This window comes from Ascaphus truei, chromosome 7, assembly GCF_040206685.1.
Source record: "Ascaphus truei isolate aAscTru1 chromosome 7, aAscTru1.hap1, whole genome shotgun sequence".
NCBI lineage: Eukaryota > Metazoa > Chordata > Amphibia > Anura > Ascaphidae > Ascaphus > Ascaphus truei.
In genome coordinates this window covers 3145807-3217895 of record NC_134489.1, presented here as the reverse complement: position 1 = coordinate 3217895, position 72089 = coordinate 3145807, and the positions used below count along the sequence as shown (strand labels likewise).

Here is a 72089-nt window from a genome sequence, read left to right as displayed (position 1 = left end):
CTTTATTTTGTACACCAACCTCTTGTGTGAAACCGTATCAAAAGCCTTTGCAAAATCTAAGTAGACCACATCAACTGCATTACCCTGGTCTAAATTCCTACTTACCTCCTCAAAGAAACAAATAAGGTTAGTTTGGCAAGATCTATCCTTCATAAATCCATGCTGACTATTACTAATAATTTTGTTTTCCATTAGGTATTCCTGAATATTATCCCGTATTAAACCTTCAAGTAGTTTCCCTACTATTGAAGTCAGGCTTACAGGTCTGTCATTCCCCGGGTGTGATCTAGCTCCCTTTTTAAATATAGGCACCACATCTGCTTTACGCCAATCTTGTGGTACTGAGCCTGTGGAAATGGAGTCCTTGAATATTAAATATAATGGTTTTGCTATTACTGAGCTTAACTCCTTGAGAACTCTTGGATAAATTCCATCAGGGCCAGGTGCCTTATTTACTTTAATTTTTTCACGCTGCTTATGAACTTCTTCCTCAGTTAACCAATTGGTCATTAATATGGAGGTTGTGGCTTCCTCCTGTGGCGCTAATATTGAACTTGATTCTTCCCTGGTAAACACAGAGGCAAAGAATTTGTTTAATACCTCTGCTTTTTCCTTATCTCCAATAATAATAATCTGCCTACCCATCTCACACTGAAAGGGTCCTATATTTTCTTTTCTCATTTTTTTGTTATTAAGGTACTTAAAGAACTTTTTAGGGTTGACCTTACTTTCTATTGCAATCCTTTTTTCATTATCCATTTTTGCTAATTTGATTGCCCTTTTGCAATTTTTGTTACATTCCTTATAATTCTGATACGATGTCTCCGTCCCTTCTGACTTAAAGAATCTAAACGCCTTCCTCTTCTTGTCCATTTCCTCCCCTACCTGTTTATTTAGCCACATTGGTTTTGACTTAATTCTTTTATACTTATTACCCAAGGGTATACACTGATAAGTGTGCTTTACTAACAATGTTTTAAAGACCGCCCATTTATCTTCTACATTTTTCCCTGAAAAAACATCATCCCATTGTATTACTACTAGATTAGACCTCAGTTTATTAAAATCTGCCTTTCTAAAGTTTAAAGTCTTTGTTGAACCCAAGTAATCTGTTTTTTGATAATTTATTTCAAATGAGACCATGTTATGATCACTGTTACCCAAATGTTCCAGGACTTGAATATTTGTTATTACTTCTACATTGTTTGTAGAACTGCCCCTCTCCTGGTTGGTTCCTCAATAATTTGGGTCATATAATTATCATATAATTATCTTTAAGCACCCCCAAAAACCTGTTTCCTTTTGTTGTAACGCTAATCTCATTGCCCCAGTCTATGTCTGGATAATTAAAATCCCCCATTATGCAAACATGACCCAGTTTTGATGCCTTCTCCATTTGCAAATGTATTTTAGCTTCCTCAATCTCACAGATATTTGGTGGTTAATAGCATATTCCCACAAACATTTTCTTTATATTTTTACCTCCACTGCTAATTTCTATCCACAAGGTCTCTACATTTTCATCATTCCCTTCATAGACATCATCCCTTATAATAGGTTTTAGATCTGGTTTAACATATAGACATACTCCACCTCCCCTTCTATTTGTTCGATCCTTCCGAAAAAGAGAATACCCCTTTAAATTAACTGTCCAGTCATGAGTTTCATCCCACCATGTTTCAGTAAAGCCTCAATATCATACTGCTCCCTTGTAGCTATTAATTCAAGCTCCCCCATTTTATCTGTCAGGCTTCTTGCATTAGCAAGCATGTATTTAAGTTTTTTTTCAGCCTGTACTATTATCTTATCAGCTCCTTCCTTTCTGCACCCACTTGTTTTAGTCTTTAGAGGTTTTCTAGTATTATCTGTATTTACTATGGGTATCTCACTGCTTGTCAAACTTGCACTTGCCCCCATTCTACCTCCATACCACCTTGTATCCTCATCTATTCCATTTAGTTCATTATCTGTTTCATTCCCCTCCCCCCTCCATTCTAGTTTAAAATCTCCTCCAACCTTTTTAGCATTCTCCCCCCTAGAACAGAAGATCCCTCTTCATTGAGGTGCAATCCGTCCCTAGAATATAGATGGCACCTCTCAGAAAAGGAGTCCCAGTGCTCTAAAAACCCAAACCCCTCCTTCCTACACCACTTTCTTAGCCATGCATTAACCTCCCTGATCTCTGACTGTCTCCCTGCGGTAGCGCATGGCACTGGTAGTATTTCAGAAAATACTACCTTGGAGGTCCTTGCCTTAAGCTTTTGGCCTAGATCCCTGTAATCATTTTTTAGGACCCTCCATCTTTCTCTAACTTTGTCATTGGTGCCAACATGTACCAAGACCGCCGGGTCAATCCCAGCCCCCCCCAACAATCTGTCTACCCAATCCGCAATGTGCCGAACCCGAGCACCCGGGAGACAACAAACTGTTCGGTTCACGCGGACCCGGCAACAGATTGCCCTATCTACCTTCCTAATAATGGAGTCCCCTACCACCACAATCTTTCTTTGCATCTGAGCATCCTGAGTCCCCACTGTGCTGGAGGAACTATTCCCCTGGCTGCTAGAGGAATTAGTCTTCCCCAGTCTTGCCATTTCTGCCCCAACATTCCCAATATCTTCACTCAACATGGCAAATCTATTGGGATGTGTCAGCTCAGAAACGACCTGCCTCTCCCTATTGCCCCTGCTTCCCCTTCTAACTGTCACCCAGCTACCTACCTGCTCCTCACTAACAGCAACTAAGCTACCTACAGTACCTGCTCCACACTAAAAGCGCCACCATCTGCACCACTAGTCGAAGCAAGGGCCTGCTCAGTGAGCTCTAATTCCCTATCAAGATTGCCAATGTCCCTCAATATTGCAAGTTGCCTCTTCAGATCAGCAATCTCTGATTCTAGCTTGTGTGGAAGACTTATCCGTAATGCCCTTTTGCTTTTGGGCTCTTGCAAGTAGGGTTTCAATTATTACCCCTCCTGGAGCTAAGCACCAAAGTCACCTATCCAGTTTATTTTTCACAAAGTGTATTTTATTAAATCAGGTTGTTTTTTTTTTTATTCAACATTAGGTGTTGTGTTGTTTTGAGTCAGTTTAAGTATTTTGTTTTGTGTGTTTGGTTTGTCTGTTATTGTTTGTCCCATCAGCAGTGAATTATTTTATAATACTATTATTTATATTCATTTTTAATATTCTAGTGTCTACAGTTATACACTATGATTGGTCTTTAACTTTTTGTTTCCCACATGTATGAGACAACAATCAAGATTATGTAAAGGACCTCTGTTCTCAACAGGACTGGACTTTTCCACTTTGGTCAGGTCTCTTTTTTATAGGATTTTTTTTGTAAGGCGCCGTTTTTTTCTCTGTTAACTGTGTATGTGTTTTGTATCAAATCACTGAGTCCAGGCAGCCTTTCCTATATTTTAGGCACTGTTTTATTATTAATGCAATAGTACACTATTCATTTTTTAGCATTAGCTCTGTAGCACGTAACCTTTTTTTGCACTATTCTTAGACATCTGACAACATCCAATGAATGTAGAAGTTGTTCTTTAGCATTCACTGGGTTCAGGCAAAATGAAAGAAGAATTATTTCCTGGTTCAAGTAGAAAAACAGTACGCATTTGGTAAGAATTTGAGTACTGGTCTAAGAACTACTTTGTCTTGATGAAATACCAGGCATGGTTCCTTTATTGATAGAGCTTGCAGTTCACTGATTCTGCGAGCTGACACAACTGCCACCAATAGAGTCATCTGCAAAGTTAGGTTCGTAAGAGAAGCTTGTTGGAGTGGTTCAAATGTGTCAGGAATCGGCGTTCTCCACGCTCCCCACACAAAACACCCCCTTCCCGCAGGGAGTCCCTGGACACACAAAACAAACCTGCCTTACCGGCCTCCTTGGCTCCTCGCTCCTGCCGCCGTCGCGGGATCACTCCCCTCGGCGATTCCTCTGCTCAGCGCCGGGCGCGCCCACGCCCTCCTGCACGCACACCTGCACACACACCTGCACCATCCACTGGCTCGGTTCACGCGCGTACACGAGTTACGGAGCACGCTCAGTCTGCACACTCTTATTCCCGTCCCCCGGACCTCAGACTCCGCCCCCGCACACTGCACGGGCATACTCAGGTTACCAACAAGACTCACCTGGCCTGTTATGCCTGCACCAATCTGCAGTGTCTCCCTGTAGCTCTTCCTGTCTCGCCTCCGTTCCTAATTGGACCTTCCTGCTTTATCTAGCTCCTCTCTGCTCTCAGTCTTTGCTCGACATAGTCTCTGTATGGAAGTACTTCTGGATTCTTTCAGTGTTTTCACAGGTTCTGACGCGGCTTGTACGACTACCCCCTCTGGCTCTCGATCTCGGCACTCCTTGGACAACGCTCACTCTGGTAACCCCTTGAACACGGCTTGGACAACGTCCTATCTCCACTCTCCACTCCCTGACTTCGGCGAGGCATCCTTCACTCTATCTCTACAAGTATTGTCTACCTTACTACACCTGGCCTGGCAACGCTTCATACCACACTCCGGACACGCTCCCTTTGCTGTGGGTGCGTGTATTACCACTTACCTCTTCAGCTCAGGGGACGGGTCTGGTCTGCGGGCAGCACCGGCATAACAAAATGGACCCTTAGTGAGAGCTTGCAAAACCAGAGGCAAATCCCATGCGAATAACCTGGGGCGGGAAGTGTTATTAAATCACACGTGGCCAACTGTATGCCCAGTAATGCCAATAATGCAGAAACGTGAACTTTCAAAGAACTGGTGCTGAGATCTAAGTATTGACCTATCTGTAAGAACTTCAAAATTTATGGAATGGATGGAAGTAATTAATGTATTCGATATTGCACCCATGTATATTATAAAAAATAAATTGATAAAACTTTGCCATATTCTATGGTAGACCTACAAGGCCTTTTTTGCCCGTATTGACGTGTTCACAACTCTTTTAGATAGACCCCTCCTGTGTATCAAACTCTGCTCAAATTCCAGGCCATTAAAGCCACACTCTGTGGTTTGGAATGATAAATCAGGTGTAGTGATGGGAGGTGAATTGATATAATAATTCCCACGGTTGGTCCCTTAACATATCGACAAGCAGGGAAAACCATGCCCTGTGAGGCAAAAACAAAAATCATAGCCACAATCTCTGCTTTGTCCTACTTTATCTTCCTGAGTATTCTAGGTATTAAAAGTTACTGGAGGGAAGATGTATGCTAGATGGAATTTCCATCTGAATGAAAGGGTGGCTGTATAGGAAGGGCCCGGATGAAACCCCTTGAACAGAAAGTTATCATTTTTGTATTGCCAACTGAAGCCATCAGATTGAGCTGTGGTACTCCCCATCTTTGAACAATCTGGTAAAAAGATGTTGTCTGATAGGGACCATTCTCCTGGCAAGACTGTTCGTCGACTTAGAAAGTCTGTTTGTGCATTTAAGTTTCCTGGAATGCACTCCGCTCTCAGGGTCCATTTCTTCTAATGCCAAGAGACTCCTTGTTCCCCCTCGTTTCTTTAGGTAAGTCACCATCGTGAGATTGTCCGACCTGATTTTTAGGCCCACTCCTATTTCCAGCAAGAAAAATGTAATTGCTTGCATCACCGCTCTCATCTCCAAGATGTTTGTGGGGTTTCACGAATTATGACTACACATTTCCCTGTGCTGAGAGCGGACCAAGTTGGGCACCCCAGCAAGATTACTTATCTGTAGTTATCGTGATTCATTCTGGATCTCAGGGTACCGCTGCGTTTAAAAAATGTTTCCTGCTGCCACCATGTCAAAGATTGTTTTACTCAAGCTGGCAGTCAAATTCTCTGCCACAGCACTTTTCTTTTTCTCAAATGAAATTTTATTGGAATACTCACATGTGCATTCTTGCCCTACTGTATGGTGGAAGATAGAATGCCGATAAGCTTCATACAATGCAGAGCCGGTATGTGGTCGCCGTTTGATAGCTTTGACCTAGTTTACTAGGCTTTGCCTTCCGTTTGAAAAAAAAATAAAAAAATCTACACACTGACAAGTAATTAGCTAAGTTGCCGATTGATCGGTGAAGATTCGGCTCGGGGGTTCACTAAATGGCTGTCAGTGCAGCATAAGACAACCCAAGATGCAAAGTTCTGTGGGGAAGATCATGTGACCAGGCAGTCATTAGATACAATTTGTGCACTGCTAGAGAGAGGACAGGGTTCAAAAAGGGGTGTGCCAGAGCCTGTTTCAGAAGAGGAAGGGGATGTGACTTTGTAAATGGTTCCTATAGGAACAAAAAAAATGCTTGTGACATTATAACACATTAAAAATGTCTTCCAAAATTGTTTTTTTTTGTAAAACATGCTACAAGTATTTTCTCATAGCATAAAACTAATTTATTTAAAAAAAAAAAAAACCATGTATGATATTGCTTGAACTGCAGCTTTAATGTGCATAATTGAACGCCTAGCCACCTTAGATTGAGAAGAAACAAGGTGATTTTTGTCCATGTTTACTACCCATCCGCGTAGCTCTAGAAACTGCAATACAAGGTGCCGCAGTAAAGGATGTCTTGGACTTTTATAAAAATGTAATCAAAATAATGACAATTTTGAATGACCTTAGCTCTGCAAGTAGTTACTAAAACCTTTGTGAAGGTTCTTGGAGAGGTTGCAAGACATAAGCGAACTACTGAGAACAGATAAAGGAATTGACCAAATGCCTTCCTTTGATGAAAGGGGGCTATGGGAATGTGAGAATAGGCGTCCTTGAGGTCTACCGAGACCATCCAATCTCCGGCCGCGATGATAAAGCTTAACGACTCAATTCTGAACTTTTTTTACCTCCAAGAATTTGTTGATTCTCTGTACCAGGAGCAAAATGGAATTGACCCCCTGAAACCTTTGTGATAGAGGCCCTGGCTTTATTGTTCTGTTCTTTAGCAGACTGTCTAGGCTTTAACTTAAAGCCACATAGGCCTCCCTGTCCCTTGAGATTCTCAACGTCACAAAGTTGCTTCTGTCTGGAACTGTGTGGAATTTGAAGAAATAACCCTGTGGACAATGCGGAGTACCCAAGAATCTGTAATTGAGCGAGTCCATGCATCTCGGAAGTAGTGGATCCTAGCACTGACCCAAGACTATTGGACTCTCCTTGTCTCATGCAAATCTGCTTGAACTTCTAAAAAAGAGGGACCTCTTCCTCTTGTGGCATGAAATAGGTTTCTCTGGCTTTCTTTCCAAGGTGTGGATCTCACAAATCCACTGCCAGGCTTATAAACGCTCTTAGCTTTAGCATTTAATCTACCATTGTGAAATGTAGGGCCAGAGAACCTTTTCGGTCTTCTTTCCTGGGGTAAGAATATACTGGTTCGAACTTTCAGTATGGCGCCAGAGGGTGAAGTGACATCCCCCTTAGCTCCTGCAGCCCCACTGCTCCTACACAGATCAGCAGTTTAAACAACCGGAACAAATTATTTGTCAGTAGATAAAAACTCACTGAATGATCCTGTGAACAGCAAAACGCAGACAGAGTTTGCATGCTCCTGTGAAGGGGAGACACATGGGCAGGCAGTCTCTGCAGAGAATATAACCCCTCATAGTTTCAAATCCAGCTGAACAAAGGGGAAAAGCAGCAAATGCTCCACAGAAAGACAGCAACTTGAAAAGTAAGGAGAAGCATTCATATGGATAGATTTCTCTCCAGGCAGACACAGATGTCCCCCAAATATCAGCATAAGCAGGTGAGAGCTGGGAGAAAGTCAGAGAACACCGAAATGGCTTCCAAGCACATGGAGGAGCTGCATGCAGACTCAGAGGAATCAGAGGTGTCTCAGGAGGCAGAGACTCCCAGGGATTATGGCGAGTTAGCCAGGGCTATAGCAAAAGTATTGATGCCTTCTTTAAATGAACATTAGGAAAAAATGCAAAAATCCCTTGATGATCTTAAAGGGGAACTAACCCTGCAAAACACCAGGATGGGGGAAGTTGAATCTACAGTGGGGGTCCTAAAGGATGCATCCTCAGAAATGCAGCAGGACATTCAAACTCTTAAAAAAAGAAATAAAACTTTAGAAGACATTGTGGAGTTCCTGGAAAACAGGTCACGCAGAAATAATATAAGACTAATAGGAGTCCCTGAAGAGGTGAAACCCTCTCAATTGCAGGATTTCTGCACAAAATGGCTGCTTGAATCTCTGGGACTACCACATGATGACACCAACATCAAAGTGGAAAGGGCTCATAGACTTGGTCCGGTTAGGCAGAACCAGGAAGGTAGGCCACAAGCAGTAATCGCAAAGTTTCTGGACTTTAATGAAAAAAAATCAACAATATTAAGAGGCTATAAGAATTTGGGTGGACTTAATTGTGAGGGAAAGAAGAACCTAATCTTTCAGGCCTATTCTGCTGCAGTATCAAATAAAAGACGGGAGTTCAGTAAAGTTTGCCGTATGCTATATAAGCAAAATAAAACATTTTCCCTGGGATATCCTGCCACCTTAAGAGTCTTCATAAATGGCCAAAATATTTTCAGAAGCAGCAGAGCGCTTTATCCATCAGCATGCTGCAGAACTGGAGGACAAAACCTCAGAAAGGAGACGGAGATACAGCATGGAGGAAAATAGCGCAGCCAAGAAAAAAAGGTTCCCCTGCAAGATCCCTGCACCTCTGAGATAGGCCAGGCTGCAATGAAATAAGTATTGCACTCATAAAGGGACAAATTTACAAGTAAAGAGCGACCAAAGCCCCAAGCATGTCCAACAGGACAATCAAACCCGCTGATCAGGCGGTTACAAAGTACTTTTCACACTCCCAGCATGGGTCGGGCATGACCTCGGCGGATCAAAATGGTGCCGGAGCACGCGGCCCCGCGGCAACGAGCAGCCGTCAAGAGCAACCATTTTGATCGCAAAATGCTCAGAGATGGAAGGAATAACTCGCACATACCTGGAAGACCTTCTAGCCAGCATGCATGAAAAACTGCACCATTCACTGCAGAAGGATCTAAAAGCTGCCGTTGTTGACAAAGGAGGAGATGGCTGGCCTATCCCAGAGAACTCAGGAGCTGGAAACTAAACTGGAGGAGGCCCTACAGCAACGAACTGCTGCAGATGAGGAAATCTCAAGACTTGGAGACGAGATTAACTGGCTCAAGGATGGCCTTGAAGATCAGGACAACAGGGACAGGAGACAACATTTGAGAATACGGAATGTCCCAGAAGCAGTTCTACCTGATCTTCTCCGATCCTACTTATTGCAATTCTTCCACTATATATGTGCAGATATGGAGGATAAAGACCTAGAAATTGACAGAGCCCACCGGGCCCCAGGTCGGACGACCCCAAACGCAGAAGGGACGTGATCGCCCGGCTGAATAGCTATTCAGCCAAATAAAAGCTAATTGGGGCCTGCAGGAACAAAATAATTCATACGGTTCCAGGACGAAGCTAACCAGGTGTTCAGCGACCTGTCTAAAGTGACAATTGGGTGCCGCTGAGAGTTGAGACTGTCACGGGGGGGGGGGGTGGTTAGCCAGGTAATAAAGGGTTTACCCCCCAGCTGGCCACCCCTACCATCGTGTGGGAGGCAAGGGGTTAACTATAATAATGGTTAAATGTATCTATATTCCCCTGCCTCAGTACAATGTGTATTCCCCTTTGGTTGTAATGTATTTTCCTAGTTACATGTGTTTTTACTTCTACCATGGTTACACCAAGCACATACACTGGGATCAGGTCGGGAGGGAAAGGGTTAACTGTGTTTGAATGTTTATAGCCCTTTGTTCCTCTTCCCGCCTTTTCACCCACCATTTGCCGGCAGTGTCCCATAGGTCGCCATTGGAGCTCCATAGAAGTCAATGGAGATTGCAAGGTTTTTGACCCTATACCTAGGAAGACCAGCAGATGGCGCCCGAGAGGATGAGCGGAGCTTCTACATTGAAATGACTGGCGTAATGCATTTCAATGGGAAATACCTCGAGTCTGCTTTCCAAGAACGAGGTGATACATTATAACCGTGTTGGCCGACTGCCAAACCGCAGTATCCGAGTACCGCTACTGTTTCAATGAAAAGAGCCTTGATCGCTAAATTGCCGTGGGAACTCGGTCGCGGTCAAGTTCAAAACCTATTAAAATATGTAACTCTGGTTCTAGGGCAGCTAGCAATGAAATTCTTTCTGCCACTAGCTCGTGGTAACCCCCTCACTCGACCCCAACCGGGTCCGATGGGCAATGGCCATGAGAAAGGGTCGCGCCCGCCACGAGGGTCGCCGCCATTGACCACAATGGCGGAAAAAAGCCGCTAGGTTGTAAAACGGCTAAGTGTAAAATTGTCAAAACCTGATGTGCTTATCTCCGGTGCGGTGATAGCTGGAGAGCTGAAATTTGGCCACCGGGTAGTCATGCTTCCGGCATGATTACGTGGCAATTTCCAGCCCTCTCAGACTAACCGAACAGAGAGTATTTCATTTGTAAAGTTACGGTCACCGCCATTGGCCGCCATGAGGGAAAAAAGCCGCTAGGTTTCAAAAACACCAAGTGTAATTGTGTAAACCTGAAACCATTATCTCCGGTTCGGTGAGGGCTAGAGGACTGGGATTCGGCCCCCAGGTAGTCACCCCTCCGGCATGGTTGCATGGCCATTCCCAGCCCTCTCAGGCTAACAGAACAGAGTATGGTTAACTGTGTAAAGTCTGGTTGCAGCCATTGACTCCAATGGCGGAGAAATGCAGTCTGTATAACATGTGGTTTTAAAATCCAATATTGTTATCTCCGGTTCAGTGGGTCGCAGCAAGCTGAAAATTGGCCACCATGGAGAGTCCCCTCCGGCATGAGGGCATGGAAATTTTTAGCCCGCTAGGCCCAAACGAACGGAATATTTATATATATATATATAAAATGTTGTAGGTTTACTGTATTTCATGCCTACTGTAAAGCCCGCTAAAGTTACTGGCCCATAAGGTAAGTTAATGGCCAGAGAGCGACAGTATGTCTACAGGGAAACCACTGATCAAAGGCTCATCCCCCCCAGATTGTATATACAGGGGGGGGATAGAGCAGGACATGGCTGTTTAGATTAAGTGCCATAATTCACACCTAAAGTCAGAGTTTTCCTGTCCAGATCCCCATCTGGCAGACTTGGAGACGCCAACGTTTTAGGCCTCGGCCATGTTGCCTGCTTGCTGGCGGAAGCACGCTAACGCGCGCTCCCGCTCAGCACTGAGCCCCTACAGCCGCAATTAGAGCGGCTTTAGTAGGGGCTCACCTGCGCTTCCGCACGCTTGCGGAAGCGCAGGTCTTAGGGGAATTTAAAATTGCCCCGCTTGCCGGCGCGACAGGCCGGTCACGTAAGTGGTTCGCCCAATGAGGGCGAACCAGCTCCGTGACGTCACTGGCCCGCCCCCGGCCAGTGACGTGCCCGCCCCCGGCCCGCCCCTTTACGACGAGCAGGACAAGCAACCGCAAGGCCAGGGAAAGCACCCGCTTTCCTTGAGCCTCAGCGCGCATCAGCACGTCAGCGGTAAGCATGTCCGAGGCCTTAGAGTGGGGCTAAGGAAATGGACCTCTAACTAGAAGATTGCCCACCCCCTGTGGGAGTGAGATTGCCCATCGCCGCCCAAGCAGCCACCCGTGTTTGCCTATCTGCTGTGGAGGGACCCCCGGGATCCTGCATTGCCGGTTCCTGAGTGAGGAGATCCACCTACCTCTATTTGCTTGTTCGTTCTGGCCTTCCTTGGGCCCCAGGAGGCCGGGGTCCCGCTGCAGCTGCACTGGAGACCCTCCCCCTGCGACCTTGCGGGAGTTGGGAGGGTGGGTGCCGCAGCTCTGGAGCCTGCCGACCGGTGTTTCTTGATCAGCCCTTGTCCCGGTTGTTAAGGTTTGGGTGGTTTCCTGGGGCGGGCCTGCTCTCCCTGCCCCTCTTCGACTTGGAATGAATGGTGGAGTCTTGAAGCTGCGGACCCGGGAGGCGACGCCACGACTGAACAATTCCTGGAGCCCCAGTGACTGGAGCGAGTGATGTGACTGGCTGTGCCGGGCTTTTTAAAAACACCAAAAGCCTATTTTTACAGTCTGCAGTGAATCACTGCGTTGGAACCAATTATCCCACCTATGGCAGAGTTCTGACAGATTCTTAAAAAAACTGGCACAAAGCCTCAGTATCGCAACTGAGCATGTGCAACAAAAATGTAATCTTCCCCCCACTGCCCACTTGCCACTTAGCATACGTAGCCAAGCTTACTTCCCAGGACATCTGTCAGGACAAACTTTTCACCTCTCCCCCTCCCCACGTAACACCTTAGAATGTCAATCCCAGACACAGGGGAACCGCATCACATGGGGGCTCGGAAGTCTAAATTATGCATGGCTTCCTCCCCTGAGGTTTCGTGCTAAGCATTTCAAAGCCCAGTATTACACACCCTACGTGTCAACAAAAGGTTTAACACCTATTCTGCAGCCTAAGGGTTATATGCTGGATATAAGTATGGCCAGATAGCTTAACTCACCCCTTTTTAAAAGAACAACAAGTCCTTTAGTATATTCTTAACTTTATTGAAGGAGTCACAGAAATTAAAGGTACTTGTAGATGTTTTGTGTAGGTAGAGAGTGCTTCTCTGAGTGAAGGTGCTTTGTAGTAGAGGGAAGGTAAAACTAATTGCTTTGCCAAGGAGTAGGTAAGATAGGTGTACTCACTCAGCCTGCCTGGATGGAAAAGGAAGTGTGTAATCTTTGTCACACAGGAATAGTGACAGGACTATGCTACCTGTGAACACAGAAATGGGAGTATGGGAAAATCCACTTGCTAGGGGGATTAAAGAGGTTATCAAGACAACCAGTCTGGAGAGGGGAAATGTAACTAAAATGTATCAGTTACACAGGCACTGTGTGTTTTCAGCGCAGAGAAGCATGCAACTGAAACAGAGAAAGCTGACAGTGAGAACTGCAAAGGGGGGAACAGAAATAAACAATCCTGTTCCAGGACAACACGAAAAATGTCTATTTGAACTATTAGCCATAGGCCCACTCTGAGTTTCTGCAGGACTAAAGTTTAAACCTATTAATCTTGGGGGATGGTTAAAACCCATGCTCTTTTCCCCCTTATTCAAAAACATTGTTATCATAATTCATACATTTAACACATGATATGATTTCCCCCTGAACCCCTATACTGGATTCAGGGTGCCTGGGCATTTATGTGGGTACCTCTGCTATACCTGCAGATATATTTTAACCCCTTCATACCAATTTACCCTTTATTTTAATAAAACAAACCTGCTCATTCTTATACCTGACTGGAGTGTGGGGATATACATTAACCCCTGATGCCCAGTGTAGGTTGGGGGTATTTTCCACACAGTCACAGTAATGCATACACAATGCCCGGGCCCAAAAGCTGACATTCTACATTTTAACTTAAAACCCCTATAACTCTCTTCACCTTATCCCTGGTGAGAGATGTACTGAACCCCACACTGGGGTCTGGGGTTTGGACATTTTCCAAGAACCTTTAATGCAATTCAGTTCCCTGCCCGGTTTTACTGTCCTGGTTTGTGCTGAAGCAGGGGGATTTGGCGGTGAGCTGCAAACTGCGTTCTAGGGAGGATTTTGCCGAGTGATCTGTGTTACTCATGTCCTCAGGAATCTGGGGGGGATTCCTGAGTACATGTTTTGGGGTACCCCACAACAATGGCCCCCGTCTACCCAAACACTATGTAACACACTCTGACAACATTTTACCGTAAAATTACCCCTGAAACTCACACCCTCCACATCCCCCCTGGCTGGCACTCCTGGAAGAGTAAACCACATACATCTTTATTATACCAACAGTTATATACCACAATTGGGTTGAAGAGCTGACACTCACAATTCCCCAATATAGCCCAGGGGCACATTTCACACACTGTATTATACATTTTGAGGGCTGCAGGCAGCTCTGGACTGCAGGACTGACACTTCACAGTCACCTTTTATGACTCAGGGGGACCTCATCACAGTCACAAAAAAACAGGACATTTTAAATTATGTCTGGCAGCCGGGACAGACATTAAAAAAACGGAACTGTCCTGGCTAAACCGGGACATCTGGTCACCCTATCCCTACAAACACACAGAACCCCAGCAAGCTCTTTTTGGGAACCCCTGAGCCCCCACAAAATATATATGTATATAAGTGTCAAAAAGGAGAGCTATTGAGCGTGGCAAATGTATACAATAAGCAACAGAGAAGCTCAATGCTACATCCAATATGACAAAAATACACAGTAAAATAATTATATATTCTCTTGAAAAATGGTCATTTAGTTTAACCCTTTGGCCAAAGCATTTGAAGCCTGTGAGCCACGACAAGGCAGACCCTGTCCACAGGTCCTAACACTACCAGATAAAATACTAATATACCTCTATTAGGACCCACCCTATCCCTACCACAGAGCGAAAAAGACCAAATATATCAGGCTTTCGCACACACATCCTGGCGTCTCTTGCGGCAAATTGCACAAGGTCATAGATGAGGTAAACAGAGGGAGAAAAGAGCCAGGTTAAACAGGTATCAAGACAGGAGAACAGTATATCTGAACTGTATGAGGAACGCGCACAGAGGTATGCAAGGGAGACTTGTTATGGTGAAATTAAATAAGGCTTTTATTGCGCCTGTTTCCTTAACATCAGAAAACCATCCAAACAAGGGGTCAAACAAAGCTTCTATTCACTTGGGAGTATTTCTAGCAAAACCTATGCAGTCCACAACTCCCTTTAGATAAGCATGTCTCCCAGCCCCAAACATATATCTTGATATGAGCAGATATACCAAAAGTCTTATAAAGGAAAGTCTTATCTGTTTCTTGTGGTTGGAGGGAAAGTCTTCTCTGTTCCTGGGTTGCTCCCTTTTTCCTCAGGTTTTGTCAGCATTCAGGTTTAGAGGTGTTTTCCCCTGTGTCTTGCAAGCAGCTCTGCTATTTCTTCTGGCAGGCTCAAGACATCTGTCCCCATGGCCAGTCTCACAACTTGTGAGACTCAGGAACCATCTCACTTCCTGTCTCAAAGACAGGCTTTTCTAAGAACCTAATCAGGCAGGTGGTGTTGGTTAATTGACTACCAGCAGTTAACCACCACACTGCTGGATTAGAGGCACATTTCCTGAACAGGGATAACTCCCCTGTTACATACCTCCCCTGTTTGTGGGAAGCTCGGGCTTGCCACGGCCAATGCCCATCCTTCCACTCTCATTTAGATATCTATGTGACTTGAATGAGAGTGGATGGAGGAAGAGAACCCTCAGTCCCGCTGGGATTGGAGCCCTTTCTCCAGTTTATTCATGTCTCCTCCCGAAGGTGCTTGAGATCAGCACTCCTCAGTCACTCGAGGAGGACTTTTTCTGAGTATAGTCTTTTTTCTACGTGCACGGTCATGAGATTTCCCTCGCGGTGCTCGTCTTATTGTAGGCAGACTGTATGGCAGCAGTTGCAGAGCGTTTAAAAACAGCCCTTTGAGTTTCCGCTCTTGAAGCTGTCTCTCTGCACTTTTCCCACTCAATGGAGTTGCTAGTTCAGCCTCTTGGGGATTAAGTTGCAAATCCACATCCACTTCCAGAGAATGTCCCATCTTTTCAGCTTCATCAGCTAAGGATTCTTCTGGTTTTAATTCAGCACGTGTACCTTCTTTTGTTGCCTGCTGGGTGGCTGAAGGTTTTGCTAGTGCTTGTTTAGGTGGTTCAAATTTTGCATCCTTGTTTTTCAGACAAGCGGTATTCCCAGCTCTCACTGTACCCTTGTCTTCATGGGTTTTTGTGGCTGTGGGATACTGACGCTTAGTCAGGTTCAATACTTGTCCTTGTAGAACTGTAATCTCATCCGCGAGAGATCCCTGTTTTTTGAGTGCATCTTGCAAATCTCTTCTCAGGGAATTTATCGCCACACTTTGCTTTCTCTGAGCTTGCTTCCACATTTTCACTGTATTGTGAAGCACTATGAATTTCTTTGCTCGGGCCCCAGTTACTTGTCTCAGTTTCTGGACCTTCTTGTGCTCCCTTGTGTGCCGAGTCACCTGGGTTCTAAGCTTGGCCTCTAGCGATGCTTTGGTGATGCTCAGGGTAGCCTTCAGTTTCTCATGCTGCTTTATGGGGACATACTGGGTAATCAGACGTTCCTGCAGCACTTGTATTTCTTTAACAGCCTGCAGATTGTCTTCCTGCAGTGTTCGCTGCTTCTCCTCGGCCATCTGGAGGTGCGTACGCAGACCTTGCAGTTGGTTCTGCAGTCGGTGCTCTGCTTCAAACTTCTCACCTTCCAAAAGTCTATTTATTTCTTTAAGCTCGTGCAGCTTTTCATTCTTTTCCTTGACGTAGTCTGTCAAATGAGAATTTTCTTCTTCCAGTTTTAAGTTTTCTCTTTTTAATCTTAAATTTTCTCTTTTTTCAGTCTCTGTACTATTCAGGGCCTCCTTGCAGTCCACCTTCCATTTACGCACATCTGCTTTGAGAATGACAGTCTCCTGGCATGAGACTTCCTTCTCTAGGTTGAGGGTCTGAAGCTCCTTCTGAGAGACTTTGAGATCTGTATTAAGATTGAAAATAGTTTCTTTAGAAATGTCCAGCTCCTCAGTAAGACTGTGTAGTTCCTTTCTGGAGACTTCCAGGTCTGTGCGGCAGCTGTTGGTCTCATGATGTGAGGCATCCAGTGCTCTGCGGAGTGTCTGAACCTCTTTCTGAGATACGTCCACCTCTGTCCGGACACTGTTGACCTCCTGTTGTGAGGCATTCAGCTCTACACGAAGTGTGTGAACCTCTTGCTGAAAGACTAAGGGCCTCATGCAGTAAGCACCGATATAAGGCTTTTATCGGCATTTTGCCGCCAAAATTGGATTTGAGATTCAGTAAGCGCCGATAAGTGCTCAAAATCGGCAGTTTTTCTTGCCGAGAAAAATTTATCGGCATGCGGATAGCGATAACCCACTTATCGGCACTTTTCGGCACTTTTTTAAATCGGCTGTATTCAAGTAGCCCCGATCAGCTTATCGGTGCTGATCGGCACTCAGAAATGGAGATTTCGGCGGCAATTGGTCCCGCCAACTAAAGTTGGCAAGTTGGAGGGGAGAACGATCGACAAGGTTGCCGGGACGGCACTTAGAAAAAAAACCTCATCTCTACATCAATAGAGTCAATGGAGCGGGAACATATAACATTACAGGACTGTTTACGTTCTATTTCTCATAATAAAAATGTGCTTGGCATTACAGTGTCGAGGTCATTCACTTCATCGTGTCAACCCTTACGTTTATTATTTGCATGTTATGATGATTTGCGTGTCACGTTAGTCTTAATGTTATGATGTGTCAAGGGAAAATCCTATACTCAACTCTTAAAAAAAAAAGGTCACATCATATCAAACATGTTACTTAAGTTTGCTTCAATGTATTATATGATGTAACACATTTCACACATCTACCAGATCCAGCGTATAGTAATGTTGCTATACATTATACAATGCTTGTAATGTGTAACGCATGATCAAACGTAAATGTAGCTGGTTTTTTTCATGTTTACATGTACTTTGTGACCTCCCTCTTTTGATGACGTCCGCAATTGGACACTCAATAACATTGCATGTTTACATTGTACACAATGCATTACAATCACTTCATGCTAAGTTATACACACATCTATAATAGTTACTCATTTTTACACGATTGAAACATAATCAATAGCAAGTATCCTGATGGCATTAAATTATGCATATGTACATTACAATAACTTAATGTGAACAGGTGACAATAACATGCAAAATTACACATGTTGCAACGTAGTTTCTCAACGTCAATGTCATGGTTGTATCCTAATTAGATGACTGAGTGTTGCGTTCAGAAGTGGTACATGCATTACACATTCCAGAAATACTTGACAATAAATGCTTAACGTTACATCATTCTCAAATATCATGATTGCCTGGTGAACACACATAAATAATCCTTTTAATTGCTACTGGATAAACGTTGGGAGTGAACTACTTGGATATGTTAATGTAACACCTTGCACTTCAGCAAGTCACCTGACATCATCACATAGGTATTTAAAGGAGGGCAATTACCTGCGCATTCACAGCTACAGACCTGAAAATGATGCGAATGTTTATGAGACGGAGGAACATTCTATTGGACGAGAGGCTTGCTGATGGAGAGGATATCACAGGCCAAGGAAGGGACAGGGACAGAGGCAGGGACAGTGACAGGCACGCGGACAGGAGAGGGAGAGGTCGAGGGCAAGGAGATGAGAGGAGAAGAGAGAGGAGAGAAGTTGTGCCTCGTCCTTGTTTGTACAGGGAGAGAACCCTGTTAGATGGGATGAGTGAGGAGGAGATTGTAAGTCGCTATCGTTTGAGTTCAGCAGCAATATTAGCTCTTTATGAAGAGATACGGGGAGATTTAGATTTTGTGACAGCCAGAGGTCGTGCAGTCCCTGGGCTTGTTAAAATGCTGTGCTCATTACATTATCTTGCTTCCGCGTCATTCCAGACAACTGTGGGCATAGTGGGCGGGGTCTCGCAATCTACATTCTCGCGGGCCTTTACCCAGTTTCTATGTGCACTCAATAGACGCACTAGGAATTATATTCATTTTCCTACAGAGCACACAGAGTGGCTGGAAGTCAGGAATGGCTTTTATACCATAGCCGGGATACCATGTGTGATGGGTGCAATCGATTGCACCCATGTTGCTTTGATCCTGCCTAGTCAGAGTGAGCATGCTTACCGCAACCGTAAGCACTACCATTCCCTGAATGTACAGGTGGTATGCGATGCCACGATGAAGATTATGCATGTGGTAGCCAAATTCACTGGTTCCAGTCACGATTCCTCTATCCTGAGAAACTCATCAGTCTTCCATGCTTTCGAAGAAGGCTATTTTGGACCTGGTTGGCTGGTGGGTGAGTACATATTATGATGTGTTAACAAACAACTCTTGGTTTTCTAGGAAATGTTGTATGTAATAATGTCAACACAAATTGTTTCATATTTGTGCACGATGGAATATAGGTGACTCAGGATACGGAATTAGGCCGTGGCTGTTGACCCCTGTGGCAAACCCTCAATGTGAAGCAGAGGAGAGGAACAATGTTGCCCATATATCTACGCGATCCATCATAGAGAGGACATTTGGGCTTCTCAAGACAAGATTTAGGTGTCTCGATAGAACTGGTGGGGCACTTCAATATAAGCCTGCTAAAGTGTCTGATATTATAATTGCATGTTGCATTTTGCACAATGTGGCACTCCGCAATAATGTACAAACAGACATATGTCAGGGTTTGGAGGAGGAGCATCCCGTCAATTTACCAGCTGACACTGACCAAACAGCCAGTGGTGTTGAGACACGTCTGAATGTCATAAACACCTATTTTTCATGTAAGCAAATACATATATGTTCATAGTACTATATAGATGTATTCATTCTTTGTTATGATAAATACATTTGTCCAAATACCATTCACTTAGGAAACAGATGAATATGGTTCGCACAACTTTCTCTTCTCTGCTGTGTGGACAATTGCATGTGGCACCGGTATGTCATTCATCAACAGGTTGTATTATACTTCTTACCAATAAAAGGTGTTGTGTGTAGGTGAAGAAACAATGTGTACTAAATCTATATTTTATGTACATGCTCTTTTTGGTTATGCATACACAATAAACCTACTATGTCCATAGTCAATAGCTAGTGCAGTATGGTTACATACAATGTTTCTTTTGCAGTGTGACATGAGTCACAATGATGTGTTCACTATTGTGTATTTCAGATCATATTTGACATATTCTAGATGTTGTTTCATATCACACAAAAAATTGTCAATTCTGTGTGTTGCTTAACTTAATGAACATGTCATGACAATGATTTATATTCATTCATGTTTTCTTTTTCAAGGTATATCACTTCAATGACTGCTCATGGTATGTATTTCAATTCACATCTGTCATAAGATGTGCAAACCTCGATACAGGTATAGTTACAGGATGTATAAACACAACGTAATGACAAAGATGTGACAATTGAAACATGTCGTTTCTGTATTGTGCACGTGCGTTTAGCTACACTTGGTGGTTATTGTGCAGTGTGTTTTACAATCATTAGGGACATTACATAACATGTAATTTAGCAAACGTAACAACATCCATTCATGGAATATAGGGGTGGGGGGAGATAAGGGGATAAATCCTGCTCAGCTATTGATTATGGGAGGAGAACATCCATTGATGCACATGAGCGATGTTAACACTCAATGCATGTTTGTATGAAAAGACCCCAATGTTTTAAACACCATTAACATTGCAATGTATGTGATTAGTTGTTGTATCACTTCATCTTCATGTTGATTACTACATTGTCACATGTGTATGTATAAGTGAAAGATGTGTGTTGATTTGACGTACATGTTACATGTGTCAAAATGTTAACACCATTCCAAAGTATAGTTCTTTGGATTCTCAACTTTTCCTAATTCATTCAACACAATGACAATGTTGTTAATATCATTTTTATTTCATTCACGTTAGTTATTCATAATGATCATGATCCTTTATAACTAATGTCAACATATGAACATAAATGAAGTGGACATTTGCATACGCACACATTTCAGCAACAGTGTGTGTGTGTTGTAGTTTTTGTGTGATGCATATATTTCTACGTGAAATAATATAAACCAACATAATAATGTTGCTTTTATCATCGGCCTCACTTAGCTATGTATGTATTGAACTTTTACTAATAACACTAAACTATAGTTAGTCGTGTGAATAAAATGTACACACAAATGTTCATGGTTTCATGATCTTTAACTAACATTCATTAGCTCATGCATGTTAGGTTAGCACTACAACTTAGTTGATAATATAAAATGCACACGACTAAACAGTTTCTATCACCTCACTATTGTTATTGTGTACGTTCACATACAATGTCTACGAGTTGTTATGTAGCATTTACATTCTTTGAAAAGTCACACGTGAGATTATAATATATAGTAGATTAATGTGTTTGCTGAGTGATAATGGTGGTTGCATATATCACATGGCAATACATATAATGTTAGTAGAAAAGAACAAAAAAACAATATAAGTTCTAACTTTAGTGCTTAGCAACATCATTATGTTAATTAAGTGCATAGTAAATATTGGCATAATAGGATAACATTATGTAGTGATTGTTAATCTGTGCACCAATCATTGAGAGCATTGTTACATATTTATTAAAATAGTTGTTCGCTAGTCGTCACAATCATCTAATATAACGATTGGCTCATCTGAAATCATACATTGGTCCCATGTATTCATCCACGACATCTGTGAAATACAGCAAACACATGATGTTCAAAGATGGCACATTTATCTATGTTTCAGCATGACAACGCTTAACACATCTCTATATGATTGTGGATATTCATGCATAAGTAACGTATATGTTTAAACTGCAAGGATAAAACTACAGATACAGTACTGTCTCATTTTTCAAATGGCGTTGCTGGCATTACTACTGATATGTTTTTTCCGGTGCCTGTATACATAATAATGTGCGCGCACAACGTCTGTTGCACGCGCACGTCACGAATGTGTGGACTAAGTCTTAGCGCATGCGCAAAACGATGTGTACGCTGTGCGTTCAATACATGTCCCTCCATGGAGCTGCTAGCAGTACGCATATCAAGGCTGTAAGTTATGATATGGAAGCGAAACAAATTCACTTCTACACACGTACATATCTAAACTTTGTAAACGGACGTGTGTGTAGAGGGAGAAAGGGGGTGGCCCGGTATTAAAGGGGTTGCACCCCATTAGGCCACCCCTGACCCCACCCGGGAGACAAGGGGTTAACTGGACTGAGGTCCAGAAATGTGATTTCACCCCTGTTATAACCTGTAAATGTGTATTTTCCTGTTGCCCCTCTGTTATTGTACCTCAGTTTCTGCACACACACACTAGAATCCATCCGGGAGCACAAGGGTTAATAGTCCGTTAATACTGTGTCTTCAAGGTATGGACAAAGCTTCAAAGAAATTCCTTTGCCATCAGGATGACAGATGGCCATAGGGTCCCAATGGCTAGAACTTAAGCTTTGTTCAAAAGGTTTTTTCACCCTGTCTATGTGAGGGTGGAGGGGGCGCATTCCATAGCAGTTTTTAAGTGTCGCACTTATCACTGTCCAACACAGGTTATCTTGTCCAAGATCCGGAGGGGTAGCTGGGCTGGCATTCCATTTGCACATGTGGGGCCTCAGAAAGGAGACCCCAGAGTTCTACTGCACATGTGCCAGCTAGCAGGGGGGCCTGTCCTAAAATGTGTTCCCCCATCAAAGATTGGCTGGAGATAATTGCAAACCAATCCCAGGGACTTAATGTTACAGATAGAGGGACAAAGGGTTTATAACCTGCTGGTCCCCATCTATCCTTTGTCTTCATTTTTGGTCTTCATGCAAAGTCTTCATTCGTTTTCGTTTGCTGATATGGTTATCTGACATCACCTGAATGATTTCCTGACTGCTGAGAGAAATGCTACATCATACTTCTCATTCCCCAACCCCAATGTAAGTGTACTTCTTGTTTGTTACTGCATTATCTGTTGTGTTCACCTTTATTCTAAGGAATAAATACAATTTATTATATCTTAAGCCTCGTTCAGTTCAAACCCAATTATTTTTTGTGTAATATTAATAAGCCTGTGGAAGCTATCGTCACAGGCGTATTAATAAAACTGGTGGCAGCTGGCGGGACTGAACTGGACCTGGATTACAGTATTCTGTGGGGTACTGTGATCCAGTGGGAACTTGATGGTAATTGCAAGTTCCTGGGACTAAAGATATTGAACACACAGTAGTGCAACAAGTAACGCAAGTTGTCACACCACCTCACTGCTGCGACCCAGAACTCAGAGCCATGAGTGAAGCGGAGAACCTCTATTACCTGAGAACTAGAAATCAGCTAAAAGACAAGTGCCGTGCCTATGGACTGGAATATGTGGACCAGGAGGTCGAGGACATGGTTGTTGCAGTCACCGCATATGAAGCTGAGCATCCAGAGGTCCTGGAAGTAGCTCAGCTTGCCCTTTTACAGCCGCCCGGAGATCAGGGACTGAACCCAGTGCCGGGCCGGCAGGATCCCGGGGAGGGACCAAGTGCACCTCCCAGGACAAGTGCAGCAGGAGGGGCACTGATAGCTGCGGCTACCAGCCCGTTTACCCCTGAATTACTGGCACTGATAACAGCGTGGGGAGACCGAGGGACACCGGAGGAGCGGCTACAGTTTATCTCTATGGCAGTGAACAGACCCGCTTATTGCCCCCCGGTCCGACCCCCCAAAGATGGACTCCAACTGGACAAGCACAGCCTCACCAAGTATGTGGAGGGCACTGATCAGATTGACATGTTTCTAAGGAACTTTGAAACGCAGTGCCGGTGGTACGGGGTGCTTCCCCAGCATAGGGTTGCACGCCTGGACCCGCTACTCTCCGGCTTGGCTAAGCAGACCTTGATGGCGCTTCCAGATGAATTTGCTGATGACTATGACCACCTGAAAGAACTTTTGCTGTTTCAGCACGGTTTTACCCCTGAAGCTTGCCGGGGTAAGTTCCGGCTGGAGGAGAGGCACCCTCAGGAGACCTATGTCACTTATGTGACCCGCATGGCTTTGTACGGGTTACACTGGGTGGAGGGCTCTGAGGCCAAGACTTACCAACGCCTGCTGGACCTCATCTTTCAGGAGCAGCTCATGCAGCAGTGCCCGCCGGCGGTGAGGGCTTTTGTGTATGATAAAAAGCCCAAGACCTACACCGAGGCGGCGAGGATGGCCAATGACTATGTGGTCAGCCGGTCCCAGATGACCGCCAAGGTACCAGCCCAAGCGGTAACCCCAACGGTGCCGGCCAAGAAAGCTGTGAGTACCCCCCAGTGGGCCCAAAAGCCACCTGCGGGCAGCGGGTCACAGAAGGTGGGAGAGCTCCGGCATGAGCGCCGGTGCTACAATTGCAACAGCACTGGTCACATCAGACCAGATTTCCCGGAACCCCTGCGTTCCAATGGACCCTATCGAGGGCAACGCACCCCAGCTGCGAAGCCGGTAGCCCGCGTGCGGGTGGCTTCCACCAAAGAACCAGGACCGGTCATGGAAACAACTCCCAGCGAGACGTCCCATGTCACCCCTACCCCGGTTTCATCGGTGCCTACAGCCAGGAGCGGCGGACAGCACAGCGCAGACCTGCAGCAGACGGACGGCCGGAGCAAGCATCTCACCCCGGTCACAGTCGGTGACCGGCCAGCAGTCGGCTTGCTTGATTCAGGAGCTGCAGTGACCCTGGTCCGACCTGATATGGTCCGGCCAGAGGAATTGCTCCCAGGCCCTGGGATGCAGATCACTGTGGCTGACGGAGAGCCACATTTCCTGCAGGTGGCCCGCATCTTTTTGGATTGGGGGGTGGGCAAGGGTGTGCGGGAGGTGGGGGTTTTACCAGGTTTGGATGCTGAAATTCTTTTGGGCAACGACCTGGGACCGATGACCTGCACTTACGACCGTGTGCCCCAGCCCGCTGCCGTGGCGGCGGTTACCCGGAGCCAGACCACGGCAATGCCGGCGGTGGCCACCCCAGTCCCCCAGCCTTTGGGACCAACGTTAGCGGAGGGCACAGAGGAGCCCGGGGAGGTAAGCCAGGATCAGTTGCAACCACAGGCTGACTTACTGTTTCCCCTTACCTTGTCCCCTTCCCCTGACAATGACATGACTGGGGGGTGGCCAGATTTAGGAGCCCAGTTTAGGGAGGCAGTGAAGGCAGACCCTACCCTGGCCGGCGTGAGACTTCGGGCGTCCGAATCTCAGGCAGGGGAGGGCACTGAGCGCTGCCTATGGCATAAAGGACTCCTATACAGAGAAGAAGGGAACCCGGGGATAGAGAAGGGATTGACCGGTAAGCGACAGCTAGTAGTACCCCAGGGGTACCGACAGCAATTGTTATGGGTAGCTCACTCTATTCCGTTAGCGGGACATCAGGGGGTCACCAGGACGTGAGCCCGGTTATTGCAGCGTTACTTCTGGCCGGGGGCATCCAGGGATGCGGCTGATTTCTGCCGCTCCTGTGATGCCTGCCAGCGAGTGGGTAAGGCGGGCGACCGTGTGAAGGCACCCCTGAAACCCCTACCGATAATATGGGAACCATTCCAGAAGGTAGCGATGGACCTGATAGGACCCCTCATGATTCCTAGCAGGTCAGGGAAGCGCTACATCCTCACGGTGGTGGATTTTGCCACCCGGTACCCTGAGGCGGTAGCGCTGGGTACCATATGTGCCAAGACAGTGGCAGCAGCTTTGCTGAACATTTTTGCTAGGGTAGGTTTCCCTAGTGAGATCCTAACTGATCAGGGGTCGCAGTTCATGAGTGAACTGTTACATTGTCTCTGGGATGCTTGCGGTGTACAGCACCGGCGCACTACCCCTTACCATCCCCAAACGAACGGATTATGTGAGAGGTTTAATGGTACCCTGAAGCAGATGCTTCGGACCTTTATAGAGGCGGAGGGGAAAGACTGGGAGATTCACCTGCAGCACTTGCTGTTTGCATACCGAGAGGTACCGCAAGAATCTACAGGCTTCTCCCCCTTCGAGCTACTATATGGCCGCAGGGTACGTGGACCTCTGGACCTCTTCCGTGAGGGATGGGAGGGGGAGACTACTGCTACTGATGCTTCAGTGATCCAGTATGTAGTAGATCTCAGAGACCGGTTAGAGATGCTTATGGGGGTGGCCCAGGACCACCTCAGGGCTGCTCAGACCAAGCAGAAGCAATGGTATGACCAGCAGGCCCGTAGCAGAGAATTCATCCCAGGACAGCAGGTGCTTGTTCTCAAACCCACTCGGGAGAACAAGCTGATGGCTGCCTGGTCGGAACCGTACCCGGTTATCCGAAAGGTGAATGAGTGCAACTATGTTGTACAGGTAGCGCCTGAGAGGCACAAGACATATCACATTAATATGTTAAAGGAATACAGAGCACCGAGTATGGGAGCAGTAATGGCCATTTGTAGCCCACTGCTGGAGGATCCGGCGAGCAATGCTCTGCCTGATCTCCTAGGGGAGGCAAAGCAAGGAAACACTGTTGAGCAGGTAGAGATCGGGGCACAGTTGAGTCCTAGGCAGAAGGGAGAAGCCAGGGACATGCTAGCTCAGAATAGCGCCCTCTTCACTGACATGCCAGGGACCACACATCTCACCAAACACCCAGTACACACAGGGGACCTGCAGCCTCTGCATAAGCACGCTTATAGAGTGTCAGCAGAGGTCAAGACAAGTATGGAGAGAGAGATTGAGGAGATGCTGACCCTAGGGGTAATTACTCCGTCCCAGAGCCCTTGGGCAAGTCCAGTAGCCCTAGTGCCTAAGAAGGACAAAACCACCAGGTTTTGTGTGGACTACTGGTTGCTCAACGCTGGGACGGTGTCAGATGCTTACCCCATGCCCCGCATGGATGAGTTACTAGATGAACTCGCGGGGGCAAAGTATCTGACCACCATGGATCTGAGCAAAGGCTATTGGCAGATTCCCCTGACCCTGGAGGCTAGGGAGAAGTCAGCATTCATCACTCCAAGTAGCCTCTATGAGTTTTTGGTGATGCCATTTGGGATGAAGAATGCCCCGGCTACCTTCCAACGCCTGGTCAATAGGTTACTGGAAGGGATGCAGAGCTATGCCAGGGCTTACTTAGATGACATTGCTGTCTTTAGTAATTCCTGGGAATCCCACATAGGACATGTAGCTGTGGTGCTGGATAGGATCAGGGAGGCTGGGCTTACCTTAAAACCCACTAAGTGTATGGTAGGGATGGCAGAAGTCCTGTACTTAATGGAAAATGCCAAACTGCTGAGATGGAGCTTGGCGTTGCAAGAATTTGAATTTACCATTCAGCACAAAAAGGGCAGTGAAAACAGCAATGCTGATGGACTTTCACGCAAGGACTATCCCTCTGAGGCTGAATTCATTAATGGTGCCAGCAGTGCCCCACTTCCCGTTAGGGCCAGTGGGCCACAGGACACGCATTAAGAAGGGGAGGTGTAGAGGGAGAAAGGGGGTTGCCCGGTATTAAAGGGGTTGCACCCCATTAGGCCACCCCTGACCCCACCCGGGAGACAAGGGGTTAACTGGACTGAGGTCCAGAAATGGGATTTCACCCGTTATAACCTGTAAATGTGTATTTTCCTGTTGCCCCTCTGTTATTGTACCTCAGTTTTTGCACACACACACTAGAATCCATCCGGGAGCACAAGGGTTAATAGTCCGTTAATACTGTGTCTTCAAGGTATGGACAAAGCTTCAAAGAAATTCCTTTGCTATCAGGATGACAGATGGCCATAGGGTCCCAATGGCTAGAACTTAAGCTTTGTTCAAAAGGTTTTTTCACCCTGTCTATGTGAGGGTGGAGGGGGCGCATTCCATAGCAGTTTTTAAGTGTCGCACTTATCACTGTCCAACACAGGTTATCTTGTCCAAGATCCGGAGGGGTAGCTGGGCTGGCATTCCATTTGCACATGTGGGGCCTCAGAAAGGAGACCCCAGAGTTCTACTGCACATGTGCCAGCTAGCAGGGGGGCCTGTCCTAAAATGTGTTCCCCCATCAAAGATTGGCTGGAGATAATTGCAAACCAATCCCAGGGACTTAATGTTACAGATAGAGGGACAAAGGGTTTATAACCTGCTGGTCCCCATCTATCCTTTGTCTTCATTTTTGGTCTTCATGCAAAGTCTTCATTCGTTTTCGTTTGCTGATATGGTTATCTGACATCACCTGAATGATTTCCTGACTGCTGAGAGAAATGCTACATCATACTTCTCATTCCCCAACCCCAATGTAAGTGTACTTCTTGTTTGTTACTGCATTATCTGTTGTGTTCACCTTTATTCTAAGGAATAAATACAATTTATTATATCTTAAGCCTCGTTCAGTTCAAACCCAATTATTTTTTGTGTAATATTAATAAGCCTGTGGAAGCTATCGTCACAGTGTGCCCTCGGAAAAAACGGACGATCAGCCAATGAGCGAACAAAATACGTGTGACATCATGTTAAGGCACCGTGAAATGCACGCAAACACCCCTCCCACTGAATGAACATTGGCCTCCAGCGCTGTGCACGCCACCGACGCGCGCGCATGACACACTGCACTGACCGTAACAATAAGCTACGGGCACAGCCAATACGGTTTCACGCGCGCACGTCGGTTGGGGGTGGGGCTTGCATCGGTAACCTTTTTAAGGACGCCTTGGGACATGACCAGATTCCCACGTCATATGTGGGCGACACTTTGTTTTAATATGTTGAATGCTAAACAATGAGGTGTGTGTGTTACAGTTAGTGTAACATGTTGAGATGATACTTTAAGAGCGATAATAATCTAGGATTTAGGACTCCGTCACCAATGTGTAGTAATGGTTCGTCATGTAGTATATTGTTATAGGAAATAATGTCTTTGTGTACGCTACATGTAAGCCTGTCTGCAATGTTAAGCTGTATACACTAATTGTAGACATATATAATTTGAGTAAAGGCATAACGAAATTTTTATTTACCATTCTTGTAGAAGAGGGAAAGGCAGGTCGTTTCTGAGCTGACACATCCCAATAGATTTGCCATGTTGAGTGAAGATATTGGGAATGTTGGGGCAGAAATGGCAAGGCTGGGGGAGACTAATTCCTCTAGCAGCCAGGGGAATAGTTCCTCCAGCACAGTGGGGACTCAGAATGCTCAGATGCAAAGAAAGATTGTGGTGGTAGGGGACTCCATTATTAGGAAGGTAGATAGGGCAATCTGTTGCCGGGACCGCATGAACCGAACAGTTTGTTGTCTCCCGGGTGCTCGGGTTCGGCACATTGCGGATCGGGTAGACAGATTGTTGGGGGGGGCTGGGATTGACCCGGCGGTCTTGGTACATGTTGGCACCAATGACAAAGTTAGAGAAAGATGGAGGGTCCTAAAAAATGATTACAGGGATCTAGGCCAAAAGCTTAAAGCAAGGACCTTCAAGGTAGTATTTTCTGAAATACTACCAGTGCCATGCGCTACCACAGGGAGACAGTCAGAGATCAGGGAGGTTAATGCATGGCTAAGAATGTGGTGTAGGAAGGAGGGGTTTGGGTTTTTAGAGCACTGGGACTCCTTTTCTGAGAGGTGCCATCTATATTCTAGGGACGGATTGCACCTCAATGAAGAGGGATCTTCTGTTCTAGGGGGGAGAATGCTAAAAAGGTTGGAGGAGATTTTAAACTAGGATGGAGGGGGGAGGGGAATGAAACAGATAATGAACTAAATGGAATAGATGAGGATACAAGGTGGTATGGAGGTAGAATGGGGGCAAGTGCAAGTTTGACAAGCAGTGAGATACCCATAGTAAATAGAGATAATACTAGAAAATTTCTAAAGACTAGACCAAGTGGGAGCAGAGAGGAAGGAGCAGATAAAATAATAGTACAGGCTGAAAAAAACCTTAAATGCATGCTTGCCAATGCAAGAAGCCTGACAGATAAAATGGGGGAGCTTGAATTAATAGCTACAAGGGAGCAGTATGATATCATAGGCATTACTGAAACATGGTGGGATGAAACTCATGACTGGACAGTTAATTTAAAGGGGTATTCTCTTTTTCGGAAGGATCGAACAAATAGAAGGGGAGGTGGAGTATGTCTATATGTTAAACCAGATCTAAAACCTATTATAAGGGATGATGTCTATGAAGGGAATGATGAAAATGTAGAGACCTTGTGGCTAGAAATTAGCAGTGGAGGTAAAAGTATAAAGAAAATGTTTGTGGGAATATGCTATAAACCACCAAATATCTGTGAGATTGAGGAAGCTAAAATACATTTGCAAATGGAGAAGGCATCAAAACTGGGTCATGATTGCATAATGGGGGATTTTAATTATCCAGACATAGACTGGGGCAATGAGATTAGCGTTACAACAAAACGAAACAGGTTTTTGGGGGTGCTTAAAGATAATTATATGACCCAAATTATTGAGGAACCAACCAGGAGAGGGGCAGTTCTGGATTTGGTCATATCAAACAATGTAGAAGTAATAACAAATATTCAAGTCCTGGAACATTTGGGTAACAGTGATCATAACATGGTCTCATTTGAAATAAATTATCAAAAAACAGATTACTTGGGTTCAACAAAGACCTTAAACTTTAGAAAGGCAGATTTTAATAAACTGAAGTCTAATCTAGTAGTAATACAATGGGATGATGTTTTTGCAGGGAAAAATGTAGAAGATAAATGGGCAGTCTTTAAAACATTGTTAGAAAAGCACACTTATCAGTGTATACCCTTGGGTAATAAGTATAAAAGAAATAAGTTAAAACCAATGTGGCTAAATAAACAGGTAGGGGAGGAAATGGACAAGAAGAGGAAGGCGTTTAGATTCTTTAAGTCAGAAGGGACAGAGACATCGTATCAGAATTATAAGGAATGTAACAAAAATTGCAAAAGGGCAATTAAATTAGCAAAAATTGATAATGAAAAAAGGATTGCAATAGAAAGTAAGGTCAACCCTAAAAAGTTCTTTAAGTACCTTAATAACAAAAAAATGAGAAAAGAAAATATAGGACCCTTTCAGTGTGAGATGGGTAGGCAGATTATTGGAGATAAGGAAAAAGCAGAGGTATTAAACAAATTCTTTGCCTCTGTGTTTACCAGGGAAGAATCAAGTTCAATAGTAGCGCCACAGGAGGAAGCCACAACCTCCATATTAATGACCAATTGGTTAACTGAGGAAGAAGTTCATAAGCGACTTGAAAAAATTAAAGTAAATAAGGCACCTGGCCCCGATGGCATACATCCAAAAGTTCTCAAGGAGTTAAGCTCAGTAATAGCAAAACCATTATATTTAATATTCAAGGACTCCATTTCCACAGGGTCAGTACCACAAGATTGGCGTAAAGCAGATGTGGTGCCTATATTTAAAAAGGGAGCTAGATCACACACGGGGAATTATAGACCTGTAAGCCTGACTTCAATAGTAGGGAAACTACTTGAAGGTTTAATACGGGATAATATTCAGGAATACCTAATGGAAAACAAAATTATTAGTAATAGTCAGCATGGATTTATGAAGGATAGATCTTGCCAAACTAACCTTATTTGTTTCTTTGAGGAGGTAAGTAGGAATTTAGACCAGGGTAATGCAGTTGATGTGGTCTACTTAGATTTTGCAAAGGCTTTTGATACGGTTTCGCACAAGAGGTTGGTGTACAAAATAAAGAAAATTGGACTCAGTAATAATATATGCACCTGGATTGAAAACTGGTTAAAGGACAGACAACAGAGGGTTGTCATAAATGGAACTTTTTCAGGTTGGGCTAAAGTCGTGAGTGGAGTACCTCAAGGATCGGTACTGGGACCCCTGCTTTTTAACTTGTTTATTAATGACCTTGAGGTTGGGATCGAGAGCAAAGTCTCCATCTTTGCTGATGATACTAAATTGTGTAAGGTAATAGAATCAGAGCAGGATGTAATTTCTCTTCAGAAGGACTTGGAGAGACTGGAAACGTGGGCAGGTAAATGGCAAATGAGGTTTAATACAGATAAATGTAAGGTTATGCATTTGGGATGCAAGAATAAAAAGGCGACTTACAAATTAAATGGAGATATATTGGGGGAATCCTTGATGGAGAAGGATTTAGGAGTGCTTGTAGACAGCAGGCTTAGCAATAGTGCCCAATGTCATGCAGTAGCTGCAAAGGCAAACAAGATCTTATCTTGCATCAAACGGGCAATGGATGGAAGGGAAGTAAACATAATTATGCCCCTTTACAAAGCATTAGTAAGACCACACCTTGAATATGGAGTACAATTTTGGGCACCAATCCTAAGAAAAGACATTATGGAACTAGAGAGAGTGCAGAGAAGAGCCACCAAATTAATAAAGGGGATGGACATTCTAACTTATGAGGAGAGGCTAGCTAAATTAAATTTATTTACATTAGAAAAGAGGCGTCTAAGAGGGGATATGATAACTATATACAAATATATTCGGGGACAATACAAGGAGCTTTCAAAAGAACTATTCATCCCATGGGCAGTACAAAGGACTCGGGGCCATCCCTTAAGGTTGGAGGAAAGGAAATTTCACCAGCAACAAAGGAAAGGGTTCTTTACAGTAAGGGCAGTTAAAATGTGGAATTCATTACCCATGGAGACTGTGATGGCAGTTACAATAGATTTGTTCAAAAAAAGGTTGGACATCTTTTTAGATGGGAAAGGTATACAGGGATATACCAAATAATTATACATGGGAAGGATGTTGATCCAGGGATTAATCCAATTGCCAATTCTTGGAGTCAGGAAGGAATTAATTTTTCCCCTTAATGGGGTTTTTTGTTTGCCTTCCTCTGGATCAATAAGTAAGTATAGATATAGAATAAAGTATCTGTTGTCTAAATTTAGCACAGGTTGAACTTGATGGACGTATGTCTTTTTTCAACCTCATCTACTATGTAACTATGTAACTATGTAACTATGATTTGGCTGCAACTTCTCGCTGCAGGAAGGCACAACAGTATCATCCATGGTTGAGGCAACCGTTGAATCCTGAATCACACACATCTCCATGAGGGCGTCATATGGATCTGCAGTGGCTTCTTCAAACAAGACGTCCGGAGGTACAGTACGTACAGTTGTTGGTTGTTTTCCCATCCACATTGGTATTGCCCATATAAGTTTGGATACATATCATAGTAGTTATGTCCATCTTACATCTGGTCTGGCTGAATGGAGGGTGCAGGTAGATCAGCAGACGCGACAGTCGGTGCGGCTTCAGTGTCATTGGTATTAGGCAAAAATATGCTATTTAACAGAAGATATGTTCCATGTTTCATGGTAAGTTTAAATGATGGCGCAACATGCCAGCATCCATATCGTTGATATAGCCGATCATGGACACGCTCAAAACATTCATTTTCGGATAAAGTGAATCGTACAGAAGTTTTAAAATTTCGTTGTATGTCAGGTTGTTGGTAGTATGGATATTTCTTTTCGATCAAGTCATAGATTTTGGCCACGTTTGCACTTTTCTCTGGCGTTGATTCGATTGCTTCATAAATCATAAATTTGTATGATTTACGTGGATGACTGTGCAATGTGGAAGCTTCTGCCATTTCTTCTCTCTTCAAGTGTAAGTTGTGTGAAGTTGAAAGCATACGGATGTCTGCTGAATGTGTGAATAGTTACATGTTATCTTCGCGGTTTCTTCTAAGGTTATAATACAACGTAGCAGTTATACGCCTAGGTTTTCTCCCACAAGAAATTTGTTACAATAATTGGCTGAAATTCTTTGGGTAAGATACTCTTTTCACAGGAATCGAAACTTTACTTTCGGCTTAGGCAATCAACATGTGCAAAACAAGTAGACTCTTTGAATTACAATAACAATGTGTGTGAAATCATCTACAGTGCTATGCTGAACAGATTTCTGGTTCCACTTAGCTAGATGTAACCATACACACACATCTGTATGTTTGTCTCTTTTTCTGTTTTTCTCTCTGTTTGTTTATCTCTCTTTCTCTCTCTGTTTGACTCTCTCTGTTAGTGTCACTTGATATATACATAGCTATAGATATATATAAATAAATATATATATAATTAGATATACAGGTAAACCCCGTTATAGCGCGCCCCGTTATACCGCGAAATCGGTTATAACGCGGTTTTCACGTGGCTCCTGTTTTTTTTTGCACACTGCACACACTCCCAGCACTCACTGCACACACTCTACACTGCACACACTCCCAGCACTCACTGCACACACTCTACACTGCTCACACTGCACACACTCTACACTGCACTCACTGCACACACTCTACACTGTACACACTCTACACTGCTCACAGCACACTGCACACACTCCCAGCACTCACTGCACATACACTACACTGCACACACTCCCAGCACTCACTGCACACACTCTACACTGCTCACACTGCACACACTCTACACTACACACTGCTCACAGCACACTGCACACACTCCCAGCACTCACTGCACACACTCCCAGCACTCACTGCACACACTCTACACTGCACACACTCTACACTGCACACACTCTACACTGCTCACACTGCACACACTCTACACTGCACACACTCTACACTGCACTCACTCTACACTGCACACACTGCACACACTCTACACTGCTCACAGCACACTGCACACACTCCCAGCACTCACTGCACACACTCTACACTGCACACACTCCCAGCACTCACTGCACACACTCTACACTGCACACACTCTACACTGCACACTGCTCACAGCACACTGCACACACTCCCAGCACTCACTGCACACACTCTACACTGCACACACTCCCAGCACTCACTGCACACACTCTACACTGCACACACTGCACACACTCTACACTGCTCACACTGCACACACTCTGCACTGCATTCACTGCACACACTCTACACTGCACACACTGTACACTGCACACTGCTCACAGCACACTGCACACACTCCCAGCACTCACTGCACACATTCTACACTGCACACACTCCCAGCACTCACTGCACACACTCTACACTGCTCACAATGCACACTCTACACTGCACACACTCTACACTGCACTCACTGCACACACTCTACACTGGACACACTCTACACTGCACACACTACACACACACTCTACACTGCACACTGCTCACAGCACACTGCACACACTCCCAGCACTCACTCTCACTGCACCACTGCACACACTCTCACTGAACACACTCTCACAGCACACACTCTCACACAACACACACTCTCACACAGCACACAGCTCACACAGCACTCAGCTCTCACACAACACAGCACTCACAGCACACTCTCACAGCACACAGCTCTCACAACACACTCTCACAGCACACTACACCACACCTCCCACTCCCCCTACCTTTGGTGTCGGCTGCTGAGATCGGAGCGGAGCTGGCATCAGGAGGAGGGGGGGGGTGACGGGAGGAGGGGGGTGTCGGGAGGAGGGGGGGTGTCGGGACGAGGGGGGGGGGGTGTCGGGAGGAGGGGGGGTGAGTGAGGAGCAGGCTGTGACTCGGAGGGCCGCGTGGGCTATGCCGCGGAGGGCCGGTAGGTGTGGGGGCATGGGGGGGAGGAAATGTGAGAGAGAGGGGGATAGGGACACTGGAAGAGGAGAGATTGTGAGAGCGCCCCCTGGAGGATTGAGGGGGCCTGTTTGAGGCCTGTGGAGGGGGCCTGCCGAGCTGACTGCTGATAGGTGGCCATGGAAGTGCCTGTCGGAAACTTCCCTTCTACCAGTCTGCAGCATGCTGCCTGGACAGGCATCTCAATGGACACCTTCCAACAGGCCAGCTCTGCGGATCAGGATAGATTAGTTTTGCTGACAGGGGTCTGGCACCTTTCCCATTACTCATTGGGCCCGGGACAACGGGCCCTGCACATAGGACACACACAGGCAGCATACACACATCTCTATCCCCCCATGCTCTCCCCCCAAGTGTCTCTCTCTCCGCCGTGGTGGGAGGTAAGGAGCAGGTTGCCCAGCCATTGCTAGGGGACGTGTAGGGCTTCCGGCCACCTCTTCCTTCCTTCCCTCCTCACTCCCGATCAGGCACGCGGCGGCCATTTTTTTTTAAATTAGCGCGACCCCGTTACTAACGCGGTGGTCTCGGGGTGGACCCCGAGGACCGCGCTATAACGGGGTTTACCTGTATATACATATATCAACATATATATTTATCTATATATAATTAACTATATATTGTGTGTAGATATATATATGTACTGTATATAGATATGTAGATATATATATAGATATATATATATATAGATATATATATATCTATATATTGTGACAAACGCCCCTCTTTTGTAGTGCTGACGTCTGTCTGGGTTCTTCCCGACACAGTCTTCTAGGGTTAATTATACAACAAACAGGATCATGCAAAGTATTATATTGCTTAAGTCAGGCTTCTGTCTGCTTTATTTTCATCCAAGTAAGGTACTGCAGCTTTAACATGTGTAGGTTAGAGGCACTCAGACATTTTCATTCAGCAGTTCACTTATATCAGTGTCATAGCATTTCACACAGTGTCACTTTTAAGAAATAAAAACCAAATCATATAAAGAAATCCTATCCCTTTCAGGGAACTAACTACACATCAGAATCAGCCTCTAACTGCGAACTAACTGGGCCAACTAACCTGGTTCCCCAGCTTAAAACAATGCCCTCTCATTTAGGGTCACTAGATACAGCACAGTCTTTTAGCAACAGCAATAAACATTTGTTTTGTTTTGTCTTATCTGTTCATGGTGGGAACACGGTCCCAAGTGTCCAGGCAAATCCTCTGGTACTGTGATACTTGGAGGGGCCGTCCACCCCGAACTGGATTCCGGGGAGCAGCGATACCCCCAGCCTCCAGGCTCTAAGGAGAGAGAGTGAAATGCAAACCTCTCTGCTCTAAATACCTGTGCAAGTGATTAGAAGAGCAGGTGAGGGAGAACTAGACCCATTGTAATCTGTGGTCTGGATTTTCCATCCAGCAGTCTGAGTTAATGGGAAGCTGTGAAATGGATCATTTTTAACTATTCCTGCACTTTCTGACCTAAAACGGGGCAGAAAGCTGCCTAACATCTTTGGACTATGTCACATATCCCACTCCCCAGCTCACACCTACTGGGGTGAGCGGCCATGGACCTCACTGGGGTGAGCGTCCTACCTGAAATACTTGAGCTAACTCCTCAGTATAATATTAAGCATTCACATGACCCGAATATTAACTTTTTTTTTTTCACGGCAATTATGGACAATAGTTTTTGTCATAAGAGACTATACTTGGCAAACATATTTTGTTGCTCTCTATTAGGGAACTATTTTGAAAAATAAATGTCTAGCACACATTCTTATAACCCAGGATATGCTAAATATGCTCACAAAACCAGACAGTTTCTATTACCTCCCTGGGTTTTTCTACTCTAGAATATGAACCTCATTATATATTTACCAACCGGAAAGGGCATTTTTTCCCTATATTGTAAGCTACCAATATATATATATATATAAGGTATATATATATATATATATTTTTTTTTTATATATATTTTTATATATTTTTAATATATATATATTTTTTTTTTAAACTACAGCCTTGTAATCTTAAGGGCCATCAACCCTGTATATTAATTTGTAGTTTTACCTACATTTTCAATGAAGAGAAAAAAAAAAATACATCATTGCAATATTTACAAAAATGCTTTTCTAAAGGCATAGTATAGCAAATACTGTAGTAGTGACATAGTCCGCACTTGTAACCCAATTGGTTAGTTCCACTACTTTTTTTTTCTTGACTTCCAGTCCATTATATCCTCAGAGTTCATTTTAACGCTTTCTGTCTCTTGCACATGGTCGGACTGTCTCTTTAACTTCTGACGGAACTCTGGGGCCGGATAGTCTTTGTCTTTATATTGTGGCCCAGAGTGGCGAGATCTGGATAAATTCAAGGCCAGCGTTGACCTTCGTCGCTTTTGCTTTGCAACCTTTGAACCTTTATGGTACTTCTTACTGCCATGTATTTTCTCACAACCATCTTCACTCTTAGAGATTTGGGATTTTCCCTTTGGGGCAATTATATGGTACTTAGAAGATGAAGCGCTAATTACCTGGAGCACCTTCACCTTGATGGGGCTCTCAATAACTCTGGCTGTACCGTGTGGCATTTTACCTTTGCAGCCGGCAGGCATGTAGCCTTGGGTCTCTCTTTCCTGAGGCCTACATTTATTCAGGCGAAAGTACCGCTGGATAACCAGTGACGCCTTTCTCAGGGTTTGATAGCGAATCCTGTTCTGTGTCATCCTAGTCAGAGACTGAATTTTTATAGTTGCTCCTTTCATAATGAGGAACCTGTTTCGTACCATGCGGGCACGGTAGAATGATTGAAGAACACAGGCTGCTTTATTCTGGCGATTAAACTGACGAATTTTCATCCCTCTGTAGGCAGCCTGTAGGATGATAGTTGCGGCACGTTTACGCCGATAATTTTCTCTTTCCCTTCTTCCTTGGATAAGAGCTTTGCAGTGCTTCTGAATTATTCTAATGCTTTTCTCCTTTTTCAAAACGTTAAGTTCCTCCACGAGAGAATTCTGTTTTGTGCACACATGTCGCAATTCTTTTCTCAGAGCCTCCATTTCTTCCTGGTGCTGGCTCTGAGTGTGCATCAATGCATTCTGTAGTGCTTCCTGCACTTCTAATTTTTCTTTACTTTTTCTGCTTGGTCAGTCAAATCTGAATTTTTCAATTTCAGAGTCTCATTTTCTTGCTTTACAGTCTCTAACTCACTCAGGGCAATCTCATGGGTTTGCTTCAACATTCCCAGCTCTGTGTTCAGACCGTGGCCCTCCAGGCGTGAGTTTTGCACCTCTGTGCTGAGTGCGTGAACCTCTTGTAGAGCTTTCCCGTATTTCTGTTTTAGGATAGCAATTACGGTGTTGGCCTTTTCCAGACTAGTCGTCACCTCTTCCAGCTCACTCCGTAAGAGAGACTCTGTTTTCTTCAAAGCCTCATGCTCTTGTAGAGCTGGGAGTATACACCTCTGTAACTCTGCGTTCGCTTCTTGCACCTTCTTCCAACATTCTCGCTCCTTCACCAAATCCTGCCACAGGACTTCATAATCATGGCGGGCAGCTTGGAGTGCAGAAACCAAAGCCTCTTAATCCTGGTTCAAGGATTCAGCTTCCCTTTGCTCCTCCTTTTCCTTTGCCACTGTTCCCGTGACAATTCTGCCGGTCCCTCCGGTCTGCAGCACATCTCGGCGCCTTTTTGACGCATGTCCTGAAAGCGCAGGTTCAAGTGGCTCGGTCACTTCCCCTGTGACTTGAGGAACAGTTTTCTTTTTCTTCTTCTTTCTTTTTGCTTTATTAGCTCCAGAGATATCAGTGGTACTGGGCACACACTCACTGGTATCAGCTTCCACATCTTGCTTGCACTCACAGGGCATTGCTTGCTTTTGCAGCTGTTTGTCTTTGAAAATTTTGGGGCACACATCTTCCATGTAACCTACTTCACGACAGGCCCAACGTACTAAATTCATCTGTAGGTACGGCTCTCTTCCAAGGGCCACATAAGAATCATCATCATCATATGGCCTGAAGGGACACTGTTTTTCATGATTATGTACATTACAAAACAAACATTTCACGTCGGCCATTTTAGAAACCCGGCAGGGACAATTTGCTAGCTGCAATTTCACTCACTTCAGCAACTTACATACAGCACTTGCTAGCTGCAAGTTTACTCACTTCAGCAAAAGTCATTAGCTTTACAAACAGCACTTGCTAGATGCAAAAAAAATATTTTTTCTTCAGCGAAACATTTTGGTTTTCTGTTTGGGTTCAGGGTGCTATTGCATCCACACCTCGCACATTCTCTGTGTATGCTAGAAGCACAACTGATATACGCAGTGGGACAGACTTCACTCATAGCACCTGTACTTTAGTTCAGCTGGGCGGCCATTTTAAACCCCCGCATTTATTTGCAAACCCACAGACTTTTTAGTGTCGACCCGCATTCTCCACCATATGTGACAAACGCCCCTCTTTTGTAGTGCTGACGTCTGTCTGGGTTCTTCCCAACACAGTCTTCTACGGTTAATTATACAACTAACAGGATCATGCAAAGTATTATATTGCTTAAGTCAGGCTTCTGCCTGCTTTATTTTCATCCAAGTAAGGTACTGCAGCTTTAACATGTGTTGGTTAGAGGCACTCAGACATTTTCATTCAGCAGTTCACTTATATCAGTGTCATAGCATTTCACACAGTGTCACTTTTAAGAAATAAAAACCAAATCATATAAAGAAATCCTATCCCTTTCAGGGAACTAACTACACATCAGAATCAGCCTCTAACTGCGAACTAACTGGGCCAACTAACCTGGTTCCCCAGCTTAAAACAATGCCCTCTCATTTAGGGTCACTAGATACAGCACAGTCTTTTAGCAACAGCAATAAACATTTGTTTTGTTTTGTCTTATCTGTTCATGGTGGGAACACGGTCCCAAGTGTCCAGGCAAATCCTCTGGTACTATGATACTTGGAGGGGCCGTCCACCCCGAACTGGATTCCGGGGAGCAGCGATACCCCCAGCCTCCAGGCTCTAAGGAGAGAGAGTGAAATGCAAACCTCTCTGCTCTAAATACCTGTGCAAGTGATTAGAAGAGCAGGTGAGGGAGAACTAGACCCATTGTAATCTGTGGTCTGGACTTTCCATCCAGCAGTCTGAGTTAATGTGAAGCTGTGAAATGGATCATTTTTAACTATTCCTGCACTTTCTGACCTAAAACGGGGCAGAAAGCTGCCTAACATCTTTGGACGATGTCACAATATATATATATATATATATATATATATATATATATATATATATATATATATATATATATATATATATATATATATCTGTACATTGAAGGCCTTGTGTGCTAACATGCCTTGTTGTAATTCTATTAACACTTCATTACAGTTTATAACATTACTGGGTGAGTATGTTTGAGGGCCTATTTGAGTCAGCTGTGTAGAAGTTGTATGTAACAGCAAACAAGGCCTCTTTTGAGCCATGAAGGCCTGTACTGTTAATTCTGATTATATATAGATTATATATAGAGTGCTAAACTAAAGCCATTCATGTGTGTAAGTAGGCCTTGTTGTAATCATATTGAAAGTTAAATACAGGTGAGTGAATTATGGGCTCAATCATACTGATCCCATAATTTTAGCAAGTGTCCTAACATTAATATCTCATTAACACAAGGCCTGTTTGCTGACAACAGTGGCAGAGATAAATATATATATATATATATATATATATTATATATATATATATATATATATATAAATATATATATATATCAGTTAATATATATATACACACACACAGTGTATGTGTGTGTGTGTGTGTGTGTGTGTGTGTGTGTGTGTGTGTGTGTGTGTGTGTGTGTGTGTGTGTGTATACATATATCCATAGAGATACAGAGAGACTACAGATATATTCATACACACTAACAGATCTGTTATTGTAACCAAAAATCATACATGATCACATGCCAACATTATGAACTATGAAAGAAGATTAAGGTAAGTAATGTGTTACAGAGTTAAGACACCAGAAAACACAACATCAAAATGTATGCTGTTATATGGGTAGTTACTTAAAGTTGTATGTCAATAATATTAGCATGAAATTACTATCTATATTACCAAACAAACCCACATACATCTCATCTTGAACAAGTGCTAAGTGAATGTCAGCTTCTATAAACATGGCAAGTGTGTAATGTTGTACCATTAATCAACTGATGATTAATACATATTCATATGTTATTACATATGCCTTAATTCAGTCAGTGAACATTTCTAAACATTCATGTGTACAAGGACATACTTGAATGTTAGCAAGCATCTGTACATGATCATACATACACTATGCATGAAATAGTCTGCAGTAAATACCACCAGGACACCAACACATTTAGTGAATGTGATTATTTATTTTTGTTTATCCTTTTGAGAGCGAGTCACAGGCCTGCTTGTTGGCTGTTGTGTTTGCCTTTTCCCTTTGGCAAGTACTTTGGCCTTAACTGTACGACTTGTACTGGCATGTGGCAGTTCTGTGGCACTGGGTGTGGGCTGTGGCATTTCAGGGGCACTGGGTGTGGGCTGTGGCACTTCAGGGGCACTGGGTGTGGCCTGTGGCAGTTGTGAACCAGTTGCTAAACATTGCACGACCGAGGTTGGAGCAGTTTCTTGTTTTGGTGTTTTAATCTTTTTCCAAAAGCTGGTTAATTGTTGCCCTAACTTTCTTTTTCGTGTCTCATTTGTAGGTGTCCGTTCCTGATTTTGAACAGATATAAGCGGTTGGATGTTGACAGGGACCTGCACAGAACTTGCACCTACTGTACCGGTATCATCCACAACTGGGGAATGAAGAACTGATGACTCTGGAGAAAAAGTAGAAGCATGTAAAGATCCATCCTCAGATGGGCTAAAGTGGAATTGTTGTTCTTTTGCAGTAATTCGCAACTGATTTGCTTGGCTTAGATTCACAACTATTGCTTGTAATGTCCTGTTTACATTTTGGATTTCTTTAGGAACTTGGATGATGACTCTTTCAATTTGTGACATTTGTGATATTGTCCTTTCCTGCAGTGATATCATCCTTTCAAGCACTGACATCATTTCAGAATGGCGACGATTTTCTTCACCCAAGATTCTTTCTTCAGAAGCTGCAATAGCTGAGTAGGTGTCACGAGCAGGAGGACTTGAATGCTGGGTTAATCCAGGAGTGGGAACATCTTCATGGTCACTTGAGTGAATTTGTCCTTGAGTGGCAACATCTGGTTCTACAAATAAAGAGACATTATGAACTGCCATGGAACTTTCACTTGTTTTTCAATATAATGAGAGTTGTTCTCACAGTGTAACACATAACATGTTTCCATAATTTTTCATTTGTGTCAAATTAAAAGTTGATGCTTGAAGTAACAATGATGTTTCGACTCAGTGTGAAAGAAGAATGAATGAAAGGTTGTTGTAACCTCACAACTCCTAGCTGATAGTTTACAACTCACACAATACATGTTGTCAGGAAACACTACATCTTCTGTGACAATAACTGAAGGGAAGTTAATTACATGTGAAAGGCATTTATGTAGCATGGCAAATTAACATCTACAAATGTACACATTAGATGTGCTGCACCTCATACACTCACCTTCCATGCTTGATGATGAGCTGGATGAGCCAGGTGATGAGACATGTTCAGTGTCAGGTGACACATGAGCTTCAGGAGCAACTATATAGAAGAATAACATAATAATTTTATTGACATGTGTACATAATTAACATTACGTTTGTGTAGTGGGAGTATTTATGGCTAAATATCAGCATCACATAAGGAAATGACAATATGTTTCTGCCAAGCTGTATATTATCCATCTTAACATCAATGTACATGTGAACCTAATTGGCACATTTATTGTAAAAACCATACAACATACAATGTTCATGCAGGAATGCGTTCTAAAATTAAGTGCTCTGTTGTACATACACTGCATATGTTGTGTAGTCATCTAACAATAATAATGTACATCACTACCATGACAGCAAAGTTGAGTCTGCTTATAATTCAGTACCTAATTGTGGAAATGTGAATGAATGTTTTTAGTGATCTGTCTGAACATTTAAGAGAAGCAGGTGTAGTGCTCAATGTGGCTGACACTCATCAACACATGCAGTGTGTCGCTCTCAGGTGGTACTGGTGTGATAATGTGGCGTATCTATAAGGTTAAAAGAAGATATGAGTGAACGAATGACTAACGTACGTTTTCATATATAGTGGCCTGGTGGGTGAAAGTCTTCATAGAATTACCATTTCAAATGAATGTGATGAACTTCTGTTCACCTTGTCAGCTTCTAAAAACTGTAGTCCCTCCCCCAAGACGTGACAGCACCCTGACCTTTTATTTGTTTCTACCAACTGTAAGGCGTCCCACAAGACTTGACCGTAACATGACCCTGTGATCTGGCTTGGTGCCCAACCCCACCCCCTGTGTTCTCCTCTATGCTGTGATGACATATTAATTGCAGCTGGTTTCACACACCGGTACATGAGCGAAAGTCAAATCTGAAGTGAGCTACATATGAACCCAATTAAATACCATATGGTACATGTTCCTATTTATGCTCTCAGTATACTACATGAAGCGAAAAAAGAGCTTTAATTAAACATAACGAAATGTGTTTGTGCAAATTATGAATGTTCGCCTTTGAATGCACTATCTTCCATGCAAGACTTGATGAGGCAATAATGGCATGTTTATAGGTGTAACATAGATTATCACTAATTTATGTATATACATATATATAGCAACTGTAAATATTACTGTATACTCATTTGCATGTCTTAGACAGGTCTGCAACCCTGTCTTTCCCCATTATCGCCCAGCATACAGCACTTCCACTGCAGCAAGGGATTCTGGGAAATGACATGCAAATGAGCACTCAGTGCTACCTTTTGCCACCATATATATTAATTTTTACTTTTTGTAGGACAACTAGATATAAATATATATAGATAGATAGATATATAGATATATAGAGAGAGAGACATATATACAGATATATATGTAGATATGCTTATATTGGGAAGAAAGTATAAGATGCAGCGGAAATATAGATAAGAACTGTAACTTACGACACGCCTAGTACAGTAACATTTGTCACCTGGTGGAAATGGAGCAAAATATATTCCGATATCTCTGTCCCCGGGCAAACCCTCCACGACGACAGGAAGAATTTTTTCCCGCATCTGCTCCTCCAATGGTGTTAAGATTAGAGATTGTGCTGGCGGCCCACCTCCAGTGCCAGAAGCATGCATCCGTTGTGCTTGTATTTTTTTCTTTAAGTTTGCCCTGATATCATCGAATCTCTTCCGACAATTCGCCCGGTCCCTGACATGATTCCTACATGCAGACACAGCCAAGGTTATTTGATCCCACATTTCTTTTTTTGATGCTGAACTTGTCCGCCCTTGAAATACATACAAAATATATGACGTTAATAATAATTTTAAAAACGATCAGTTTCCTAAACTGCTACCTGTTCCAAGAGATACCAAACATGCTGCTTTAGGTGTAATATGTGTACCACATGAGCATTAACGTGTAAACATACAAATCTAAGGAAGCTTGCATGAATATTGTATGAAGTTTGGCAACATTTTTAGACTGATTGTTATGGTCGTTCTAAAGCATGAAGGAATATGTGTGTAACAATTAAGTTTAAATGATAGATATTATAGTATAATATTTTGATATTAAGACATCTCACATGACCTAGGATAACATGTCTTTGAAGAATCAATGCAAAGATACACTTACCTAGTAAATGCCCATACAGACAGTCATAGTGCTCCAGAATCCCTGTGACAAGAACTGTGTTTTCCTCTTCATTGAACCGAGGATTACGTGTCCGCTCCACACGTTTCTTCCGAATACGTGCAGGCCCAGAGCTTGGCTGCTGCTGACTGGACTCTCCTTCTTCCAATGGAAGAGACTCCAAAAGCGGGCCACCAGCAACCACCCCACCACCAGACACCCCAGCAGCACCAGCAACAGAGCCACCAGCAGCACTCGCACTCATAGCAACACCACTCGCACTCCCAGCAACACCATTCGCACTCGCAGCAACAGCACTCCCCTGAATCCTACGTTCACTCAGACGCGTACTCACATGACTACCAGTACCACTCACGCCAGCATCACTCTTCCCACGCCTTGCGGCCATACCTCTAGCACTCACAAACAACAGACAAGAAATTTAAAGACAATCGCACTGAACACTTACAAAGTGAAAACAAGACAAAGATGTAAACATGTAAAGAATCATGCCGATAAGGTACCCTTGGCGATTGCACTTTTTCGGCGCTTACTGCATAGAGCCCTAAGTCATTTGCTTCAGTGCCTCCTCATACTTCCGCTTCAGCTTAGCCATCATTTTATCAGATTAGCTCTGCTTTTCCTCCATGGCGGAAATAGTAAAGTTTGCAGTATCTAGCTCAGTCTTGAGATCGTCCAATTCTGTCCTGGCCAAAGAGTAAATTGTGAGCACATATTTCTGTAGCTTCATGTATTTTTCTGTAGCTCTGTGTAACCATCTTTCTTTTGTTTCAAATTGTTCACGGAGCATATCACAGTCATGCCTGGCATTTTTCAGGGCATCTTCAGGGCTGGTCAAGGGATCGACGCTCACTGGTTCCGGCTCCACTTCCCTGGGATGGTTGGTTGAGGGTTCCTCACTGTTGGCACCAGACAGACACTTCTTTGGGGTACACGACTTCTGCCTTGGGCCCTCTGGATATTCAGTTAACCGCGGGACGAATTCTCCATTTTCTCTAGGCTGCAGGGCAACTCGGTCCCCCTTTTTCTCCACAGGATCTGCGGACGTGTCTGTTCCTTCCACGGTAAGTGAAGAACCGCTTTTCTTTTTCTTTTTCCGCCTTTTTGTTTTGGATGACTCCGTCCCATCAGAAATACTGGGGTCTCCGTCTTTATTTGATACTTCAGCAGCTTCATTATATACGCCAGGCTTTTCTTGCAGTTGCTTTAGCTGACAGAAATATTGGGTGATCTGCTGCTCCCGCTCTTTCTCTTGTCGACCATATTCGTCATCATAGAGAGCGGTCTTTTCTGTTCGTGCCGAGTTCAGGCACCTCCACCATTCTTGGGGTGTTTTGTGGGTGTGACTCGGTTCGGGTTCCCCGTAAGAGATGTCTTCCTCTTTATTGGACTGGAAGGGCCACTCTTCCGTGGGGTAGGGTTCATTAAAGGAACGGTGCATCTTGTCCTCCATTTTGGGGCTATCAGGTGTAGTTTTCTTCCTGACCTCAGGAGGCGCTATTGCAGCTGTTGCCACTGTATTTGCTAGAACCCCCAATTGTGGTAGTCCTACAGGTGGGCATATTTTGCTTGTAGAGGTCGTAGCTCTCACAGGCATCTCTATAGACTTTTCTTTTTCTTGGGTAAGTTTTACAATATCAGCAGTGCTGTGCACGCATTCTCTCTCTTTAGGTATACTGGATGTGCAGTTGCTAGGTAAAAACTTCTATTTGCTTTACGCCATTTACTTGCTAGGTCTAATCTCTCATTAGGTATACTGAATGTTCAGTTTCTAGGTAAAAACTTCTGTTTGCTTTATACCATTTACTTGCTAGGTCAATACCCTCCACTTCAACCAAATAATGTGGTTTTCTGCTTGAGTTCAGTAATGTTCAGTCTCAACTTTGGGTATTATGGCATTCACTCTTCACACTTTGGGATACCTTTTACACAGCTCGGCAATTCCTTTTTCCCCAGTAGGGCAATTTTACACTCAGCACTTGTTTACTGAAAATTCCCCTGCTTCAGCACAGTCTTGAGTCAATTTTCACACTTTTCTGCATATACTTCATTCACAACTGGTAGTCCTATGCGGTGTGGTAGCCTTTACTTGCAGAATCAGTACCGCTCGCGTGTCACCATCTGTATTCACTGCTTCAGCGAAACATTTGAAAACAACAAACGCCTATCCCTTTTAAGGGCTAACTTACTTCTTGAACCCTGACTACAGCTGGAAAGAAAAACCTCTATTTCAATGACCATATTACACTTTATTTGTGATAGGCAAATAAGGTTTACCTGCTTCAGCACGGTCTCTATCTCTCTCTCCTCTTGGAATCGGGGAAAAGAGTCCATCTGTGGTTTTGTAAGTTTTAGTGCAGTGTAGATTTCCTGCCTGGGTGTGTCCCTTTAACTCTGGTCTCTGCTGCATGAGATCCTTTGTTTATGTTGCTCAGGCTTTTTGTAGGCAAAAAGCACAACAACAACAAAAATTTCACAGGCAATCTCCGGGCCCCTTTTAACTTCAAGGACCACCTCTCGTCCCACTTCTGACGACCATATGTAGGAGGAATGCGCACAGAGGTATGCAAGGGAGACTTGTTATGGTGAAATTAAATAAGGCTTTTATTGCGCCTGTTTCCTTAACATCAGAAAACCATCCAAACAAGGGGTCAAACAAAGCTTCTATTCACTTGGGAGTATTTCCAGCGAAACCTATGCAGTCCACAACTCCTTTTAGATAAGCATGTCTCCCAGCCCCAAACATATATCTTGATATGAGCAGATATACCAAAAGTCTTATAAAGGAAAGTCTTATCTGTTTCTTGTGGTTGGAGGGAAAGTCTTCTCTGTTCCTGGGTTGCTGCCTTTTTCCTCAGGTTTTGTCAGCATTCAGGTTTAGAGGTGTTTTCCCCTGTGTCTTGCAAGCAGCTCTGCTATTTCTTCTGGCAGGCTCAAGACATCTGTCCCCATGGCCAGTTTCACAACTTGTGAGACTCAGGAACAATCTCCCTTCCTGTCTCAAAGGCAGGCTTTTCTAAGACCTTAATCAGACAGATGGTGTTGGTTAATTGACTACCAGCAGTTAACCACCACACTGCTGGATTAGAGGCACATTTCCTGAACAGGGATAACTCCCCTGTTACATGAACCCAATGTCTGTACAGATGCAGCCACGAGTATTAGAACTCTTGCCATGGAAATTCTGGGGCATTCTCACAGTAAATGCTGCAACATTTCTGTGAGATTCTTAATGGCCCATCGGATTAACACAGCAGGGGTCCCTGCAGTCCCATTCAGCCTGAATTGGTTCCCCGTAATCTCTGCGTTAATCCGATGGGCCATTAAGAAAACACCAGAAATGTTGCGGCAATGTTGAGGCATTTACTGTGAGACTGCCCCAGAATCTCCCAGGTACAAGTGTTCTAATACAGGAGAGGGAATCCCCAGCTGGGGAAAAGCGCCAAGCACTGCTGTCGTGGAGATGCCAAATGAAAGGCAGATGCTGCTGGGTCACTAAAAATGATTATTTATTTATTACTGGACATATACAAAAAATAGCGGGCACCTCGCGGAGGCGCACTCTGACGCGTTTCGTACCTCTCGAGAGGTACGAAACGCGTCAGAGTGCGCCTCCACAAGGTGCCCGCTATTTTTTGTATATGTCCAGTAATAAATAAATAATCATTTTTAGTGACCCAGCAGCATCAGCCTTTAATTTGGCATCTCCACGACAGCAGTGCTTGGCGCTTTTCCCCAGCTGGGGATTCCCTCTCCTGTATCATTCGTTTGAGCCGCTGCACGCCTATCCAGATTGCTTAAATCAAGTGAGTACTGAAGGTTCATTACTTCATTGTTTTACTCTATGATCCAGCTCCAGGACATTGTTATTCCAACAAGTTGGGGGTCGGCTTGATCCACACGGGCGGCCCTGACTCACCCCATTTACATTATTGGTTTATGCCTGTACTAGGAGCATTTATAGGATCTACCTCTGGATGGACATTGTGGATTTGAATTTGTTATCATACTTCATTGTATCATTAATGTGCTTTCTGTGCCATTATCGTCACCCTTCTAGAGCTCTACATTGGGAGATTTATTTCTCCTGTCTGTCTACAAGTGTTCTAATACTCATGGCTGCATCTGTAATGTGTGTCTGACTAAAGTTATGTTTTGTACATTCTGAGAGTTAATTATTTAATTTAAGAATTGTGTATTTTTGAGTTAAGTTTGAGCATCTGATTTATACCCTTTTCCATATATTTTTTTTCTTTTTAGTATAATTTAAACATGGAAAATTGTAAAGATGTGTTGAAATCTGTCATGTTTACCAGCAATGTTAGAAAATCAATAAAAAGAACAATGAGAAAAAAAAAGGAATATACTATTTCCCCCCGAGTGTCTCGATTATGGAATCCAACAGCTTTCCGAATAGTAGCGGACCTTCAAAAAGGGCAGAACACCGAATATGTTTTGATGCCGAGTCTACACTCCACGGACAAAGCCAGAGAGCTCATCTGGCTGCCATGGACTTGGCCGATAATCCTACCAAGTCTAAGGCTGCATTAATAGTCCCGGCGATGCGACCGCGTGACATAATCCGTCGCTGTTGCGATTCTTGCATATAGTGCAGGAGACAAAAAAGGGCGACTGGGGAGCATGGCCGCGAGCGGTTTTCCCTCATTGGCTGAACCGCTCACGTGCTGCTGACGTCACGTGGCGATCGCCGAAAAAATAAAATTGTATTGACTTCAGCGATTTTGGTCGCTGTGTCACGCCATTGTGCAGTCACAGTCGCACCCACTGGATTACATCAACTTGTTTTGAGGCGGTGGCGCCGTAGCCGGGACTATAAACGCAGCCTAAAGGATGTCTTTGAGATGAATTCCGTAGCTAAATTTTACATCTGAAAGAGCTCTGATGGATGATCTTTTTAACCCTTTCTTCCATGTTGGTAATTGCTAACTTCAAAGCTGTGGCAACTGAAGTAATTGCAACCGCCGGTCTGCAAGATGCTCCTGCTATTAAGGACTTCCTGAAGGCGTTCTCAATTAGTCTATCCATGGGGTCCCAGAAAGAAGTGCTGGCGAATCCAGATATATCCGGGTCCACCTTAGGCGGATAATTCCAGCCTTCTATATCCTTCTTGACAAACTTCTTTCATATATTGAAACCTTTTTATCTGGTTGAGTCCACTCTGACGTAATAAAATCCTTGAAGATGTCATGCACTAAGAAGATGCTAGGTTTCCTCTTTGCATCCCTAAACATTCGACTCTTAGGTTCTGTATGGCAAACTGAATCCTCAATCTCTAAAACTTTATGAACCGCCTTAAATCAGTGGTTCTACAAGGTCTACATCAAGAATAGAAGATTCTCTGGCTTCCATCTCTTCATCTGACGATTGAATTCTCCTCTCCATCGATCTGCTCTTCTGAATCTTGTAAGGATGAATTCACTAGTCTATCCACTCTACGGTAAGAGTGAAACCTCTTCTGACCTTTTCCTGGAACCATGGCAGTGGTCACATAGTTACCCTCCCTATGTATGGCTAATGCCTATGTGCCCAATGCCATAGTTCCAGGAAAAGAAAATTACGGTAAGGTGTTTTAAATTTTCTTCTTTCCTGATCACCCTGGCAGTGGGCACTGTTGGGACATACCACAGCAGTGACAAATTAGGGAGGGACACAAAGAAGAAAACCACCAGTCAATGCCGTTATCAGTTGACCTTTATTAATCCACTTTACACTTATTTCACTACAGATTGTTGAACTTTACGCCCAAAACTTGCGTCAGCTGATGATTGTACGTCTAGTCTGTAGTATTTCAAAAATGTACTGAACGAGGACCAGACTGCTGCTTTACATATCTGCCCTTGTGTTGCCTGAGCTTTGAATGCCCAGGACGTAGACATAGCCCTTGTAGAATGAGCCTTAAATGTTCAAAGGTTTATTTTGTCCTTTGCTCTCATAAGCTTTTTTAATACATGACACTATCCATTGGGATATCGTTGTCTTAGATGCTGCTTGACCTTTCCTTGGTCCCTCTGGTATGATGAATAGTCTGTCCGACTTTCTCACATCTCGCATCCTTTCCATGTATACCTTTAAACATCTCACCACATCTAGTTTGTGTAATCTCTCCTCCTTTCTGTTCTTTGGATCTGGACAGAATGAGGGAATCACGATTTCCTGACCCACATAAAACTGTGATACTACCTTTGGCAAGAATTGATACACTGGTCTGAGAACTGCTTTGTCTTGGTGCACGACTAGGAATGGTTCCTTAGCTGATAGTGCCTGTAGTTCTCCCACTCTCCTTGCTGAGGTGATCGCGATCAAGAACGCCATCTTCCACGATAACCATCTCAACCCTATCTCTTGTATAGGTTCGAAAGGAGGTGCCGTTAATACATCCAATACTAAGGACAGGTCCCATGTCGGTACCCTGTTTTTATTTTGAGGTCTTAGTCTTTTAACTGCCTGTAAAAACCGGATGATTAATCTTTCCATTGCCAGATTTCTCTCCAAAAAGGCCGATAATGCGGACACCTGTACTTTCAGAGAGCCGAGGCTGAGACCTTTCTCAAATCCCTTTTGCAAGAACTACACTATTGTCAAAATTCTTGGTGAGAAGAAATGTTGTCTTTCTTTCGTACACCAATCCCGGAAACAAAGCCAAACTCTATGGTACACTTTTGATGTGGATCCCTTTCTTGCCTGTAACAGGGTCTGGATTGTCTTGTCTTAACAACCTCTCAACCTCAATGTTTCCCGCTCAATCCCGTCAAGGCCCATTGCTTGGCGTTCGGATGGCATATTGGCCCTTGTCGTATTAGTTCTTTGCTGTCTGGTATGTGGTTATGGTATATCCACTGCCATATTTACCAGGTGTGTGAACCAAGGCATTCTTGGCCAGAATGGTGCTACCAATATCACTTCCAGTTGGTCTTCCCTGATCTTCCTGATTGTTTTCGGAATTAGGGGAATTGGGGTGGGGAGTGTAGAGGGAGAAAGGGGGTGGCCCGGTATTAAAGGGGTTGCACCCCATTTGGCCACCCCTGACCGCACCAGGGAGACAAGGGGTTACCTGGACTGAGGTCCAGAAATGTGATTTAACCCTTGTTATGACTTGTAAATGTATTTTCCCCTGTTCCCCTGTTCCATTGTAATGTCTGTGTTAATCAGTGTCTGCATCACACACACACTAGAATCCATCCGGGAGCACAAGGGTTAATAGTTCTTTAATGATTATAGCTCTTTGTGTAGTTTTCCCGCCTTTTCAGGCACCATTTTGCAGGTCCCCATTGGCCGCCATTAGGGCTCAATGCATTCTAATGGAAGATTGTGCTGTTTTAGTCCTGTTTCCTGTAAAGACCAGCAGGTGGCGTCCGAGAGGGAGAGCGGCGGTTTCCCATTGAAAGTCAATGGGCCCATTGACTTCAATGGAGATGCCTCGAGGTAACCTTTCCAAGAAGAAGTTGGCTGCCGTCCAGACCGCAAACCGCAAAGCGGATACAATGTCTAAAAAAGAGTTACAATCACTTGAGTCAAGTTCAAAGTTAATTGATGTGGGAATAAACAGTTCTAGGGCACCTAGAAATAAAATTCTTTTTGCCCCTAGTCCCGAGGCTTCCCCCCACTCGACCACCACCGGGTCCCCGAATCCTGGACCCCCGCTAAGGGTCGAACCAGATAGAGCGGGTCGCGCCATAGGCTTTGCCGGCAGCGGCAAAAACGGCTCTGAAAAATGACTAAGTGGAAAAAACTGAATTTTGGTATTCCATAGCTCCGGTTCCGGAGGGTCTAGCGGATCAGGGTTTGGGGTATCTGTAGCCACTGCTCCGGCATCGCTGCAAAACCATCCTTGACCCGCTTGGACCAACCCGACGGAGTATGGACCCCCTTGAAGTTTGGGACTTTTCCCATAGACTTCCAAGGCAGAAAAACCCCATTGACTTCAATGGCGGCGATTTACCATTGAAAGTCTATGGCGGAGCTGCCCGTTGTTTTCAATGGGGATTTAGTGAAAAGCTGAGATTTCTTTTTCAGTGGAGATTTTTGTATTAAAATGATTTAATGTGCATTTGTGTAACTCCGGTTCCTTAGGTCGTAGCAAGTCGCTTTTTGGACCATATGGTGTCCCAGTTCTGGCAATGCGAACTGGGAAGTTTGGACCTGCTAGACCCATGGAACCGGATATTTTAATGCGTCTATGTTTTATGCTTAATACTGTATTCTAAGGTATGGATAAATTCCAGAGGAAATTTCTTTGGCCATAATGTAGCAGATGGCCGGAGAGGCGACCGAATGTCTAGGACTTAAGCTTTGTTCAAAGAGTTTTGTCACCCTCACTGTTTATCCGAGGCTCAAACCAGAGCAGTTCTTAAGTGTTCCATTTAACACCTTCCAACAAAGGTTTTCCTGCCATAAAGCCAAATGGGTAGAATGGCTGGCATTCCATTTGCATATGTGGGGCTACAGAAATGAGACCCCAGAGTTCTACTGCACCTGTGCCAGCTAGCAGGGGGGCATGTGTTGAAATGTGTTCCCATGTTAAAGATTGGCTGGAGGTAATTGAAAACCAATCACCGGTGCTTAATGTTACAGATAGAGGGACAAAAGGTTTATAAACTGCTGTCCACCCATATATCCTTTGTCTTCGTTTGCTGATATGGTTACCTGATATCACCTGAATGATTTCCTGATTGCTGAGAGAAATGCTACATCATACTTCTCATTCCCCAACCCCTAAGTAAGTGTACTTCTTGTTTGTTACTGTATTATCTGTTGTGTTCACCTTTATTCTAAGGAATAAATACAATTTATTATATCTTAAGCCTCGTTCAGTTCAAACCCAGTTATTTTTGTGTAATATTAATAAGCCTGTGGAAGCTATCGTCACAGGCGTATTAATAAAACTGGTGGCAGCTGGCGGGACTGAACTGGACCTGGATTACAGTATTCTGCGGGGTACTGTGATCCAGTGGGAACTTGATGGTAATTGCAAGTTCCTGGGACTAAAGATATTGAACACACAGTAGTGCAACAAGTAACGCAAGTTGTCACACCACCTCCCTGCTGCGACCCAGAACCATGAGTGACGAGGAGAGCATCTATTACATGAGAACTAGAACTCAGCTAAGAGAAAAGTGCCATGCCTATGGACTGGAATATGCAGACCAGGAGGTTGAGGACATGGTTGCTGCAATCACAGCCTACAGTATGAAGCCGAGCATCCAGAGGCTCTGGAGATAGCTCAGCTTGCCCTTATACCACCGCCCGGAGATCAGGGACTGAACCCAGTGCCGGGCCAGCAGAATCCTGGGGAGGGACCAAGTGCACCTCCCAGGACAAGTGCGACAGGAGGGGCGCTGATGGCTGCGGCTACCAGCCCGTTTACCCCTGAGATGTTGGCACTGATTACAACGTGGGGAGACCGAGGGACACCGGAGGAGCGGCTACAGTTTATCTCTATGGCAGTGAACAGACCCGCTTATTGCCCCCCGGTCCGACCCCCCAAAGATGGACTCCAACTGGACAAGCACAGTCTCACCAAGTATGTGGAGGGCACTGATCGGATTGACATGTTTCTAAGGAACTTTGAAACGCAGTGCCGGCGGTACGGGGTGCTTCCCCAGCATAGGGTTGCACGCCTGGACCCGCTGCTCTCCAGCTTGGCTAAACAGACTTTGATGGCGCTTACAGAGGAGTTTGCTGATGACTATGACCACCTGAAAGAACTTTTGCTGTTTCAGCACGGTTTTACCCCTGAAGCTTACCGGGGTAAGTTCCGGCTAGAGGAGAGGCACCCTCAGGAGACCTATGTCACTTATGTGACCCGCATGGCTTTGTATGGGTTACACTGGGTGGAGGGCTCTGAGGCCAGGACTTACCAACGCCTGCTGGACCTCATCTTTCAGGAGCAGCTCATGCAGCAGTGCCCGCCGGCGGTGAGGGCTTTTGTGTATGATAAAAAGCCCAAGACCTACACCAGAGGCGGCGAGGATGGCAGATGACTATGTGGTCAGTCGGTCCCAGATGACCGCCAAGGTACCAGCCAAAGCGGTAACCCCACCGGCGCCGGCCAAGAAAGCTGTGAGTACCCCCCAGTGGACCCAAAAGCCGCCTGCGGGCAGCGGGTCACAGAAGGCAGGAGAGCTCCGGCATGAGCGCCGGTGCTACAATTGCAACAGCACTGGTCACCTCAGACCAGATTGCCCGGTACCCCTGCGTTCCAACGGACCCTATCGAGGGCAACGCACCCCAGCTGCAAAGCCGGTAGCCCGCGTGCGGGTGGCTTCCACCAAAGAACCAGGACCGGTTATGGAAACAACTCCCAGCGAGACGTCCCATGTCACCCCCACCCCGGTTTCATCGGTGCCTACAGCCAGGAGCGGAGGACATCACCGCGCAGACCTGCAGCCGACAGACGGCAGGAGCAAGCATCTCCCCCGGTCACAGTCGGTGGCCGGCAGGCAGTTGGCTTGCTTGATTCAGGAGCTGCAGTGACCCTGGTCCGACCTGATATGGTCCGGCCAGAGGAATTGCTCCCAGGCCCTGGGATGCAGATCACTGTGGCTGACGGAGAGCCACGTTTCCTGCAGGTGGCCCGCATTTTTTTGGATTGGGGGGTGGGCAAGGGTGTGCGGGAGGTGGGGTTTTTACCAGGTTTGGATGCTGAAATTCTTTTGGGCAATGACCTGGGACCGATGACCTGCACCTACGACCATGTGCCCCAGCCCGCTGCAGTGGCGGCAGTTACCCGGAGCCAGACCGTGGCAATGCCGGCGGTGGCCACCCCAGTTCCCCAGCCTTTGGGACCAACGTTAGCGGAGGGCGCAGAGGAGCCCGGGGAGGTAAGCCAGGATCAGTTGCAACCACAGGCTGACGTACTGTTTCCCCTTACCCTGTCCCCTTCCCCTGACAATGACATGACTGGGGGGTGGCCAGATTTAGGAGCCCAGTTTAGGGAGGCAGTGAAGACAGACCCTACCCTGGCCGGCGTGAGACTTCGGGCGTCCGAATCTCAGGCAGGGGAGGGCACTGAGCGCTGCCTATGGCATAAGGGACTCCTATACAGAGAAGAAGGGAACCCGGGGATAGAGAAGGGATTGACCGGTAAGCGACAGCTAGTAGTACCCCAGGGGTACCGACAGCAATTGTTACGGGTAGCTCACTCTATTCCGTTAGCGGGACATTAGGGGGTCACCAGGACGCGAGCCCGGTTATTACAGCGTTACTACTGGCCGGGGGCATCCCGAGATGCGAGCAATTTCTGCCGCTCTTGTGATGCCTGCCAGCGAGTGGGTAAGGCGGGCGACCGTGTGAAGGCACCCCTGAAACCCCCTACCGATAATAGGGGAACCCTTCCAGAAGGTAGCGATGGACCTGATAGGATCCCTCATGATTCCTAGCAGGTCAGGGAAGCGCTACATCCTCATGGTGGTGGATTTTGCCACCCGGTACCCTGAGGCGGTAGCGCTGGGCACCATAAGTGCCAAGACAGTGGCAGCAGCTCTGCTGAACATTTTTGCTAGGGTAGGTTTCCCTAGTGAGATCCTAACCGATCAGGGGTCGCAGTTCATGAGTGAACTGTTACATTGTCTCTGGGATGCTTGCGGTGTACAGCACCGGCGCACTACTCCTTACCATCCCCAAACAAACGGATTATGTGAGAGGTTTAATGGTACCCTGAAGCAGATGCTTCGGACCTTTATAGAGGCGGAGGGGAAAGACTGGGAGATTCACCTGCAGCACTTGCTGTTTGCATACCGAGAGGTACCGCAAGAATCTACAGGCTTCTCCCCCTTTGAGCTACTATATGGCCGCAGGGTACGTGGACCTCTGGACCTATTCCGTGAGGGATGGGAAGGGGAGACTACTGCTACTGATGCTTCAGTGATCCAGTATGTAGTAGATCTCAGAGACCGGTTAGAGATGCTTATGGGGGTGGCCCAGGACCACCTCAGGGCTGCTCAGACCAAGCAGAAGCAATGGTATGACCAGCAGGCCCGTAGCAGAGAATTCATCCCAGGACAGCAGGTGCTTGTTCTCAAACCCACTCGGGAGAACAAGCTGATGGCTGCCTGGTCGGGACCGTACCCGGTTATCCGAAAGGTGAATGAGTGCAACTATGTTGTACAGGTAGCGCCTGAGAGGCACAAGACATATCACATTAATATGCTAAAGGAATACAGAGCACCGAGTATGGGAGCAGTAATGGCCATTTGTAGCCCACTGCTGGAGGATCCGGCGAGCAATTCTCTGCCTGATCTCCTAGGGGAGGCAAAGCAAGGAAACACTGTTGAGCAGGTAGAGATAGGGGCACAGTTGAGTGCTAGGCAGAAGGGAGAAGCCAGGGACATGCTAGGTCAGTATAGCGCCCTCTTCACTGACATGCCAGGGACCACACATCTCACCAAACACCCAGTACACACAGGGGACCTGCAGCCTCTGCATAAGCACGCTTATAGAGTGTCAGCAGAGGTCAAGACCAGTATGGAAAGAGAGATAGAGGAGATGCTGACCCTAGGGGTAATTACTCTGTCCCAGAGCCCTTGGGCAAGTCCAGTAGTCCTAGTGCCTAAGAAGGACAAAACCACCAGGTTTTGTGTGGACTACCGGTTGCTCAATGCTGGGACGGTGTCAGATGCCTACCCCATGCCCCGCATGGATGAGTTACTAGATGAACTCGCGGGGGCAAAGTATCTGACCACCATGGATTTGAGCAAAGGCTACTGGCAGATCCCCCTGACCCTGGAGGCTAGGGAGAAGTCAGCATTCATCACTCTAAGTGGCCTCTATGAGTTTTTGGTGATGCCATTTGGGATGAAGAATGCCCCGGCTACCTTCCAACGCCTGGTCAATAGGTTACTGGAAGGGATGCAGAGCTATGCCAGGGCTTACTTAGATGACATTGCTGTCTTTAGTAATTCCTGGGAATCCCACATAGGACATGTAGCTGTGGTGCTGGATAGGATCAGGGAGGCTGGGCTTACCTTAAAACCCACTAAGTGTATGGTAGGGAAGGCAGAAGTCCTGTACTTAGGGCACAGGGTGGGTGGAGGGCATCTCAAACCAGAGCCAGCCAAGGTAGAAGCCATAGTTCAGTGGCCTGTTCCAAAAACCAAGAAACAGGTCATGGCATTTTTGGGCACCGCAGGGTACTACAGGAAATTTGTCCCACAGTACAGCGCCGTGGCCAAACACCTGACTGATCTGACTAAGAAGCAACTGCCTGTGCTTATTACCTGGTCTCCTGCCTGTGAAACTGCTTTCCAGGCACTGAAAGCTGCGCTTGCTGAGGCCCCCATCCTGGCTGCCCCAGATTATACCAAGCATTTTCTTATTCAGACTGATGCCTCAGACTTTGGTGTGGGGGCTGTGTTGAGCCAGGTGGGGGACGACGGCAAAGAGCACCCTGTGGTGTATCTCAGTCGCAAACTGCTCCCCAGGGAGGTGGCATATGCCACCATTGAAAAGGAGTGCTTGGCCATTGTGTGGGCACTCAAAAAGCTCCAGCCCTATGTCTATGGGAGGGCTTTCACGGTCATCACAGACCACAATCCCCTGAGTTGGCTACAGAGGGTATCAGGGGAAAATGCCAAACTGCTGAGATGGAGCTTGGCTTTGCAAGAATTTGAATTTACCATTCAGCACAAAAAGGGCAATGAAAACAGCAATGCTGATGGACTTTCACGCCAGGACTATCCCTCTAAGACTGAATTCATTAATGGTGCCAGCAGTGCCCCACTCCCCGTCAGGGCCAGTGGGCCACAGGACACGCATTAAGAAGGGGAGGTGTAGAGGGAGAAAGGGGGTGGCCTGGTATTAAAGGGGTTGCACCCCATTTGGCCATCCCCTGACCGCACCAGGGAGACAAGGGGTTAACTGGACTGAGGTCCAGAAATGTGATTTAACCCTTGTTATGACCTGTAAATGTATTTTCCCCTGTTCCCCTGTTCCATTGTAATGTCTGTGTTAATCAGTGTCTGCATCACACACACACTAGAATCCATCCGGGAGCACAAGGGTTAATAGTTCTTTAATGATTATAGCTCTTTGTGTAGTTTTCCCGCCTTTTCAGGCACCATTTTGCAGGTCCCCATTGGCTGACATTAGGGCTCAATGCATTCCAATGGAAGATTGTGCTGTTTTAGTCCTGTTTCCTGTAAAGACCAGCAGGTGGCGTCCGAGAGGGAGAGCGGCGGTTTCCCATTGAAAGTCAATGGGCCCATTGACTTCAATGGAGATGCCTCGAGGTAACCTTTCCAAGAAGAAGTTGGCTCCCGTCCAGACCGCAAACCGCAAAGCGGATACAATGTCTAAAAAAGAGTTACAATCACTTGAGTCAAGTTCAAAGTTAATTGATGTGGGAATAAACAGTTCTAGGGCACCTAGAAATAAAATTCTTTTTGCCCCTAGTCCCGAGGCTTCCCCCCACTCGACCACCACCGGGTCCCCGAATCCTGGACCCCCGCTAAGGGTCGAACCAGATAGAGCGGGTCGCGCCATAGGCTTTGCCGGCGGCGGCAAAAACGGCTCTGAAAAATGACTAAGTGGAAAAAACTGAATTTTGGTATTCCATAGCTCCGGTTCCGGAGGGTCCAGCGGATCAGGGTTTGGGGTATCTGTAGCCACTGCTCCGGCATCGCTGCAGAACCATCCTTGACCCGCTTGGACCAACCCGACAGAGTATGGACCCCCTTGAAGTTCGGGACTTTTCCCATAGACTTCAATGGCAGAAAAACCCCATTGACTTCAATGGTGGCGATTTACCATTGAAAGTCTATGGCGGAGCTGCCCGTTGTTTTCAATGGGGATTTAGTGAAAAGCTGAGATTTCTTTTTCAGTGGAGATTTTTGTATTAAAATGATTTAATGTGCATTTGTGTAACTCCGGTTCCTTAGGTCAGGGGGGCGCAAACTTTTTTCCCTGCGCCCCCCTGACGGCTGTCCCCTCGCTCCCGCGCCCCCCCCAACCCCAACTTACCCGCGCTCCGGCGTAATGACGTCACGTTGCCATAGCAACGTGACGTCACATGACCTCGCAGCGTCATTTTGACGCCGCGTTGCCATGGCGACGCCGGGAGGAAGCCGCCGGAGCCACGGGTAAGTATGGTTTACAGAGGCCCTGCAGCTCCCCCGGCACTTAATTTAAGTGCCTTCGGGAAGCGCGCGGGGCCTCTGTAAACCCCGCGCCCCCCGTCGGCAGTCTCGCGCCCCCCCTGGGGGTCGCGCCCCACAGATTGCGCACCGCTGCCTTAGGTCGTAGCAAGTCGCTTTTTGGACCATATGGTGTCCCATTTCTGGCAATGCGAACTGGGAAGTTTGGACCTGCTAGACCCAACGGAACCGGATATTTTAATACGTCTATGTTTTATGCTTAATACTGTATTCTAAGGTATGGATAAATTCCAGAGGAAATTTCTTTGGCCATAATGTAGCAGATGGCCGGAGAGGCGACCGAATGTCTAGGACTTAAGCTTTGTTCAAAGAGTTTTGTCACCCTCACTGTTTATCCGAGGCTCAAACCAGAGCAGTTCTTAAGGGTTCCATTTAACACCTTCCAACAAAGGTTTTCCTGCCATAAAGCCAAATGGGTAGAATGGCTGGCATTCCATTTGCATATGTGGGGCTACAGAAATGAGACCCCAGAGTTCTACTGCGCCTGTGCCAGCTAGCAGGGGGGCATGTGTTGAAATGTGTTCCCATGTTAAAGATTGGCTGGAGGTAATTGAAAACCAATCACCGGTGCTTAATGTTACAGATAGAGGGACAAAAGGTTTATAAACTGCTGTCCACCCATATATCCTTTGTCTTCGTTTACTGATATGGTTACCTGATATCACCTGAATGATTTCCTGATTGCTGAGAGAAATGCTACATCATACTTCTCATTCCCCAACCCCTAAGTAAGTGTACTTCTTGTTTGTTACTGTATTATCTGTTGTGTTCACCTTTATTCTAAGGAATAAATACAATTTATTATATCTTAAGCCTCGTTCAGTTCAAACCCAGTTATTTTTGTGTAATATTAATAAGCCTGTGGAAGCTATCGTCACAGGGAGGAACAGGTATGTGTCACGGTAACTTTATGACAAGATATAATATACACCAAATAACTGGGTTGAACTGAACGAGGCTTAGATATAATAAAGTATATTTATTCCTTAGATAGGTGAACACAACAAGATTGTACAATTAACAGACAAGAAGGTAACACTTACTTAGGGGTTGGAATGAAGAAGTATCAGATAGCAATACTCCAGCAATCAGGTATCAATCAAGATGTAATCAGAAGACAGACAAAGACTGTAGGGTTGACAACAGTTTATATATCTTTGCAACCCTATTCTTACTATTGAGTGCAGACTATTGGTGAACAATTATCTGCATCCAATTGCTAACGTGGGAACACAGTTTAACCCATGCCCCCCAGCTAGTTGGCACATGCGTCCTGGGGTATCTGGCAGGATACTCTTTGTTTGAAAGTGTGAGTTATAACACACACAAACCACTCCAGCTTCACGCTTCTCCGCCCTCATGTAAACAGTAAGAGTGGCTGAGTCTTTGATCAGGGGTCTGCTTCCTAGACATTTGGTCGCTCTCCTGACCATTTGCATTCCTTAGTAGGCAGGAATCTTTGCGGGCATTTGTCCCCGCTTTGAAATACAGTATGATTGTTAATACACAAACATATTAAAATAACTGGTTCTGTTAGGTCCAGTGGGTCCAAACTATCCAGGCCTTAATGCCGGAAGTGGGACACTATAGTGTCCAAGTTTCAGCCCGCTGCGACCTTCAGAACCGGAGATATGCAAATACCACATAAACCGTTTCTTAGTTTATTACCAAATTCTCAGCTGTAAAATAAATCTGTTTTTCACTCATTCCCCATTGAAAACAACGGGCTCCGCCGCCATAGACTTTCAATGGTGAAACTCCGCCATTGGCGTCCATGGGAGTCTGCCGCCATTGACTTTCAACGGGGCATCGCCGCCGTTGAAGTCTATGGGGCTTCTCCGCCATAGCCGGTCAATGGGAAACGGCCACCATTGAAGTCTATGGGAAAAACTCACGAACCTTTATGGTGGTCCATACTCCGTCGGGTTGGTCGGAGAGGGTCGGGAATGGATCTGCGGTCATGCCGGAACAGTGACTGCAGGCAGCCCAAATCCCGGCCCTCTGAACCCTCCAGAACCGGAGATATGGGCTTATGGTTTTCAGGGTTTTCAGACTTAGCTGTTTTCTCGTGCTGCTTCTTCCGTCGCCATTGAGACCTATGGCGTGACCCGCTCAGCCAGCACGACCTTTTCTGGGGCTCCTGGATTCTTGGACCCGGTGGTGGTCAAGTGTGGGGAGGCCTAGGAGCTACGGGCAAAAAGAATTTTATTCCTGGGTTCCCTAGAACCTAAGATTCCCACGCCACTTGTCTTTGAACTTGAACTAACAGTGATCAATCTCTTTTTTAGACAAAGTATCCGCTTTTGCGGTCTGCGGTTTGGACGGCTGCCAACTCGTTCCTGGAGGCCGACATCGAGGAATCCCCATTGAAGTCAATGGACCCATTGACTTACAATGGGAAACCGCCGCTCCTCCTCTCGGATACCACCTGCTGGTCTTCGAAGGAAACAGGTCCAAAACCGCTCACTCCGCCATTGAAGTGAATGGAGCTTCAATGGCGGCCTATGGGACCCTGCAAAATGGTGCCTGAAAAGGCGGGAACAATAAACAAAGGGCTATAATCACTATTCAACTATTAACCCTTGCCCTCCCGGATGGATCACAGTGTGTATGTGGTGCAGACACTGGTATGATGATGGTACATTATAACAGGGGAACATACATTTTTCATGTTATAGCAAGATAAACCACAGTTCTGGACCACAGTCCAGTTAACCCCTTGCCTCCCTGGTGAGGTCAGGGGGTGGCCATATGGGGTGCAACCCCTTTAATCCTGGGCCAATCCCCCTCTCCCTCTACAATATGCCAACCTGAAATTCCATTTGAAGCTGAGAGCATCTGTGCTTTTTGCGCTTGGGTGAAAATGTCTTGCACAGTAGTTTTTTACCTTGTGGTTCTGATGTGTCGCCATGAGATCTATGTCTGGCTGACCCCATCGCTCTACCAACTCCTGAAACACCTGTGGGTCTAACGCCCATTCTCCTGGGTGTATAACATTGCGACTTAGAAAGTCAGCTGTGACATTTTCCAGCCCTGGGATATGCACGGCTGTGATCTCTGATAAGTGGCCTTCTGCCCAAGAGAGGATTTCTGCTGTGAGGTTCATCAATGTTCTGCTCCTCGTTCCCCCTTGTTTGGCTATATATTTTACAACCGACCGGTTGTCTGACTATATCTTTATATTGCCATCTCTTATTTGGTCTTGGAAAGCTTCCAGAGCCCTTTGAACTGCTTTTAGTTCCAGCTGCATTGATGGAAGACGGTGTTCCTGATTTGACCAGGTTCCTTGTACCAGCGATTCTCCCATTTGGGCTCCCCAACCTGTGCTGCTCGCATCTGTTGTGATTTTTTCCCATTGTACTGGGTGCAGTGTCCGTCCTTTCCCCAAATTTCGGGTATCTTCCCACCACTTTAATTCTTTTGTGTGTGGGTGTAACAAGATTCTTTGTCATGTATTTTTGTTGTTCCCGTTCCATTGTTTAAAAAATTATTTTGTAATGGTCTCATATGTAGCCCTGCCCATTTTATGATGCTTACCGTTGAAGCGAATTTCTCTAGAAGCTTCATGCATTCTTCTGCTGAAGTTCTGGTTGCTTTCCTGAGCTTCCTTGCTCGCAGTGCTATGTCTTGCCTCCTTGCGTCTGGCAACGTCACCTGTGCTTTCGCTGTGTTGAATTCTACCCCCAAAAACTTTAGCAGTTGAGTGGGTGCTAGGTGACTCTTATCTCTGTTTATTAACCAACCGTGTTGTTCCAAGAAGGTTATGACCATCTCCTGGTCTTGTTCTAATTTCTCCCGACTCTTTGACTTTACCAAGATGTCGTCCAGGTATGGGTATATTTCTACCCCTCTTTTTCTCATTTCTGCCACTAATGGGGCTAAAACTTTTGTAAATGTCCTTGGAGAGCTCGCCAGACCGAATGGTAGTACTGTGTATTGATAATGATGTTGGTTCACCGCGAACCTTAGGAATTTTCGGTGTCTCCTTGATACTGGCATGTGTAGATAAGCGTACCTTAAATCTACCGATACCATCCAGTCTCCTGGTTGTACCTCCTGAATGATCGCGTTTAAAGACACCATCTTGAATTTTTTTATTCTCAAGGATGTATTTACCTTTCTCAGGTCTAGGATTGCTCTGTAGTCTCCTGAAGACTTTTGTACTAGGAATATTCTGGAATAAATTCCACTTCCTCTGTCTTCCTGAGGTACCTTCATTATTACTTCTGCTTGTAGTAATTTTTTTAAAACTGAATTCATTTGCCTTCTTTTTGCCTTGGTCTGTACCCTTGATGTTAGGCACATATTTCTTCTTGGTATTTTTTTGAACTCTATGCTGTATCCCTGACGAATGGTTTCCAGTACCCATTTGTCTTGTATTGTTTGGACCCATGTTGCAGAAAACTGCGTCAGTCTTCCTCCTACTGGCAACTGCTGGGCCCTTTGACCTTGATGCAAATTTGTTCTTGGCAAATTATCCTCTTCCGCCCCAAAAAAGACGGTTCTGACCGCCTCTCCATGTTGTTTGCCTTGAAAACGATCTGGCAGGTCTATATGCTTTTGCCTCTTTGAACTGACCTCTATCAGATTGCTGGAAACTGGATCTTCTGTTCCTGTTTCCTTGGGGCAAAAAGCTACTCTTACCTCCTGATGCTTTTGTTATTATAGCATCCAACTTGTTGCCAAAAAGGAATTCTCCTTCAAAAGATAATCCACATATGCTATTCTTTGATGCTGCGTCCGACATCCATTGTCTTAGCCACAACACTCTTCTTGCTGATACTGCCAAGGCCATAGATTTAGCTGCTAACCTAACTGCATCCAAAGACGCCTCCACAATGTAGTCTTTCGCCCACTTTACTTCAGACAGTGCCTTTAGGATAGAACTTCTCTTTACACCTTTGTCTAGTGCCTCCTCTATGTTGGCAATTCAGACATGCATTGCCCTTGCCGCTGATGTAGTTGCTATAGCTGGTTTACAGGCTGTTCCCGCTGTAACATACGCCTTCTTTAATACGTAATCCATTTTCCTATCCATAGTGTCTTTCAAGGTTGCAGATTCCTCTATTGGTATTGTTGTCTTTCTTGCTATTTGTCAGGGTCGCCTAGACCTCCTGCCTATCCATAGCTTCCTTGTCCACTGGGTGTGCTGCTGCCTTCTGTTTCTTCTGGGTTCCTCTGTCTGCCTTCTTGTTGCTCCTGTCTCTGTACTTTATAGCTTTGCTTTCTGTCTGTTGCTTTTGCCTTTGCTTCTAGTCCGACTCCTATGCACATGCCTGTCTTTGATTCCTGATCTGTTCCTGTACCTGTACCTGTATTTGTAGTCTGTTTACAGTAAAGGCCCTTGCTAGTAATCTGGCTTGTCCCTGTTTGTTCCTTGCTCCACCGGTCTCAGTCCCTGCTCCCCGGTCTCAGTCCCTGCTCCCGGACCTGTCCTGCCCCGCCTGTCCTGTTCCTGTCTCCTCGTTGCCGACCTCTGCTTGTTACCTGACTTCGCTACCTGCCGCCTGCCTCGGACCCCTGCTTGTTACCTGACTTCGCTACCTGCCGCCTGCCTCGGACCCCTGCTTGTGACCCCTACTACGCTCGTCCTGTTCCGGCCACCGAGATCCTACCCGCCATAGGAGTCTCCCGTGACAGAAAGCAAAGGCCACTTCTGGATCTCGCTGGAACAGATTCTTCTTCTGCCTGCACCCTTTCCTGCCTGCTGCAGCAGACCACATCCGCATGGTTGAAGATAAGTACTTTCGTTTCTTTTTTGGAAATCCAAGTTGGGATCTTGAAAGGTTTTTTTTGCTGCTAAGTGTTCTGCAAGAAGTATTGCGTTCATAAAGAAAAAAACATTTTTTCTGAGACTAGAACTGTTGCTGCAGAGACTAGTGCACTTTTCTTTGAGATTTTTCTTTTGTGCAGTGCCTGGGTTAACCCTTGCAGTACCTGTTGCCACCTTTTTAGACTCTGACTTTTCATTCCTTGAACAAGGCTTGTCTCTGCATCCCTGGTTGGACCACTGCTGTTCACAGGGTTCCCATTTCAAAAGACAAGAGTGCTTCCATTATTTTGTTACTGCATGCTGTGATTTTTCTTGCAATCTGTAGTTCTTCTTATGATTGGTTCTAAGGTTTCAGGTTTACCTGCAAGTTCCCCTAAAGTGTGTTTCTCTGTAACCTGTGATATCCCTACGCCTGATATCTAAAGTTTCAGATTTAACTGCAGATTTCTCTGTATGGTATCCCTACGCCTGATATCTAACGTTTCAGATTTAACTGCAAGGTTCTGTCTGATATTCCTATGTCTGATGTCAAAAGTTTCAGATTTAACTGCAAGTTTTCTCTGTAGTAGTTTCCTGCTGTCTATGATATTTCTATGCCTGATTTCTAAAGTTTCAGATTCAACTGCAGGTTTTCTTTGTCTATATGATATCCCTACGCCTGATGTCTAAAGATTCAGATGTAACTGCAGGTTCTCTCTATCTGTATGATATCCCTACGCCTGATACCTAAAGTTTCAGATATAACTACAGGTTTCTCTGCCTATGTTTTTTCCTTGCATTTATAAATCTCTGTGACTGATGCTAAAGTCTCAAAAGGTCAGCTCTCCTATCTGTTGTCTCTCTGTGTCTAATATTCCTGTTGTTCATTCTAATGCTTCTGTTTTAAAAACACATTTCCTCTTTACTGGTTTCTTGGGAAGTGTGGTTTCCCCATGTCTGAAATTATGGCTCCCACTCAAACAGTCTTGAGCAGTAAATGTGAACACAGTACCACTGATTCTTCAGAACTTCTCAAAGCAAGGAAGAAGAAGAAAAAGAAGGGAGGCATTACTGTGGAAGTTGCAGAAGGAATTAAGAATGAAAATTTAACCTCAGAGTCTGCATTTGATGAAAGAGATATGCTGCAGCTTAAGGCAACACACAGACGTATCCCAAGAATAGTGGAAGAGAAGAAAGATGCCCCTACTCAGACGCTTCAAGCTGCACAGAAAGCGATTGATTGTCTTTATGGACGTTTAGATAAGGAGCAATAAGCTAATTCTGCACTACAAATCTGTCTATCCTCAGTAAATTGCTAAGTGTGTTCTCCAGGAGAAAGAAAAAGAGCAGTTGGAGAGTGACCTGGATGTCATTTCAGGTGAGCTGGAGAAGGCATATACTGATGCTGCTGAGAATCGGCGCCTCGCTTCTAAAAGTAACGAATTCCTGGAAATCTCTATGAAGGAAATTGACAGGCTTAATACAGAGCTTTAAGTCTCCCAGGAGGAGATTTGCTACTTCAAAAAAGAGATGGAAGTCGTTCGGGAGGAGAGATGCTACTTGAAAACAGAGATACGTTCTATGAGAGACGCCTCCGAAGAGTTAAATAGTAGGTTTGAAATTATAAACCAAATGAGTAAGAACTTCTCTGTCCAAGCCAGTGAAGGAGATAAAAGACTCCATGAATCAGAAGAGGAGAAGAGACTATTGATAGAAGAAAAGTCAAAGATGCAATTAGCGCTGGAAAAAGCAGAGGGTGACTGGGAAAAAGAAAAATATCAGTTGGAGAATGACAGGTTGATCTTGTCAAGTAAGCTGGAGAAGGCCTACGCTGATTCTGCCCAGTACCAGACTTTCATGGCTCAAGTTGACGCAGCACTGGAAGCATCTCAGAAAGAGGTTCACAGGCTTACTACAGAGCTGGAAGCCACTAAGGAGAAGAGTTGCCACTTCAACACAGAACTATGTTCATTGAGAGAAATCTTCGAAGGGTTAAATATCAGTTTTGAAACTGTAACCCAAGAGTGCAATAATCTCTATGTCCAAGTCAGTGAAGGAGATAAGAAACTCCATGAATTAGGAGAGGAGAAGAAACAGTTGGCCCAGGAAAAGTCAGACGTGCAGACAGCACTGCAGAATGCAGAGAGAGTGCTGCAAGAAGAACGTGTCTCCCTGGAGCGGCACACACAAGCAGAAAATATGCTGCAGAGTCAGCTGCGAGAACTGCGTACACATCTGCAGGACACCAAGGAGAACACATCTGCAGGACACCAAGGAGAAATGGGTGAATGCTGAAGAAAAGCAGCGAGTTCTGCAGGAAGAAAGTTTCCAGACTGCCTACAAAATAAAGATGTTGCAAGATTATTTGAGTACCCAGTGTGTCCCCAAAGAACAGTATGAGGAGCTGAAGGCCACACTGAGCATAACCAGAGCCTCGCTGGAGGAAGAGCTAAAGCTAGCAGCTGAACACACATCTCAGCAACTCACAGCGCTGCAGGCGCAGATCGCTGAGCTCAAGACACAGCTTGCCAAAAAGGAGGAGAGAGAGGTGTCCGTCTGTCAAGTGGCTGGCCTGACACAGCGCTATGAGGTCAAAATGGCTGATGCCTGCAAATTATTGGACCACACAGCCCGTGATAAGGTCCGGCTGCAGCTGGAGCTGTACAATGCCCGGGAGGAGTACCGGCAGCTGCAGATCAGAAATGAAGAAGATGCAACATATTTAAGCTTTACTCTGAGTCAGCTGGGAGATATGGAGTTGCGACTCAACTCCAAAAAAGCTGAACTGACAACTGCTTTGAGTGGGAAAAGAAGTGCAGAAGGACAGCTTCAAGAGCTGAAAACTCGAATAGCTGGTTTTTCATTGGGTGATGCCACGAAACGGCAGTCGCAAGAGGAGACCATGGAGAGCGAACTCTATGTCCCCAATGACTCATGTGGAAAGGCTGCAGCCATCCTTGATGCCCACATTCCTGATGTCTCTGCCCCTGCTTTTGGGTTGAACGCACCCATTTGGAGGTTCCTTGCAGCAACCAATGTACCTGTGGAGTACCCTCTGCCTGCTGACAAACCACCAGAGGTGGGTCACCTTGAGTCCACTTTTCATCAAGGTCTCCGGGAAGAGCCTGGAGGATCGTCCGGAGAACTCTCTCGAGAGGGGGGAGTAATGTCAGGGTCGCCTAGACCTCCTGCCTAGCCATAGCTTCCTTGTCCACTGGGTGTGCTGCTGCCTTCTGTTTCTTCTGGGTTCCTCTGTCTGCCTGTCTTCTTGTTGCTCCTGTCTCTGTCCTTTATAGCTTTGCTTCCTGTCTGTTGCTTTTGCCTTTGCTTCTAGTCAGACTCCTATGCACATGCCTGTCTTTGATTCCTGATCTGTTCCTGTACCTGTATTTGTAGTCTGTTCACAGTAAAGGCCCTTGCTAGTAATCTGGCTTGTCCCTGTTTGTTCCTTGCTCCCCGGTCTCAGTCCCTGCTCCCCGGTCTCAGTCCCTGCTCCCCATTCTCAGTCCCTGCTCCCGGACCTGTCCTGCCCCGCCTGTCCTGTTCCAGTCTCCTCGTTGCCGACTTCTGCTTGTTACCTGACTTCGCTACCTGCCGCCTGCCTCGGACCCCTGCTTGTTACCTGACTTCGCTACCTGCCGCCAGCCTCGGACCCCTGCTTGTGACCCCTACTACGCTCGTGCTGTTCCGGCCACCGAGTTCCTACCCGCCACAGGAGTCTCCCGTGACACTATTCTAGATATAGCTGCATCCACCTTTGGGCTAGCTTCCCAAAATTTGACCTCTTCCTGTGGAAACGGAAACATTTTCCCAAATCTTTCTGGTATATACACTTTGGCGTCTGGCCGCAACAGTTCTAATTGAATAAGGTCCTTGATCACCTGATGTACTGGGAAAACTCTACTTTTTTTCTGTCTTGACCCAAATAATTTATCTCTTTTTTGATTCAACTCTTCAGTGTCTTCCAATTCTAAAGCCTGTCTCATGGCTTTGATGAGAGGATCAACTATTTCTACATCAAACTCCGATTCATCCTTCTGAATATCCTGTTCTGATGAATCCAATTCACCTTCTGACACCTGAAAGCCTTCTATGTCTGATTCATCAGATGAGAAACCTTTTCCCTTATCCAAACTGGTCTGGGATCTTGACCTTTTTTGCGCCAGGTTGACTGCCTGTTGTACCGCAGCCTCCACACTCTGCTTAACCGCATCCTTCATTAGTAATAGGAAGGTGTTCATTTGCTTGTTAGAATCCCCCGCTGCTGCCTTAAGGCAATTTTCACACAGCTTCTTTCCCATCAGAGCTGGCTTCTCGCATGCAGCACAACACTTAGTTTTCTTAGTGGCTTTCCTCATATGCTGCAGGGATTCCCCAGCACCCTTAGAAGTTTCTCCTTCTGGAAGGGTAACCACCGAGCTAATTTAAATAAAACAAAATAAATACTAAATATACACCCTAATATCATAGATCCACCCTCTCATATGTAGTACTAAACTAAGGACTCATCTAGTCTTGGAAACTGATCCTTTAGCAGTATCCATTTAGCGTTCCATGCTACAGTTTTTTTTTTCTCTCACACTGCCTCCGTCGCTCCTCTGACGTCACCGCAGTGCTCGTGCTCGGCCTCTTGTGTCTGTGCACACACCCGCCGGCCGGAACGTGATTCGCGCGCTCGTGAGACCTCGTGCACAGTTCCTCCTACCGCAGCGTTCCAGATGCAATCACGGTTAGTCTGAGCCTTCACACGGCTCGCAGCTCCTGCTGCTCACCCCCATCCCGCGTGTACCTCGCTCCTGGAGGTTACCCCAACTTCTGGGGTCTCCGTCTTACCACCCTCAGGGGCGCGTCGATCGGAGCTTCAGGGCAGAGAGGTTGAGGTCCCTGGATCACTGCACTAGTTGCAGTTTAGGTGAGTCCCACTTACAAAACAAAAAAATCCTACTCCTAGCTGTGAGGACAGGAAAAAGACTAAGGTGCAGGTAGAGGGAGGGGCCTTTATGGCCTACCTGCAAAAGTTAATTTCCTTTCCTACCTAGACTGAGGAGGAATTAACCCAAAGGTGCCCACTGCCAGAGTGATCAGGAAAATGCCATCTCGATGCCCTGGGAGTCTTGCCACAGGCTAAACAATATATGTCCCCAAAAAGTGCAAATTGCAGGAGCTTCAGGAGGAGAGAGAGAACAGAATCCCCCCTGGCTGGACTTCAAGCAGTCAGGTAAGCCCCCCAAAACAACAAACGCCTAACCTCAGCTTGGTAGGACAGAAAAAAAGACTACCTGTAAGGAGGTGTGCCTATATGTAGGTCCTCTTATAGATGCAAGTCTTTGATTTCTCCTATGCCAACTAGAAGGTGTGACTTAACCCTTTGGTTCCACTGCCATGGATATGCTCATGAAAATAGTCTCTCCAGTATATTATATAAGGTAACACAAGGTTACCCCAACTATTGTTATACACAGAATGGGATTGCATTAAATGTACCGCACCCCAGCTTCTGATATACAACATATGTACAGCAAAACACCTCTGAATCCAGCAGACTTTACTAATGACTTTAACCTTATGGAAGCCCTACCTTCAACAGTGTGTGGGAAGTGGTGGCTCAAGACAGGAATGGGATGTTCTACTTGGATTCTAGCCAAGACTTCCATGTCTTCTCCATCCTTTTGGTGTCCGATGTTCTCCCCCAGGTACATGAACACTTGTCTTACATGTGCACCATCCATCTTCTTACAGAAGAGAGGCAGAACCTGGGTTAAATACATGCTGCTCGACTCAAAAGAAATTAGTGGGATTAACTCTCTGAGTGCTTGAGAGTTTGCAAGACAACAAGTGATCACCACAGCAGTGGAACAACACAACATAATGCAAGAAACTTCATATTTAAAACCAGAGACAGAACATGAAACACAGACAGAACTCAGTTCACATCCAATGACACCTATACACGGTATAGTGCCTAAATATATTTATATATATATATATATATATATATTATATATATATTTATAGATATCTTTTGAATTAACTCTTTGGCCAAAGTGTTGTAAGCCCTTGAGACCCTACACGGCAGACCACATCTCAAGGGTACCTAACACTAATATAAATTCTTAATAACCTGCACATTACCAGGAAGAATGATTTATATTAAATCTGTCAAAATTAGTTGCATAAATATTTAGGCACTGTACCGTGTATAGGTGTCATTGGATGTGCACTGAGCTCTGTC

General features: G+C 45.2%; 1 protein-coding gene across 1 annotated transcript; it reads right to left on the bottom strand.

Moving 5' to 3' along the window:
- Positions 1–41525: 41525 nt before the first annotated feature.
- On the bottom strand, positions 41526–71625 carry LOC142498604 (uncharacterized). The gene is made up of 6 exons (XM_075606810.1): positions 71436–71625; positions 69689–70256; positions 63643–63782; positions 44262–44567; positions 42751–42831; positions 41526–42379 (listed from the first exon to the last, which is right to left on the bottom strand). Exons 1-6 carry the CDS (start codon positions 71623–71625, stop codon positions 41526–41528), a joined length of 2139 nt encoding a protein of 712 aa, XP_075462925.1.
- Positions 71626–72089: the final 464 nt, after the last annotated feature.

Coding starts and splice junctions, on each gene's coding strand:
- LOC142498604 (XM_075606810.1), bottom strand. CDS start 71,625: ATGTATTTAACCCAGGTTCTGCCTCTCTTCTGTAAGAAGATGGATGGT. Junction 42,832..44,261: donor TTTTGCTCCATTTCCACCAG/GTGACAAATGTT, acceptor TCTTCTATATAG/TTGCTCCTGAAGCTCATGTG. Junction 42,380..42,750: donor CTCATCATCAAGCATGGAAG/GTGAGTGTATGA, acceptor CTTTATTTGTAG/AACCAGATGTTGCCACTCAA.